The 72,089-nt window shown below is 37.3% G+C and overlaps 4 protein-coding genes across 6 annotated transcripts; 2 read left to right on the plus strand and 2 right to left on the minus strand.

Moving 5' to 3' along the window:
- The first annotated feature begins 8,347 nt into the window (after positions 1-8,347).
- On the plus strand, positions 8,348-13,095 carry LOC121798608 (sulfate transporter 3.1-like). Its single transcript, XM_042197684.1, has 11 exons — positions 8,348-8,794; positions 8,889-9,096; positions 9,415-9,586; positions 10,343-10,408; positions 10,578-10,691; positions 11,018-11,134; positions 11,621-12,034; positions 12,117-12,307; positions 12,381-12,466; positions 12,609-12,685; positions 12,787-13,095. Exons 1-11 carry the CDS (start codon positions 8,464-8,466, stop codon positions 12,973-12,975), a joined length of 1,965 nt encoding a protein of 654 aa, XP_042053618.1. The 5' UTR covers positions 8,348-8,463; the 3' UTR covers positions 12,976-13,095.
- Positions 13,096-26,484: 13,389 nt separating this feature from the next.
- Positions 26,485-28,014, plus strand: LOC121801427 (heat stress transcription factor A-7a-like). The gene is made up of 2 exons (XM_042200908.1): positions 26,485-27,046; positions 27,196-28,014. Exons 1-2 carry the CDS (start codon positions 26,783-26,785, stop codon positions 27,844-27,846), a joined length of 915 nt encoding a protein of 304 aa, XP_042056842.1. The 5' UTR covers positions 26,485-26,782; the 3' UTR covers positions 27,847-28,014.
- A 12,042-nt stretch (positions 28,015-40,056) lies between these two features.
- LOC121798609 (protein transport protein Sec24-like At3g07100) lies at positions 40,057-51,669 on the minus strand. Of its 2 annotated transcripts, none has more exons than XM_042197686.1 (14): positions 51,513-51,669; positions 50,009-51,089; positions 49,764-49,902; positions 49,291-49,481; positions 47,742-47,849; positions 47,452-47,655; positions 46,613-46,844; positions 46,162-46,311; positions 45,827-45,983; positions 45,325-45,452; positions 44,858-45,180; positions 44,593-44,781; positions 43,632-43,872; positions 40,057-40,100 (listed from the first exon to the last, which is right to left on the minus strand). In XM_042197686.1, exons 2-13 carry the CDS (start codon positions 51,071-51,073, stop codon positions 43,639-43,641), a joined length of 3,120 nt encoding a protein of 1,039 aa, XP_042053620.1. In that variant the 5' UTR covers positions 51,074-51,089; positions 51,513-51,669; the 3' UTR covers positions 40,057-40,100; positions 43,632-43,638. The 2 variants fall into 2 exon arrangements, with proteins under 2 accessions (XP_042053620.1, XP_042053619.1); XM_042197685.1 differs by lacking the exon at positions 40,057-40,100 and adding an exon at positions 42,432-42,849.
- Positions 51,670-53,377: 1,708 nt separating this feature from the next.
- Positions 53,378-54,981, minus strand: LOC121799115 (calmodulin-like). 2 transcript variants are annotated; one of them, XM_042198458.1, is made up of 4 exons: positions 54,853-54,981; positions 54,350-54,495; positions 54,178-54,255; positions 53,378-53,702 (listed from the first exon to the last, which is right to left on the minus strand). In XM_042198458.1, exons 1-4 carry the CDS (start codon positions 54,926-54,928, stop codon positions 53,556-53,558), a joined length of 447 nt encoding a protein of 148 aa, XP_042054392.1. In that variant the 5' UTR covers positions 54,929-54,981; the 3' UTR covers positions 53,378-53,555. The 2 variants fall into 2 exon arrangements, with proteins under 2 accessions (XP_042054392.1, XP_042054391.1); XM_042198457.1 differs by having other exon boundaries at positions 54,350-54,507.
- Between the last annotated feature and the right edge of the window lie 17,108 nt (positions 54,982-72,089).

Raw genomic sequence — 72,089 nt, forward strand, 5'->3', positions numbered from 1 at the left:
TTATACAATAAATTGGAACAAGACAATGGATAATTCAAATTGAAATAAGATGAATAAGGTGAAAATCATATCAATTTTATTGAATTTGAGTTGTAACAGACAACGATACATTACAATTTACAATACATATACAACAATGTGATATAATTTACAAGTGTCGTCGGAACATAAATAAAAAAAACATGAAATGGGGGGAAAAAGGAAAAAATTGAAAAGGGCTTGAGCTCAACTTAAACTTTCAAAGTTAAACTTTTCAAATTTAAGTTGAGTTGCCTACGTATCCACAATTTTATTGAGGAATCAAAGCCCACGTAGTTCTCTTACCTTGCTTACCTTTTTGGTCGGTCGTGCTCGCCATTCACCGCCTCCCGTCATTGATATTGTTGAGCGCCCTCGCTTCCGACCTTGTCATCGGTGGAAAAGTCTTCACCATCACTCTCTACACGGAAGTCGAAATCTGGCTCTTGTGCTCTCATGTCCGCCTTTGCCCAATCATCAAGTAACATAGTGGCTTCCATATTCTTGGCGGAGAGATTGCTCCTTTTTGTCGTCTAGGACACAACCGCCAACACTAAAAGCTTGCTCAACGGCGACGGTGGAAGAAGGAGCGGTGAAAATCTCCTTAGCCATTATCGAGAGTATCGGAAACTCGTTGTCATGTGTTCCCCACCAATCAAGGACGTCAATTTGTTGAGTAGGAGGACCTGCATCTTGAAAAATAGAGCGCGATTCCAAATATATATCTAACTCACTAGTAGCTCTAGTCCTATTGGTTGTAGCACCGTATAGATCTTGCAATTGTGATACTACGTCTGGATCAATCATGACATTGCTATAGTTCCCGCTACCAAAATCAAATGTAGAAGGACTAGGAGGAGCACGTACCTGGTGAGTGGTGTTATACCGCATTTCATATTCCGCGTAGAGAGCACGAAGTGCACTATCTAACCTTAGTTTGATTTCATCAACATTCGGAAGACTTAGTTCGAAGCATTCTCCTCTTGTCAAGCCCATTTCGCGAAGTTGAGAAAAAGCCAAATCGTGCAGACAACCATAGTACATGTCTAAAATTTTATGAACACCATGCAACTTCCACTTTGGATCCAAGCATTTTGCAATCAAAACACATTTGGAATACGCGCAAAATATTTCAACCATTTTTCAACCATATAAAACAAAATAGCCTTCAACTCTATGAATTGAGTATTTTTCACACATGTCTTAAAACAAATTGCCACATACATGCAATGCTCCAAAACGCGTACAGAAGTAGGATAATAAACACCGGATAACTCAATAGTGACATTTTTGAAAGCTTGGAAAAATCGAAACAAATTCATACTGTGGTCCCAACAAGAGGGTATCAAAAACAAATCAGAAGGAACATGTGGGCAAGTTCTAAATATATCACATAAATATTCAATGTGGTTCAAGGTCAACTCCAACATATCGTACGTCGAGTTCCAACGAGTTAAAACATCCAAACTAAAATTGGTGTACCTGTACTGCTTGCTATGACAATATTTCTTCCAAGCTCTACCAATGGGAGCTTTGTTATGAATCAATTTAACAGCAGTTCTAATAGGATCAACATACTTTTGTCACAAATCGATCGCATCTTGAACACACAAATTCAAAATATGAGCAATGCATCGCACATGAAAATATTTGTCATCAATAACAGGAGAACATGCACTGATGAGTTCATCTATACTAGCAGTGTTAGCGCTTGCATTATCAAAACCAACAGAAAAAATTTTATTGATCAATTGAAATTCATTCAAAACTTGAATGATCAATTGAGCAATTGCTTGTGCAGTGTGTGGTGCGGGAAATTTCTGAAATGCAATCAAACGTTTGTTTAAAGTCCAACTGTGATCAACGAAATGCACAGTGATGCCCATATATAATTTTTTGCAAAAACAATCAGTCCACACATCAGAGCAAATCGAAACTTTATGACCCAAGTTAATAATAAACGTACCTAATTGAGCCTTCTTTTCCAAGCATTGTCTAACAACAGCTCGAGTCATAGAAGTTCGACTCAATTTTCTTGCAGCGGAATTATAAACTTGTCGCATACTCGACTCAAACGCATCGTTATCAAAAGCATTGAACGGAAAATGTTTCATCACAACAAATCTAGACATCACATTAAGAGCATTTTTGTGATCATATTTTAAAAGAGTATTGCTACACATACCTGATGGTTGGGATGAACCTGTCCCACTCCCGGTCCCGACTCCATGTTGAAAGTTGAGTTGAGTTTGGGTTGGAGCGATACCAAACTCGACCGGATGCGCTTTCTCCATGTGACGGGAAAATGTACCATATCCTCCACCCTTTCGTAATGTGTATACGTTTTCGCAATAGTTGCAATACACATTATAAGTGTCCGGATCGGTACTATCTCGTACCTTCTTGAAATGTTTCACCATGATGTTTGAGGTTAAAGACCTTTCAATTGGTTTAGGAGGTTGAGGAGGGTGTCCACAACCACGACGACTCCTTGTACTTGGTGGTGGTGTGGGTGGCATTTCTTGTGTTGTTCCTCTTTTGCCTCTTCTTCCTCCTCCTCGTCATCATCGTCATCAAGATTCACCGGGGTTGGAATTTGTTGATAATAGGCACCGGGATCGGGAGCACCACTACCCGTACCAACATAAACATCGCCACCACCATATCCAAGTTTGCCTTGGGATTGATAGCGAGAGAGAGCAATAGCATTGGCCATATCTTGCTCTTCTTGAATCTACAAAATAATATTTGTATTGTAAATATCAAATAGAATTATGAACAATAATGTACTGTAATTCATAATTAATAATATTAGTAGATAATAATTACTAACCTGCCACATATCCATGTTCCTTTGAGAAATCTCATCATTAACGGATTTTCGACTTGGCCTCTTGGACTTTCCCTTTCCCTTATCAACACGACCTTCTCGGGATGAAGACATCTTGATAGTAACAAATTATATAGTAGAAATATGGAATTATATATATATATATATATATATATATATATATATATTGTTTTAGCAATTGAGAAAGATAACTTATAGAACTACAGAACAAGTATAACAATGCGTAATATAAGAGTAGCACTTGAATAATTCAAATGTAAGCACAATAGCACAAATGAGAAATGAGAGACAAAGAGAGAGAATTGGGAAATTGAAGAGAGAAACTCTTGTTAACACCAGAATGAGGTAAATGTAAGTGAGGATAGAAGGGAGTATTTATAGATAAAAATGTGGGGAAATGGATCAATTTGAATTCAAAATCAGAATTTAAAAAAAATTGAAAATCGGACGAAACTGGCGGTTTTGGTCAACAAACCGCCTGCAAAACCGCCTGCCGACCTGCATGAAACATCCCATCGGCTCTGCAACGTGTCAGCCTTGTGTTCCGCACCGGACCGGAAAACCGCCGGTTTCACGGTTAACCAACGGTTTTCGCTGTTAACCGTCGGTTCCAGTAAAAAAACCACTGGTTCCGGTCAAAAAACAGACTGAAAAAGCTGCCAACGGCTGACGCCTCGGATACCTCGCCGGAACCGTGAAACCGGCGGTTCGACGACGGTTTCGGTTCGTATAATCTTGAACCGGAACCGGCCCGCGGTTCCAAATATGACCGTTCCGGTTCGTAAAAATTGTCACGGTTCCGCGGTTAACCGCCGGAACCGGAAACCGTGGGCATGTCTAAATGTAATAATGATTTCTAAAAAAATACCAAGTACAAAAAATAAAATAAAAGTAAAAATATCATCTCATTCCATCATACTTACCAAATAGTCCTTAAATATTTGTACGTAAAGTATAAATAGGATGTCAATTTTGAGGAACAATAAGTGTTTGTATCATAGTCAAACAAGGTCTGCAGCACGATGTAAATAGTTTACATAATTGGTTCGTGGCATATGAAGTCATGAACTATGTCTATATACATAGGCAAATTAAATAGACTTATACAGATACGTTCACTCTTTGACTTTGGGGTACTTTACTGTTTTGATTTGAATATCACCATCCATGCACTACCTCCGTCCCGCTCTTCTTTATATTATTCTCTCTTTTACTTTATTATTTCTCCACTTTAACTATTTATTATCATTTTTACAAAATAAGTGTAGAAAAGTAAATATGACAGTTAACATGAGACAGAGATAATATATATTATTGGATATTAATTCACATGATTTGAATATCACTATCCATGCACTACCTCCGTCCCGCTTATCTTTACATTATTCTCTCTTTTACTTTATTATTTCTCCACTTTAACTATTTATTATCATTTTTACAAAATAAGTGCATAAAAGTAAATATGACAGTTAACATGAGACAGAGATAATATATATTATTGGATATTAATGCATGTGAATGTGTATGACAGGAGGCCTATCCATTTTCGCTTCACCTTTGATTGGAGAAACATCGAATCACCATCAGCATTAGAGCACCCACAACCGTGCTCTTGCCAACGAGCACGGTTGTGGGCCCGACGCCACTATTTCTGCCTGCTCTTAGGCAAGAGCACAACACCCACAGCTATGCTCTTCCGCAAGGACGAGCACAAGGGTCCCACCATTCTATTATTCAATTTAAATAAAAACATTTCCATAATATTAAAATTCATTAAAAAATCAAAATAATATTACAAATTACAAATAAAATAAAAATGACATAATTAAAATCCTAAAAAATAAAAATTACATAATTACCATCCTAAAAATTAAAATTTACATAATTAAAGCTAAAAATATCCCCGTTGAAGACTATTCATCCGACGACACTACCCCCAATTATTTTTGGAGGCCCAATATCAAGGCCTCGTGCGATCGAAGTTGCGAGGGGATCATAGTTGACCTATCGGCCATATTGAGTTGGGCCAAAATCGCCCACAACGAGTTGGTGGGGGTGGAGGTGGCGCATAGGGCACGGGAATGGGAACGGGTTCGGTAGCATCGCCGGATGGAGTCGCGGCGCGACGGCGGTTGGCCGCCGCATTCTTCCTTCCTTGCGGTCGGCGTTGGGAACCGCTCGGGCCGGCATCAGGGCTACCCAAGTTAGCTCCGGCGAGTTGGCTAACCACGTCTTCGGAGCCGGCGTCGAATAGGGATACCGACCTTGACCGTTTGGAGGAGCCGCTAGAGGAGGATGTTACGCCTCCCCTATACTTCGGATGCGACCGCGTCTCCTGCCAAATGTTGAGGTACTTGAACGCCTTGTAGTTCATGGATTGGTAGGTCGACATGGCGGAACTGATGATGTCGACCTCGCTTCGGCCGCTCCCCGCTGACCGCTCTTCCTGGAGGTAATATCCCTGGAACTTTTTGATTTCTTCATTGGCTTTGTAGATGGCGTTGCGCACCGTACTCTCGTTGCGCTCGATTGTTCCCTCCGGCCGGTTTTCATTGTACCAGCGACAAATGCGCCACCAAAAGTGATCGCCGGATTGGTTCGTGCCAACCTCCGGATCTTCGGAGATTGACAAGAACGCCTTGAACAATTGCTCCATCTCCGCCGGAGTGTACGGTGTGCGGACACCGCGAGTAGGAGGAGTCGGAGTTGGGAGGGGACGGTCGACCTCGCTCTAGGTTCGGGTGTCCACCCGTATAGCCCTTCGGGGGCATCTTGGTCGTTGATCAGGTAAGGCCGGTAGCCACCTGGAACGCCCGAACTTTGGGTTTGAGAAGGGGCCGAATATTCCATTTCTGGACTAGGAAACGGTTGTGAACCGAACCAATCGGGATTCCAACCGTGGGAGCCCGGAGGGTGATCGCCTTGGCCGGACATTGTTATGTTGTATGAGTGGAAGAAAGATTGAGAATGGAGATGAGAGAATGTAGATGAGAATGGAAATGAGAGAATGTAGATAAGAATTGTGTAGTGTGGTGTGAATTTTTTGGTGTGAAAGTGAGGGTATTTATAGATGAAAATGTGTATTTTTGGGGGAAAATTTTTTTTAAAAAAATTAAAAGTGGGTAGAAAATGGTAGAAAACGAATATATTTTTTTTGGGAAGTGGGAAAATATTTTTTTTTTATTTTTGATCGGTTTTTTTAATTAAAAACCGATTAAAAAAATTCAAATGCAACGGCTATGCCCTTGCCCAATCACGTCCGGCCACGTCACCTTCTCGATGGCACGGCGCTGCTCGATGCCACGTCACCTGCTCGCTGGCACGGACGTGCTCGATGCATCGAGCAGCGCCGTGCCAGCAGCGCAAGCGCAGCGACGAACGACGTCTTCGGTGCCGCTGGCACGGACGGACGGACGCCGTCCGTCCATCGTTGCTGATACTCTTAACTTTCGTCCGTCCGTCCATCGTTGCTGATACTCTTTAACTTTTATTTCAACCTCAAATTGATGACTGATTTCGTTTTCTCACTACAAGAAAAAGATAAGATTGACCCCTACAGTAAAACCGTTGAAATTTGATGTCATTTAGTGTGAGCTTTTGGTCCATATTTAATAATTCCGCAATGATTTAATGATTAATCATGTTTTAAAGTCCAAAATTAGTCTCATACTTGTGCACAAAAACCTATTTGGTTCTTCATATTTTTAGTGCGTTAGATTTTAGTCATAGACAATTGTTTGGATCCATATTTAAACTCGTCAATTAGATCAAAATACGGTTGATCATTAATTTTTAATGGAACTATAAAACACGGATCAAAACATATTTTTAGGACCAAAAGCTAACACAATTAATGTATACCAAATTTTTTTTGGACTAATATATGGAACCAATTTTAGACTTTAGTCTAAATATATATCACAGTTGTTATTAAAAGAAGTGCTTAGCTTTAGAAAAATTTTATTTAAATAATTATTCATATTTAAATTTCAAAGTTTAATTTAATTAAATATGATTTTAATCAATAAAATTCAAATATAAATTAGAAACAAAAACAAGGACCCGCACCGTCTATGTTTTTGGCCAATTCAACATTAAAAATAAAATTTAAGTCGCATTCCTTAAAACTTGTAAGTTAGTTTTTTTGTACTTATTTGTTTGGGTTGCTCGGATTCAGAAGTATCATATTGGTTTGGCATGGGTAGTTACCGATCAATTTTTTGATCAAATAATTTGATCAAGTGGAATTAATGCAGTTACAGTTAGATCATTGGCCAGTTCATCAGGAAACATCCGGCCACATATATAAATTTACTTAAAATGATTAATTAGTATTAACGGAAATACCAGCATGTGTTTGAGCTGAGGTTAAGTGGGATTTCTCCATTAGTAGCCAGCCCTTCACATGAAGAGCCAGACTAGTTACAATCACCCTACACTTTATGTTGAGGTGAGTTTTATTACACTAGAAAGTACTATATCAGATCTATTCATTGACATAATATTCATTCCACTGACCCGAATTTAATAAGTAGTAGTTGTAGTATATTTTTGTTTTGAGTATCAAGCAAATGAGTGATGGTAGCTTACTATTTATTTTGAGTATCTTATTAAACATATGTGTTTTTTCATCTATTTAACTTGCTAGGTTCCCTATTAGATGTTCCATTCTGACTTGATGTTATAGATAAAAATTAAATAGATAGAAACATTTGGTTGAATGTCGTACTTTTATATATATACTCCACTTACTTTGGCGTCTATAAATATAGCATAGTAATTAAATCAATTAAATAATAACAATTTCATTCTTTTTGTATTATTTACGATTACTTAAATTCTTATGTCATTCATATTTTTATTTCATTCTATTCTTGTACCATTTCTACCATACCAAGCATGTCTTATTTTGTCTCTTATAAATAGAGACAGGGAAGACACAAATTTTAATGCAAAATCGCTAAGTAGAAATTATAAAGAAAAAAAATATTGAAATAATATTAGTCGATATTTGGACCTACATTATTAGTAATGTAATGTATGGTGAATTTTATTTTCTAAAAACTAGAAGTGGATTTTGTTTTGATAGATGGACCAAAACAACATTTTTAATTGCAGGATTTATAATATCAATTAGTATCTTTAAATACTAATTAAGCTGATTATGTGTTAATTAAATGTATTATCTGTATGATGTTTTTTTGCACTTGCGGAGCTCTTCTACTAACTCTATCAATTATTTCCTTGTGCACACTGCACAGCATGTAAAATTAAATACTAATAAGATAATCAATTTGATCAACCTCTAATAATTAAACCAGCTCCCAATCAATGAGGCAGCTAGGCACAAAGAAAAAGGCAAAAATTCCAAATTAATACCAACAATCTACATGTGTGATTGTGTTTATTTTTGGCCCCACTATCGCACCCTAACTTGCACTATAAATCCCCCTTCATTCTTGGCTCTTACTACAAAATCCCAATTACAAAAATATTTACATGGCCAAATAGACCTACTCGAAATATATGCTTATCAAGAAATAAAATCATCATTCTTCAAAACCCTTCTTATTATAAAAAAAACACTCTCAAGAATGGGCAACGCCGATGATGGCAAGTACGGCTCCTCGGCCAGCCACCGCGTGGCCCTCCCTCCGCCACAGCCGTTCGTGACGTCGCTGAGGAACACTTTAAAGGAGACGCTCTTCCCAGACGACCCCCTCCGGCAGTTCAAGAACCAGCCAGCGCGGAGGAAGGTCGTCCTCAGCCTGCAGTACTTCCTCCCGATCCTCGAGTGGGGCCCGCGCTACACTTTGGACTCATTCAAGTCCGACCTCATAGCCGGGATCACCATTGCTAGCCTAGCCATACCGCAGGGGATAAGTTACGCCAAGCTCGCCAACTTACCCCCTATCCTTGGCCTATGTAAGTTAATTAATTAACACCATTTTATTTATAGTAGTAATAGTATATAATATAATGACCTACATTTTTAAATTTATTTAAAAAAAAAAAAAAGATTCGAGCTTCGTCCCACCTTTGGTTTATGCTGTGATGGGGAGCTCGAGGGATTTGGCAGTCGGAACCGTGGCTGTCGGATCGTTGCTGATGGGATCGATGTTAGGGACGGTGGTGAATGCTAGTGAAGAGCCTAAGCTCTATCTTCATCTTGCTTTCACTGCCACATTTGTTGCTGGCCTATTTGAAGCTGCCATAGGCATTTTCAGGTAAATTAATATTATTTCTGCTGCAGTTACTTTGAGTAAATTAGGGAATCTATTCTTGATTTAGTTTCTAAAAGGATTATCTATATTTATAAATAAGGTTATTGTTTCATTTTCTGTTTAATAAATTGTATGGTAATAGTATCACATGAATAAGACAATGGTTTTTTGTAAAATTATGCTAAAGATGGAACAATTATTTTTCAATTTGCCTAATTGCACATGTCTCATGCTAATTTTAAAAAGGAAGAATTTATACTCCTACATGCATTTAGCTTATGTAAAATAAAATAAGAGATTGAAAGAGAGGAAGATATGCAGGTTGGGGTTTATAGTGGATTTCCTATCCCATGCAACGATAGTAGGATTCATGAGCGGAGCCGCGACGGTGGTGTGCCTTCAACAGCTCAAAGGCCTACTCGGGCTTCACCATTTCACCCACGCCACCGATGTTTTATCTGTCATGCGTTCTGTTTTCACTCAAACTCATAAGGTAACTAACCAAACTTATTCTTTTTCCTAATTAATGACTATTTTAAGATTACTGATATTTATATAGTACTAATAATTACTACTACTATATTGTGTTGTGTGAATCGTTGTGAAAAAACCACCAGCTAAGCAGCCTAAGCTCATTACTTTTTTCATTCAAATTGAAATTTAGAATTAATTATTAGTTGGCGGGCAACTTTAGGTTCGGATCATGTATATTCAAAATTTTGGGGTATTGTTGTCAGCCATCAAATTATTAGCTGCCTTCATTTAAATCAATACAGTAAAAAACATGGCCCTCAAGTGTACGTTTTCCTGCTTCAATTATGTGGTAATTACCCTACAATGAATTCCACATTTTGTACAATACCTAGATGACAAACAAGTGAGTATTCATTTACTCTTTTTAATCCCTCATATCATTTTCAAGAATCTCTTTCGATCTCGAGTAGGTCAGTTCTATTTACATGTCATATAACTTTTTCCGTGAAAAATGAAAGATTTGAACTACTTTTTCTAACCCAAATATAATGTTACGTGCCATGTACAATTTTTATAATCAAAAGATATTTTGACATTAGCACTGTTTTTGTGATCAAATATCCGGCGAGTAATATAGTCTGGCACGGATGTTTCGTGATAATTACTTAAGTTTGGGTATACCAAACATTAATTACTAGTTGTTAATCGACGCTGATGAATCAAAATTTTTTGTCATTTAACATTTATTTACTTTTTGCTATTTATGATTTAACAGTGGAGATGGGAAAGTGCTGTGCTGGGATTTGTTTTCCTTTTCTACCTCATGCTTGCTAGATACTTTGTAAGTCAAATTATTCACTATTATTATTATTATCGATTACAGTTTAGCTAGCTAATTATCTTATGTGTTCAATTGTAGTATAAGAGATCACAATTCTCTAGTGTTGGTGATAACTTTTTTTACTATATATCAAAGAAAGAATTAATACTGGGTATTTATTGGTGTGTAGAGCAAAAAGAAGGCAAAATTATTTTGGATATCAGCAATGGCTCCTTTAACATCGGTGATAATTGCAACTATTTTTGTGTACTTTACCCATGTAGAGAAACATGGTGTCCAAGTGGTGAGCCTTTCCTGCTTTTTTATTTTATTTAATTTGCACCATTTGATTAATTAATATCTCCGTCTATATATATTTAGTGTGCACAAAATAGCATTATTAAGGTTGCATGTTGTTTTCCAACAATGTCCAAAAATAATTTTGTTTTGTTTTTGTTGGAAAGTAATTTCCGTTAGCATGCGAATCCCGAATAATTGATGACTATAATTATTGATTGAATTAGCTTTACAGTACTATCTGATGTGGATTATACATATAATTTTATTTAAAAAATACAATAAAAAACCAATACTATTATTTATAATTATATTTTGCTTGATTTTTTTTAGATCGGAGAGCTAAAAAAGGGGATTAATCCATCATCAGTAATGGATTTGAACTTCGATTCGAAATACCTACCGCTAGCAATCAAAACAGGCATAGTCACAGGCATCATAGCTCTCGCTGTAAGAATTTTTGTCATTATCTTGGAAGCAATATTGTTTTTTTGATACTATTTCATTATTTATTTTGTGGGGACTAATAAATCATTATTGATTATCAAATGTTTACATGATTATATTGAGCACAAATTATGCACGGCTCATGCACATGTATTGTTTTGGCTGATTTCTCTACTTTTATTTTCGAATCTTCCATATAAGGTGAGATTTAGTTGATACTTTTATTATTATTATTATTATTATTATTATTATTATTATTATTATTATTATTATTATTATTATTATTATTATTATAATAATATCATGTGGCAGTTTGCGAAAAGTAGTGCATACATTCATATTGTCGATTAACATATGCACTTTTTGTTGAATACTCCTATATATGTACAAATTTACTCTAAATTAAATTAATCAACTCGGGGGAAAAACTAGTAATTCAATCTTGTGAAAATGTTGTGTTGAGCCATAGTAAAAATTGTAAATGGACAGGAAGGAATAGCAGTAGGGAGAAGCTTTGCCATGTTCAAGAACTACCATATCGATGGCAACAAAGAGATGATTGCTTTCGGGATGATGAACATCGCCGGCTCCTGCACTTCTTGCTACCTCACCTCTGGCCCATTTTCAAGATCCGCGGTCAACTTCAACGCCGGCTGCAAAACTGCAGTGTCGAATATAGTGATGGCCTTGGCTGTAATGATCACATTATTATTCCTAACTCCATTGTTCCATTACACGCCTATCGTCGTCCTATCCTCCATCATCATTGCTGCCATGCTCGGCCTCATTGACTACCAGGCAGCAATCCATCTATGGCACGTCGACAAATTTGACTTCTTCGTCTGCATCACTGCCTATGTTGGCGTCGTCTTCGCAAGCATTGAAGTCGGCCTTGTCCTAGCGGTATATTATTATGTCTAACTTCGTTCCTCCTATATGCATATGAATCTGCCACAAATTTAACGCATCACTCTTATATATGCAGATTGGACTATCTATTATGAGAATACTATTGTTTGTTGCAAGGCCCAAAACATTACTTTTGGGTAATATTCCAGATTCAAAGGTTTTTAGGAATATTGATCACTATCAAAATGCTACAAGTGTTCCTGGGATTATCATTCTTGAGATTGATTCTCCAATCTACTTTGCTAATTCCAACTATTTGAGGGAAAGGTAACTTTTATTTTATTTTTATTTTATTAATTTTTGTTGTTAAATTTATGTTTTTATTAATTAATTTTTCCAGAATTTTAAGATGGATTGATGAGGAGGAAGACAGATTGAAATCAGTTAAAGAAACAAGCTTGCAGTATGTTGTACTTAACATGAGTGGTGAGCATTTTACTAGCTAAGATATGATTACTTATTGAACAGTCTAACAATTCTGCATACTTATTCATTGTTTCATATATAGTCTCCTTATCAGTGTTTTAGTTATGTTATGATATGCTTGAAATGGCTATCTTATCTGCAGCCGTTGGGAACATTGATACGAGTGGGATCAGCATGCTCGAGGAGGTCAAGAAGATCGTTGATCGGAGAGGGCTAAAGGTCAGGGTCTTTTCTCTTCCCTTTTCCTCCTATAGTTCCATGATGAAATTGAAAAGAGTTACTAACTAATAATGAATTTTGTGTGGATATGATACGAGTAGTTGATGATGGTGAATCCTGGAGCAGAGGTGATGAAGAAGCTGAACAAGTCGAAATTCTTAGAAATAATAGGACAAGAATGGATATTTCTGACGGTGGGAGAGGCTGTTGGAGCATGCAATTACATGCTTCATAGTTGTACCCAACAAATGAAGTCTCATGAATCGGACAAGCAGTATAACAATGTCTGAAATAGCTCTTGTGTTACAAGATTATTATTGGAGCTTTGATTTACCCAATAATTAAGTACAAATAAATCGGTTGCTCCACTGTTTCGATTTGATTTTATTTACAAAATTTTGTTGGGCTAATAAAACAGTCTCCCAGCAGCAAAGTAGAGGTTCATTTAAAGTATGGAAAGTAATATGAACATTACAGTATGAATTACTAGTAGGAAAGTAGTAATATGAACATTTACATGAGATAAAAAAAAATCAAGATAAGCTTCTCATTCTCTCTGCTTCTCTAATTTATAATCCAAATTCTAATACTCATTTTTCTCATTCTCTTTGCTTCTCTAATTTGCACCCCAATTCGTTCTCCCTCTTGGAGAACAATAAACTCTAAAAAATTACTACTTCACCCCAAATGTGTTCTTGGATTAATCTCTAATTGATCCATGTCGATTGCTTCTACTAGAATTGCAAATTCCAAAACAAAATGACTATTCTAGAATATGAGTAGTACTCTCGAACAAAACAATTTTCTACTACAGATGAAACAGGGCGTGGTATTTAATTATTTATAGCATTGTGATTAAAAAAAATATAGAGCAAGAGTGAGTCGTTTTCATTTCTAAAAATAGGATCATTAACATGAATTAGTATTTAACATTTTGACATATGATCATTTTTTTTTATTTTTATACAAGTATTATTCGGCCCCCTACATAGTGGTTAGATTTTCCTAGCACATGATTCGAATATTATTGAGTTGACATGAAAAAAAAATGAAATGACTTTTCAAAATATAGTTATGATCCAAAAATTTGATATAACGATAATCTGTTCGTAAATTGTAAGACTAAATCTCAATAGACCTATTGTGATACATAAAAATTAATCCAAATGGCGTAGCGCAATGCATAAGACGGCCAGTATTCTAACTGATATCATGGCATCCCACAAGTACATAGAATTTCTATTTTCTGTTCGAACTTGCTTTCTTATTTAGTGAGCTGAGGTCATAATACCCTACAATTATGTGCTGAAAAATATAAATATATATTTTCCCACAAATTCTCAAATATCATCAATTAAATATTGCTTCATCTGCCCACTATCAATAATAATCCTAGTAACCGACATGAATTTTATGTAAAATTAAAAAAAAAAGTAATTAACTTTTTATTAGTGAATAATGAATTTACCTCAGTAGAAAGTGATTTGCCAAAAAAAATGAAATAAGACTAATTTTTATGAATATATTAAAAAAAACATGAGTATATGTGACTATTGGTTATGGACTACTAAATAGTATTTCCTCCTTAAAAAAAAAAGACTAGTTTCATCATTTCGGACCTTCTCTAAAATTAGACCAAGTCTAAATATATAAAGTTTTCAGCAAATAATAATATTATATATCAATTATAATATAGACCACACAATCCACTAACACTTATTGCACTACATTTTCCCTTTATCTCTTACTTTATCAATTGCATACTAAAATTCGTGTCATTTACAAGTTTGTCTATTTTTGTACTACTCCCTCTGTCCACAAAATAATGTCTCACTTGCTATTTTATGACGTCCACAATTTAAAGTTATATTTACATTTACATTTATTTTTTACTATTTTAAGCAAGTAGGACTAAGAACATCCACAATAGGAAGGACTTCCTCACGGACTAGCACTAGGACTTCCCAAAAACACCTACAGCCACGTCACTAGGACTTCCCACCCCACTGCCACATTACTAGGACATCCTAGTGCACAATAGTGGACAAGCACTAGGACATCCCGACGGACAAGGACAATAAAAAAAATTCAAAAATTCATAAATACGTAATTACGGAATAAAAATTTCGACACGAATAGGGGGAGAAAGTGCAATAATAATTTTATTAAATAAAAAAATTAAAATAATACAATGCCACAAAAAAACAACAATTTAAACAAAGTTTAGTATGCATTGAATCTTTATAGTTTGTCGCTAGCCGAACGGGGTCTCGCTGACGAAAAATGCTCGCGTCCGAAGTGACGCCCGTCGAGCACCCACAATAGCGGATGAGCCGACGGACGAGTGCCTTATCCAACAGACGAGAGGTCGTCCATCTGGCTCGTCCTTCGAGCACTCGTCCGCCCCAATAGTGGACGTTCCGGACGGACGACCCGCTCGCCGGTCGAACGTTCGCTATTGTGGATGCTCTAACAATCATTAACTCACATTCTAGATTTCTAGTATATATAAGTGGGACCTATGTTACTAATTTTTTCCACACAATAGAGTGTGACTATATATGTCCAATTCCAACACCATCGATCTAATCAACTTAGGCCATCCACAACGCTGTCACTATACCATCCCTTAATTGTCCCTTAAAACACTATTTGCGGGCCCCACTGTACCTTTTTACTTCATCCCTTAACTAAGGGACGGAACCTGCAACCCTCCGTCCCTTAAATTACTATTCATTCAATTTCATTTTTTTATTTTTTCCACCAAATTCAATTAACAAAAACACACTTCATTAAAAATAAAATAACATTACAACATAAAATTCGTAAAAAATTAAAAAATATAATTAAAAATCCTAAAAAAATTAAAAATACATTATTTAATTTCCTCCACCAAAGTTTGCACAAATGTGCTCCATGAGATCAACTTGGAGTTGGGCGTGGGCGGAAGAGTCACGTGTCCTTATCCGAATAGACAACCGTTCTTGTATAGACGGATGCACTCCACTTCGAGGCGGACTACTGGAGGTTGAGCTTCCGGGGGCTTCGGGGTCGAACCAATTTCCCGCCTCGGGTCCTTTGTCTTGGACAATCATGTTGTGCAAGATTATGCACGTATACATGATGTAGACCATGTTCTCCATGAACCACGAACGAGCCGGGGCTTTGATAATGTTGAAGCGCGCTTGGAGAACCTCGAACGCCCGCTCCACATCCTTCCGAGCAGCCTCCTGCTTCTGCGCAAAAAGCGTCTGCTTTGCGTTCACAGTGTAGAATTGAGTATTGGGATAAATTCTAGTGTATTATTCACATTGCACATTACATTGTTAATATAGACCTAGGAAGAACTATACAAGGTAAGGTGTATAATATCTCCCTAATTTGTGTGATTGATTCCCTCATTGATTTCACATAATCTCATCCTTGATTGTGCAGGATATTCCGAAGATCTTCCAACACTCCCCCTCAAGTTAAGCGACGGGATTCCCGAAGTTTAACTTGCTCAAAATCCCTTGAAAGTTCTTGGCTGATACGGCTTTGGTTAAGATGTCCGCTAATTGGTCTTCGGACTTCACATATGGGATTTCTACTATCTTTTCTTCAAGGTTCTCCTTTATGAAATGTCGATCAATCTCGACGTGTTTGGTTCTATCTTGTTGCACCGGATTCTCTGAAATACTGATTGCTGCCTTGTTGTCACAGAGTAACTTACACGTCTTTTGTGATTCGAGGTTTAGCTCCTTCATTACCCTTCTGAGCCAAAGGATCTCCGTGAGTCCACTCTTGATGCCTCGGAATTCAGCTTCTGCACTTGACAGAGCCACTACTTTCTGCTTCTTGCTCCTCCAGGTGACTATATTTCCACCCACGAAAGTGAAGTATCCTCCTGTCGACCGTCTATCAACTGGGTTCCCTGCCCAGTCTGCATCGGTGTATCCATGAATGTCAAGATGTCCATTTTTCCGGAACAGTACTCCATGTCCGGCTGTTCCCTTCAGATAGCGCACTATTCTAAGTGCAGCCTCCCAGTGTTCCTCCTATGGATTATGCATAAACTGACTAAGTACTCCAACTGCGTATGCAATATCGGGCCGAGTGTGGGATAGGTAGATGAGCTTTCCTACTAGCCGTTGGTACCTTCCTCGGTCGGTTGACGCTGCTCCTTTGATTATTTGAAGGCCGTGATTCTGTACCATGGGAGTATCTGCTGGTTTGCACTCTAGCATCCCCATTTCTGCCAAGAGATCAAGCACATACTTTCGTTGACTAATGAAGATTCCTTTTCCGGATCTGAGTACCTCAATCCCATGGAAATATTTGAGATCTCCTAGATTCTTCATTTCAAACTCTGCAGCCAAATGTTCCTTGAGATCGTTTATTTCCTCTGCATCATCCCCTGTAATAATCATATCATCCACATAAATTATAAGACACGTGATCTTTTCTCCTCTCCGTTTGATGAATAGGGTGTGATCTGAGTTACTCTGTCTGTAGCCGTATCGTTTCATTACTTCCGTGAATCTCCCGAACCAGGCTCTCGGGGACTGCTTCAACCCATATAGAGTTTTCCTCAACTTGCATACCTTGTCTTGTCCAAATTCCTCTGTGAAGCCTGGTGGAGCCTCCATATAAATGGGGTCTTTCAATTCTCCATGAAGAAAGGCATTGGTGACGTCATATTGATGGAGCGGCCAGTCTTTGTTCGCTGCAACAGAGAGTAAGACCCGTACTGTGTTCATTTTTTCAACTGGAGAGAATGTTTCAGAATAATCAATTCCCTGAGTCTGCGTATATCCTTTTGCCACCAATCGCTCCTTATATCGCTCAATGCTCCCATCTGGTCTCCGTTTGATTGTGAAGACCCATCTGCAGCCAACTGTATGTTTCCCATCGGGTAATGAGCCTACTTCCCAAGTGCTGTTTCGTTTCAGTGCTCCCATTTCGACGATCATGGCTTCCCTCCAGTGTTTGATTCTGACGGCTTCTTCAAAGGTTCTAGGAATCTCTTCTTCACACAGTGCTGCATGGAATGCCCGTGCCATTTTGGATATGTTGGCTTCGGCAAAGTTGGCCACCGAGTATCTATTTTTCCTCTCTCTAGGTTCTGGGGAGTATTTCTTGGGCGGAATTCCTCTCGTACTCCTTGGAGGAAGTATATACTACCCTATATCCTGATCAATAGTGGTATCTTCTTCCTCTTCTACTTTTGTACCAAGTGAGTCAGAAACAGTATCTGAACTTTCATGATTTGGACTAGATATTACCTCGGATTCCGTTACGGTTGGATCAGAGGAGCGCGGCGGAAGCGTTGTCGGGATCGTCTCTGCAGTCGAGATCGGCTCAGGAATAGTGCCAACTTGCTCTGTTGGATCCGAATCGAAGTTACTTGGCACATACCACCGAAGGGAGTCATTTTCTCGGGTCTCCCCCTGTCTAACACTCTCCCCCTGATTCCCAAGGTGGTAGAAGAATTCGGTTTCAAGGAAGTTGCAGTTCATGGTGGTAATAACTCGCTTGGTTTTGGGGTCATAACATCTATAGCCTTTCTGGTTAATCCCATACCCCATGAAAACGCACTTAATCGCATACGGGGAAAATTTATTTCTTTCATGCTTGGGAACGTGGACATAAACAGAACAGCCAAAGGTTTTTGGTGGTAAGGATAGGGCAGAGGGAATTTTGGTTAAAGTGGAAAGGTGATCTAGAGGAGTTTTTCGGTTAAGAATTTTAGTGGGAAGTCGGTTGAGGAGGTAGATTGAGGTGGCTACGGCTTCAGGCCAAAAAGATGGTGGTACTTTTGAGTCAAATAAAAAAGCTCGGGTCATCTCGAGGATGATGCGATTTTTCCGTTCTGCCACCCCATTTTGTTCTGGTGTGTGTGAGCAAGAAGTTTGGTGTACTAACCCATTTTCTTCAAAAATTTTTGTCATGGAACTATTTAAAAATTCCCCCCCCCCCATTATCGGAACGAAGGATTTTGACAGAAGTCTGGAATTGAGTTTGAACCATTTAATAAAACAGTACAAATTTGTCATATACTTCAGACTTGTGTTTCATGAAATAAACCCACGTAGTTCTACTGCAATCGTCAACAAATATCACGAAGTATTTAAAACCAAAACTAGTTCCTATAGACGCTGGGCCCCACACATCAGAATGAACCAGGGAAAAACAGTTTCAACACGAGTATCATTAGGTTTAAACGAGTTTCGGTGGCTCTTGGCCAAAACGCATGCTTCACAAGAGAAGTTCTTTTTTTTTTTTTTTTTTTTTTTTTTTTTTTTAAATTAACTTCATATATTTATATCATATATATGAAGGAGGAAATTACAAATCAACTCCTATAACAAGGAGGAAAGATAAATTACGCCACCCAGGGTTCGAACTCGAGACCTCCAGGATGGACGCGGTATCCAGCACCCTTTACCGCTAGGCCAAGGGGCTTGGATTTCACAAGAGAAGTTCTTAGGAACAAAAAGTTTAGGAAATAAAGATTTTAAATAACCCGGAGAGGTATGTCCCATCCGACGGTGCCAGAGCCAAGTATCTTGATTAGTGGACCCGTGAGCAAGCATCGCCGCACCGTCTCGTTGAGCAATCTCATCCACAAAGTAGAGCCCCCGACGCTCAGTGCCACGTCCAATAGTCTTCCCCGTCCGGATATCCTGTAACATACAGAAGTTCGGGTGCATCAGTAGAGAACAATTTAAATCCTTAGTCATATGACTAATTGACATCAACTTTTGAGACAATTTAGGTACATATATGCAATTGGAAATTGAACATTAGGAAAAAGTTCTATAGTTCCCGCCCCTTCCACTGGAGTTACCCCTCCACTCGCGGTCTTAATATATGATTTAGGCGTCTTATGAATTTCTAAGAAATCATTCTTGTCGTATGACATAGTGTCTGTTGCCCCACAGTCGAAGATCCATCCCGTCTCATTAACAATATCACCATCCCGGGCTTCAAAGGCATAAGACAAATTTTCGAGGGGTGCAAATAAGTTTTTGCAAATAATGGGGTCATTTCTGTAATTACTACTAGGCTGGGGTGATTTATAGTATAATTAACAGAATGGGGGTGATTTTCGACAAAATCAAAACATGAGGACTTAGTAGCAAATTCAGATTTAATAGGGTTAGGGATTGCAAACCCTAACCCTTTACCTCCATTCTCCCCGCCGTCGAGCCTTAGCGAGGCTACCATTACCTCGGCTGTTTTCCCCCCACCTCCGTTGCTCTTGCCGCGTCCGCCACCGCTGGTTGGGAGACCGCCGGTATCCGATCTCCTCTCTTGAAAAGCCGATGCCTCTTGGCTTCCTTCCGTCTGGTTTCGGCTTCCATTGTTGGTTCCGATAGCGAGTTTAGCCCTTCCGGCATTCTCCTCCTCCCACCACTCTGGATACCCCACTAATTGGAAGCAAGTTTCCTTTGTGTGCTTGTGCATTCCACAATGGGAGCACCAGAGCTTGGATTTGTCGGGTCCGTTGTTTCCCCGGCGGTTGGCTGCGTTGCGTTGCATAGGTGGTTGTCCTCCTCTGTTCTGCGGTTGTGATGGACGGTACTCGCGAGCCCCAAAACCGAATCCGACCCCCGATGATGTCTCATTCCCGACTGTGATGGAGGTCGAATCGGATGCCGGCGACATGATCTTGAGTCGAGCCACCTCCCGTTTCACCCACCCATACGCTACGTCGGCTGAGGGGTAGGGATCCTCTTTGAGGATCTCGCGTCGGATCCAGTCGTACTTCTCGTTCAATCCGGTAAGAAATTTGAATAATCCTAGTTCGGACTTGATGTCTCGGTATTGTGCGATTCCCTTGTCACAACAATCAACTGTCTTGTGTGGGCATCGATCGATGTCGATCCATAGCCCATGGAGTCTGCTCCAGTAGGCCTCCAATGTCGATTCTCCTTGCATAATTCTGCTTGCCTCGTCTCGCAGGTCGTATATAAGATACGAATCTGCCGAACTTGCAAAAGTTACGGCAAGTGTATCCCACAGTGCCTTCGCCGTTTGGTGATGCGCGAAATCGGCAATGATGTGGGTTTCCATATTATCGATAATCCAGGAGAAGACTATTAAGTCTATCTCCTCCCAATCGGTATATCCTTTCTCCCCCGGCTGTGGTGGAGACGGGACTCCGGATATGTGGCGGTAGACTCCTCGGCCGCCTATGGACACTTTCATTAATCGTGCCCACAGTGAGTAGTTTGAGCCGTTCAGTTTGAAGGCTACGGTAACACTCTTGCTTGATCTGATTTTCTCGGCTACGGGTTCGATTTCAGGTTTATCTTCTGCCATTTTTGGCTGAGTTATTCTTCTCGCCTTTTGGTCGAGAGAGGTATTTTTTCTGGGCTATGATGATGATTTCCTGAGCTTAACCTGCTCGGATGCCATGTAGAATTGAGTATTGGGATAAATTCTAGTGTATTATTCACATTGCACATTACATAGTTAATATAGACCTAGGAAGAACTATACAAGGTAAGGTGTATAATATTTCCCTAATTTGTGTGATTGATTCACTCATTGATTTCACATAATCTCCTCCTTGATTGTGCAGGATATTCCGAAGATCTTCTAACACACGGGCCTAGCGCACGTCTTCACGAAGGTTGGTCACTTCGGGTAGATGCCGTCGACAAGATAGTACCCCATTCTATAGCGCCGGTTGTTAGCGGTGAAGTTGATGGCCGACGCTTTACCATCCAAAACTTCGGCGAAGAGGTCGGATTGCTGGAGCACGTTTATGTCGTTGTTCGAGCCGGGGGACCCCGAAGTACGCATGTCAGATCCATAGCCGGTAGTCGGCGACGGCCTCGAGTATAACAGTGGGGTGGGTTCCTTTGTGGCCGCTCGTGTACGACCCCTTTCACGCCACCGGGCAATTCTTCCATTGCCAATGCATGCAGTTGACGCTGCCAAGCATCCCGGGGAAGCCATGCACTTGTTCGTGAAGGCGGAGCAGGAACTGACAATCTGTCGTGCTTGGCTTCCGGAGAAATTCGTCGGTGAAGGCTGCCCGGACGCCTTTGCAGAATTGGAGCAAGCACATTCTCCCAGTGCCGTCTCCAATGTGGAGGTATTCGTCGAACACATCCGTCGTTTGTCCAGTCGCAAGCTGACGGATTGTTGCAGTACATTTCTGCAGCGTCGTGTGGCTGGGACGGCCGACAGCGTCGAACCTTTCTTGGAAGAACTCTTCCCGGCCTGCCAATGTATTTGCGATGTGGGGAAATAGCGGTCGCCGCATGCAGAAACGACGACGGAAGTAGGTATATATCTCCCCACACCGGATTATCGCAGAAGTAGTCGCGGACTAACCTTGCGGCGGCTTCCTCCCGGTTACAATGGATGTAAGTCCGGGAGCTTATTTGGGGCGGCGCGGCTTCCTCCGCTTCCCGGCGTCGATTTTCTTCAAGTGATTCTTCCAATATTTGACTCATTTGCTCATATGGATCCATGAGATCGATTAAATTTGGGGGAAGAATGAAATAGAGATGATTTGAGAAGAAAATAGGAGAGGAAATGGAGATGATTTGGGAAGAATAGATGTGTAGTTGCGTGTGAAATGAGGATGAATTAGGAGTATTTATAGAGTAAAAAAATAAAAAAAAATAAAAAAATTGGAAACGGCTATAAAAACGGTAATGTTACCGTTTTCACAATTTATTATTTTTTTATTTCAATTTTTTTTAAATGAATTATTGCTCCAGCGTGACAAATCCCACTCGCAGCCCGGCGAGTGGGCGTCACGCATAGCCTGGGAGCTCGTCACGTCGCCTCAGCGCGTGGCGAGACGTCACGCGATTGGTCACGGAGGGACGGGCGATCCGGCGGGCTGGGGACGGGACGAGACGCTGCAACGCGTCCCGCCCCGGTTCCGTCGCGGCGTAACGGGACACTGGCAACCCGCGTAACACGTTGCGGGTGGAAGGATGTAGTGTTGGAAAGTTAATGCGTGATGAACGAGTCATAGTAATGATGATTTTCTAGAGTGTGAACAAGAACTGAATTTTAATTTTAATTTTAATTTTTGGAACAAATGATTGAGGAATAAATATTTAATGAATTAAGTAAAGTGTGAATAAAGTATGAAATGTCATATATATCAAGAAAAATAATGAGATAAGAAATTATGTGACATAATAAAGTATGAGTGAGAAATGTAAGGTAAATTAAATGTGTGGGATTTAACTAAAAATGGAACAACTCATGTAACACTCCTAACCGGATAGCCATCAACCAAATAGGAGATGTCTCAATTTCAATGCTATAAAGTCCAATGAATTGAAATTCATTCGCACATACTAATCAAAACCAATATTACATACAAAAGCATATTATTCTATTTTTCATGTCAACAAGACCGTGATTTCTAGATAAATTATAATGCAACAAAATAAAAAATATACAAAAGTTAGATACAGTAATGTCAATGTCTAACATAACAACTCAAATGTTATAAGATAAAATAGTCAAAAAAGAAATATAACTCAACATAAATAAGACTAGGAAATGTATCATAATCCTGATAAAAAATATAACGAATTCTAACAAATCACAAAACAATCAAATTAATACACTTTTACATATAATTCAAATAAATCGACCCTGATCGAAACTAGTACAGTAGTACATCGAATTTGATGTTTTTTTGCACTGTTAATAAGATAAACTTGCAGAACCACTTAAAATGACAAGAAAAATCATTAATTATTCTAATTATTTGAAACTTTAAAATATTCACTTGAGAGTATAGATTTTATTTACAAAAATAAAAAAATATCTAGAGAGTATAGAATTTATTTTTAAAAAAATTTATTTAAAAAAAAAACATCTACAGAGAGCTTTGGCAAATTATAGGGGGCGTGAATAAACGGTCTAAATCGTAATATTTGAACCCCTAATGCAATACAACAGTATAACGAATTTGTATTATTTTGGCATTTTCCATTTATGGGCTATGGGCAACTAGACAACGTACGATTTTATTTTCACTGTCTATCCAATTATTTTTCGTCTGGTATCACTTTTTAAATTGGGAAAGGGCAATAATGGTGATTGATCTTTAGATTTTTTTTAAAGAATGTGCAAAATGATCGAAATTCAAATAAAATTGAAAATTAGTAGAACTTATTTCGAATTTTTTGGTTGGATTTAGATTGCATTTTTGGCAAATATAAAATTTTGGATCAATTAATCTAAGAGCTTAAATAACAATCTAATTGTACGCGCATATTAGTATAAGGGTAAAGAGGGAAATAAGAAGATATTATTGGCGGTTAAACCACTTTTTGTTTGCTAAATTGTGGACACTATGTTTATGTAAACATTAAAATTTAGAACTATTTTTATTCATACATTTGGTTAGCTGTGATTCGGTACGGAGTTGGTACATATCACGATTTTTTTTGGAATTGTAAATCACTCGGAGATTTAACTTGATTTACTTGGATTTATTTTAGTTTTTCCTATTTTCATCATTATTTTCATTAATACTCTCCACGTCTCATTAAAGATGACCCATTTCGTTTTGCACACTTGTTTAATAAAAATCATAATAAATAGTTAAAGTTAAGGAAAAGTAAAGTAGTTGAGAGATTAATGTAGAAGAGAGTCTCTTCCATATTATTCTTTCTCTTAATTTACTTTCCCTCCACTTTAACTATTTATTATAATTTTTACAAAACACATGGGAAAAACGAAAGGGATCATCTTAACTGGGACGGAGGGAGTAGTACTTTTATCAAGTTTGACAAGTTTTACATTAGAAAAAGAGTCAAGAATAGGCGAATTAATAGAAGTATTCGGATTTAACGAACTCAAAGTCTAGTAAAGGCAATTTGGCCGAGTCAGTTAGTGAAATGTGGTCACTCTCACTCATCTGAGTCAAACCGGAATGAAGAAATGATGTTCCATCGTATCATTCAACATAGTGCCTAGGGATCCTTAAGTTACTCAGTCAAAAACAAACTTACAAAATGCGTGATTTGACTGAGTGGGATTAAATTTCATTTCCACTCAACTGAAAACTACAAAAATTCAATAAAATTATAAATAGAAAACAACAAAAATTTGAAAAAAAAATCTTGTTGTAATAATGCATGATTCTTTGATGTGCAACTGATGATGACATGTTTCCTTGATTTTTTCTCGAGTCTCATGAGACAATTTTAATCGTACTCTAGTAATTTTACTATCATATGAGGCTTTGCTGTTAAAATATATAGTTTTGAACACTATAACTCTACTATAAAGTACATTCTCGATATTTACTAAGTGGAAGAAATGAATAAAATTGTAAATTTGTCAAAAATGAATTTGGTAAATATTAGTAGTAGCAAACAATCCGAAGAGGCGGAAGCTGTCAACATTTTTGAGCCGTAAAATCTATACAGTACATTATTATAGTGGCGTACAGCCAATTAAAAATGGACCACAACAGCCAATCAGAATTCAGTATTTTGATTAAGGCCAATATTTTCAAGTCATTGTCACCCTCGTCTTTTTCTGCCACTAAATACTTGCCCTCAAATTTTTTCGTCGCTAAATAATCCATCCAATGCCATCAAAAATAGTAAAATAATACTCCTAATTTCCATAAATACAATACATCATAGTATGTTAATTACGGCGAAATGGTTCGATTCAATTGGATCCTTAATCTTCAATTCAGACTCCGGCGTCCATTTTCTTTTTAATTAATTAATATACATATGTTAACTAAAATTAATTTAATTATTATATTTGAACTATAAATTAAGAAAATCTAATCAAATATTAATAAAATTTATTTGAAAATTAATATTCTATAATCATTTTCTAATTATTTATTAATAAAAATAATTGGGACTGTCCGCCAGTTCAAAGTTTTTTCACCAATTATTATTAGTAATAAATAAAAGTAAATTTGACCAACTTACCTTCCCCATAATCCAAATATTTTCAATTTCAGTTTAGATAAATTTCCCCTAAATATCATACTACTACTACTACTACTACTACTTTATTATAGAAATATTTTATGTCAATCATATCACGATTATCATCATATTATCCTCTAGTCATGTTCCAGTGATATCACAGATAAAATATAAACTAAAAACGTTACATATACTCCAATTTACTCTATAAAAATTGTAATCAATTAATTAGTACTCTCTCCATACACTTCGATAGACTATAAGTATTCAGTTATAATTTATTTTCAGTATTATCAAAATTTTATTTAAATTTTTATCATCAGCTTAATTGTTACTCCCTCTGTTCCACAGTAAGAGTCACATTTGGTATGAGCACGAGTTTAAAAAATTGTAAAAAATAATGAGTTAGAAAAATTAGTGGAATATGTGGTCCACTTTTTTATATTTATTTTATAATAAAATGTGATTAATTTGAGTTAATAGAATATGAGACCTACTTACTATTTATGATAAAAATAAAATATGACTCTTATTATGAAAATGATGGAACAGATGGAGTAGTTATTGAATTTTGTGGACATTAGAAAAGAATAAAAAGTACTAGTACTAAAAAATTTATTCAGTTTGATATGCGACATTTATACAACGGAAAATGCTTAATCGACACGCAGGAAGCAATACCCTGTTCTCCCAAAAAAATCCATGGATATACCGACCAATGCCAAGAATGAAACGACGAAACAACCAAACCAAAGTAAATAAATACTCCTACTCTACAATAATTAAATTGCTGCAAACCTGAATCTTTCAGAACTCGAGAAGTTTCTAAGAATAAAATATAAACCTTACTTCAAATAAATAAATCACCTAATTCTTCATTTCTATATTTAAACACAACACAATATTCGTGTGCGATAACTGGCATTTCTCCAACCCCAACCCAAACCAACCCAACCCTCCTATCAATCCAAACTACTTCCTAAAGAAGAAAGCTCCTCCCTCAATTCTCAATTACTGTCGGAAAATATATATACAAATAATGTAATCCTCTCTGCTTTCCGCACCTCTATACAATTTCGGCACAAATATTCAACAACATACTACTAAAACTAGTCAAATTTCTCCAAATTTTTTTTGAAAATTTGGCAAAATCTTGATAGTAATAATGAAGTCAAGATTCCAAGTGAAGGAGGAGTTTGGGTCATCTGATCCACAGCCGATGGAGGGGCTGCATGAAGCCGGGCCGCCGCCGTTTCTGACCAAGACCTTCGACATGGTTGACGATTCCTCCACGGCAAACATCGTTTCTTGGAGCAGAGGCGGCCACAGCTTTGTTGTTTGGGATCCTAACGCATTCGCATCTTTGCTCTTGCCTGCCTACTTCAAGCACAACAATTTCTCTAGCTTCGTCAGACAGCTCAACACATATGTAAGTTCTTCTTAGTTTTAGTACTAATTAATATGGGAAACAGCCAAATTAAGGTAATTAATTTATTTTGCATTCTTGATTTAATTTTATCCAAATTAATTAGTGAAATTCCATTCAAAGGAGTGGAATTTGATACATTAGTGGCGCAGGGGTTCAAGAAGATCGATTCCGAGAAATGGGAGTTCGCAAATGAGGAGTTTTTGAGGGGGCAAAGGCATCTTTTGAAGAACATTAGGAGGAAAAAGGCAGAGGCGGTGGAGCTCGGGCAAGACGGCGAGGCTGAGCGGTTGAGGCGAGACAAGCAGGTGCTGACGATGGAGCTGGTGAAGCTGAGGCAGCAGCAGCAGAGCAACAGGTTGTATATTCAACAGATGGAGCAGAGATTGCAAGGAACAGAGAAGAAGCAGCAGCAGATGATGAGATTCCTGTCCAAGGCAATGCAGAATCCTGATTTTATGAATCAGTTGGTGCAGCAGCAGAAGGACAAGTGGAAGGATCCTGACCAGGATGTCTCCAATAAGCGGTCGAGGCTTATTGAGGACAATGCTGGGATAGGGACGAGTCGAAGTGACAAAGGGCTGAACAACAATGTTAAGGTTGAGGCTGATGATTTTGGTGGATTTGAGATGTCCGAGCTCGAGACACTTGCCCTGCAAATGCAGCATTTGGGGAAGGCGAAACTGGCGAGCGATGGCGAGGGTTCGAATTTCGAGAAGCTCGCGAGTTACGATAGGGAGCTGGACGAGGGATTTTGGGTGGATTTGCTTAATCAGGGATTTGATGAGGATGAAGATGGATGAGATGTAATTGTAGTGCTGTGTTGTGGCTCATTAGGTATAAAATTTTTGAAGGAAATTCTGTAGTGATTATGGTTAGTTATTGATAGAAATCCATGGGTTCCATCCTAAAACCAATTGGTGATAGGAGGAGGGCCCATGGGACTTATATACTAGTTTCAGTTTTTCTAATCGATTGGACAATCGGCCCAATTTTTTTTGGATCGGTTGGACCACTTGGCCCAAATTTTTAAGTCCAGATATACTGCTGGGTCAGTCATTTTTTCGGTTTCGGCCCAGATATACTGCTGGGTCAGTTAAATTTGACCCACAGTCGGCGACCCGCTCTGATACCATGATAGAAATCCATGGGTTCCATCCTAAAACCAATTGGTGATAGGAGGAGGGCCCATGAGACTTATATACTAGTTTCAGTTTTATCTTGACACCGATGTGGGACAGTTATATGTTATATTTTTAGTTTCAATTGCCAACAGTTATAACTATTTCTCTTGATTGTTGAATCGTTGATGTTGTTATTGATATGATGTTGCATGTCGTATTATTGTACGTACACTGTTTAGTACCAATATTGTTTCTTCTTTCTTTGGTAACCTTTGTTTTACATAGTATTAATAAAATCTTGACAAAAGTGTTATGGTTGTTTTCAATATTAATAAACATAATTATTTCCTTTTATTATGAGACTGACATTTTTCATAAAAAAAAATTGAAACTCCAACCCTAAGGATCCCACATATAGAAACTGATATTTTTAAGTGAGAGAAAATAAGTACTTGAAGTTGGATCTATTTACAAAAAATAGGTCAGCTCTAAATAAGTACGAAGTACTTGAATTTGGATCTATTTACCAAAAATGGGTCAGCCATACTTGAACGATGACCCTCAGTATTCAGATTTTGGATTAGCTCATTAGGCTAATCAGATTAAAAGATAATAATAAAATTAATTTATATTTGAAATTATTAAGGATTCTATATTAATATATATATATAAAACCAAAAAAATATAAACCACAAAATTTGGTCAGTTCTATAATATTTGAAGAAAGAATATTTTAAATATTAGTATATTATTTCTCAATTATCACATCCATGTATAAAACAACATATCTGGCAATGTTCCAAACGGAATTATTTAATAAAAATAAAAATATATAAAAAATACTACAGTATTACTTATTTTAATGAAACGATGTCATTTTGAGGAACACCAAATGATATTGTTTTGTATACAAATAAGACAATTGAGAATATATAGTTAAATTCCAAAGTGAATAAATACTACCACTACTATTGTAAAAATAAAAACATAAGGATAATAAAAATATGTGATAAGGTTTACAACATTAATTTCTCATTCAAACTCATGTCATTCACTCATAAGACTATAGACTATTTTTGGTGGACTAAGTATATATCTGTTAATAATGCAAGGTGCCATTAACACACAAAAAGTAAGCAATCCATTATGCCATCTATTTGTGGATTGTCGAATATATATGGAGTACTGATTAATTACTGTTATAGAGTAGTAGTAGAATTTAATTTCAATTTGTTTCATTTGAGTGGGTCGTTGATCTGAGGGAATCGAACTCGAAAATTCACCTATTTAACTGAATGTTCGAACTGAAGTATAGAAATTTACAATGAACTATTTTTCCAAATGATTTCAATGATCATTTAGAAAATAAAAAAAATAATAATAAAACACGAATAAATGAACCTTGTAATGTGTTTTTAGTATCTGTTATCTCTCTTCTTTTATCTGGGAATTGCATACCACATTAATAAAAAATATTCAAATTAAAAAATAAACTAAATAAAGCCGACGTTGTTCTTGATGAAGAGTTGATAGAGCTCTAGATTTTTTCCTTGCCCATGATTCCATGAAATAAAATCAACGAAACTAGTGAATATTATTTAACTTCAGGTGTAGTATATATCTTTGCTATTTTCATTGATAATAAATAAAAGTGGGTGGAGGACAACGACACAAAATAAACCTAGGAACTAGGTCGGTTTGATATTTTCTAAAATTGGCATTTGATTTGATTTTTTTAGAACTAAGACATTGTCGGTGAATATATTTTTGATTGTGGCCTAAGATTTATTGAGAGTGCGTAATTTTGAAAGCACTACTTTCATTTAAGCTTAAACAAATAAATGAAGATCACTTCATCTCCTTTTCTTTTTTGGCAAATATGATTTAGTAGTAGAAGAGAAGGAGGAAAAGGATGTGTTAAATGTGAGGATGCATGCATCAAAGTTTTTGTTTTAATAAAATACTATTACATCCATTTAATTTTAAGTGACAGATTTCTCTTTAGAAATATACCACTTCTAAATATAGAAACATAACTAGTTTTACTTTTTCTCTCCACTTTACTACAAAAAAATACTATATAAAATCAAATGCTGAATTTAAAATACTCCACTTAAAATGGGAGAAAGAGTATTGAATATGACTATTGTATTTTAATTAAAATAAATAAATTTGCTTATATCATTCTTTTATGCATTTCAATTTTACTTATATGTTTATCAAATATCACACTTGGAAATATACCATTGAATCTTTCTATATTATTTTAATATTCGAAATATATGTTATACATACTAAACATTCTTCACCATGTTGATCTCGACTAACTCCTTTCCCATACCAACATTTTTTGGGTCACCATTCTTCAGGCTACCATTTTGAGTCGTCAAACTTATGAATGACAGTGTCAATTTTACAGATTGAAATTGCTAAATTAGTTTAAAAAAATTACTCTATTTGTTCCATAGTAGTAGAGTCATTTTACTATTTTAGTACGTTTTATAATAGTGGAGTTATTTCATTTTCTAGCAAAAGACAACATATTTCTCCACTCTTACTTTATTCCCTCTTACTTCATTCTCTATTCATCTCTCTATCTTTTTCATTTCTTACTTTATTCTTTCATTTACTTAACTCACTTAACACAATTCTTTTTAAATCGCGCGCCAAAAATAAATGCCTTCACTACTGCGGAACAGACGGAGTAATCTATAAGAGATAATACCTAGCTATCCTTAAACATTTAGAAGGCACATTCATAATTTCACAAACATTTATAGCGAAAGAAAGTGATTGACAAATTATTTTAATCCAAATTAAACATTTACTCTATTGAAGCCTTTTATTGGAATGTCGCTGAAAATGTTGAATGTGACCCTCTTCACAAGGCTCCATATATTATCGCATCGTATGTATGTAACAAGTTCCAATCCAGAATTATAAATGTAACTATGAAATACCGAATTTAAGTCCATTTCCTGACCTGCCTTGTAATGAAATAGTCTCACACAAATTTGTGTTTATTTTAATTAAGAAATGCAAACACTAGTTTTCAATTTTGACGTTCTTCTGCGAGTAGATCTAATTAGAGCTTTGAATACCCAATTAGAGAAAATGTTATAAGTCAATTACCTAAGTATTGATTTGATCCCATTTATTTGGTATAGAGTCAACTTGAACTTAAATTTAAAGCCTAACCCAAATCAATATTTTGACCATACTTTCTTCAACGCCCATAACTTGTAATTGTAAATGAGTCCAAATTTTGCCCATAAAACACCCATAAAGTATTTAAGACAGGATTTACATGGAAAACAAAGCATACAGGGTAATTTATGAAACTCACAAGTCACAAATGATTATATTATAATCCAAATAGAATAATAAATTTAAGCAGTCCTTATGTCTAACATAATGACAAACTCTAATCAACCTTAAAACTTGATCTAGAGACAATATTAAAACTTAAACTCCATCAATATCTCCCATATCATGAAAATTTAATTCTATTTTTTCTATCTATTTAAAATCAAATAGATGAGCTGGCAAGTATTTGGGCAGCTTGTGTTAACTCTCCCAAAGTAGAAGAATAAGATATTTTTGTTAGTACCATATTAGATACTATATGACAGAAATATAAATAATAAATTCAACAATCAAGCTATTACATGAAGTCTATAATTCTCTAAGGGGTTTGGGGGCATTTTCTTCTTAGAAGGTCAAAAACTGAAAGAAAAAAAAACACCATATGTGATTATATGTTTATGGACCATTTGTGATATTTTTTTTCTTCAGGAATTGCATGCATATAAACAGCATAGTTCAAGTACCATTTACAATGTTTTTCATCCCTTAGAAACAAGAAACACACCAAATGTGAGATTGATTAATAAGGCGTTACAGGGCAAGTTCTTTACCAATCCTACAAATGCGAGCCCACATGGTCTAATCAATGCTATACTAAAATTTGAAATGGAGTAGATAATTAGCTCCAATGCTACTCCAAAAACTAATTCTATTTTTAGTTTTTAATTACTTTCTTCATTCCATAATAAGATTCACATTTTGTCATTTTAACCTGTCTCACAATAAGAGTCACATTTCACGTTACCATAAATGGTAAGTAAGTCTCACATTCCACTAACTAACTTCACTCACATTTTATTGTAAAACTAATAAAAAGAGTAAACTCCATATTCCACTAACTTTTCTAACCCACTATTTTTTTACATTTCTTAAAACTCGTGTCAACACCAAATGTACTCCTATTGTGGGACGGATGGAGTAGTAAAATATACTTATCTTTAGGTTTACACTAAAACAACCTAAATCACTTTTTCAAATTTTGTGAGTAAAAAATGTACCCCTCCGTCCTAGCCTAAGCGAGACGTTTTATTTTCGTACATGTAGGAAAATGATGATAAATAGTTAAAGTGGAGATAAAATTAAGTAAGAGAGAGAACAAGTGCGAAAATAAAACGTCTCGCTTAGGCTGGGACGGAGGGAGTATAATATAGAGAATATACTTTTAAGTTTGAATTTAGTGTAAAGATTGGAGTGAAATTAGAATTTGATGTAACCTTTACACTAAATGAGTTTGAGTTTTATACATATAGTAGAAGATACTCTTTAACTTGTCATAATCAGATTGGTTAACTTACCAAATGTGACACCCCAGCAAGTAAAATAATTAAACCATCATAGTTTCAATCATCACACATCACTTATATACTTCCTTCCCAAGCCTCCCACAACCATTAGGCAAGAAATGGGATGATTAGTTTAGAATAATCACAGTTATAATGCTTCTTCTAATCATAGTTATGGACATGATAATTAGGACAAAACCCATAATTGTTGGTGAAAGTCTTCTTCAGGCCATTATGTGTGGGAACTTTTTATGAGAATATGAAGGGTTTTCCACTTTCTTGATACAAAAGAGTGAATGACTATGCATACACCAATTGGATCCATTATGCCTGGACCTAACCAAAGGAATCAAATAAAAAATATACAAAAAAAGCATGAGAGAGAGAAAGGGTCAATGTCATGACAGCAAGTATTGGTTAAATAGAAATAGTTGGGCTTTGCATGTATGTTTGTATATGATTTATATTTGGCTTTATAGATTGGAGGTGAGTATGTTACTATATTCATAGTGATGTCTTTAAAAGAATTGCTTTTTGGACAACATTGGATGTGGGAAATGGCAAGAATCTGACAAATGGCATTCCATGTTTGAAAAGAAGTTGTTGTCTTCATTGGGCTGTGGGATAAACAATTATTAGGAAACTGGTGAAGGTATCCATGGTACAGATCTTGTTACCAGCTTGCATCATTTGTCATTTTAGTCTTTAGATATGTGGTAGGGAGGTTGAGGTCTATGAGTTTGTTTCAATTTTCGTCTTGTTAGAAAATATAGATTCTGAATAAAAAAATGGTCTATGTAGATTATTGAATTTAGAAAGTATAAAGTGTCTTGAGAAAGCATAATTAGGTAGGATGTTGTTGTTTATCATAAATAAACGAGCCCAATAAATCTTTTGGCAAAAAGATTCAAAAATCAAGTTCAAGAAGGTGGAGTATAATCAGACTATCAGCTAAACCAGGGTTTCATCTGGATTCTTAAATTTTACTGGTGTTTTAGTTCACCAATAATTAAGGTGAGAAACATCAAAATTACTGTTATAAAACTATAAAGTCAAGTGTGAGAAGTTTAAAGAGCAAGTACACTTGTTGAAAGATCAAATTTGCAGAAAAGATTGAAAGGACATGATTGAGTTGGTACTTGCAAAGTAAAATTACAAATTTATACTATTACCAACTATTCCTAAACCATATCGTTTTCTTTATTAATTTGGGTTGGGAGTACTACTTTCTTACTAGATAATTAAAACCAATTGTTTAGTCACTCAGGCCAACGCCAGACCATCCAAATTGAGGACACTACACAAATTGTCAAAAAGAATTGAAAAAATCTTTTAGGAGATGGATGAAACTTTAAATTGTGAATAAGATTTACTTTTACTTTCATAAATGACTAGTTGTTAGGGTTCCACCCCACCGACCTGAATATAAAATTACATATAGCACATAGTTTTGTGGATTCTCTCTTTTTCTTTATTGTCAATTGATTACATTTCAACACAAGTAAAACTCGAATGCCCCACGTAACTATATATGACCCAGGATGGGAAGAGGGGGAGAACGAGAGAGGTTAGGGTGAATGCACTATTTTAACAAAAAAACAATTTGGATCATTAATTTATAGTTTTGTATCACATAATACACGTCGAATGCAATAAATCTCAATAAAATAATATCTCTAGGATTACTTTAAAACTAAAATTTTTAATAGGAGGTCATACTGAAATCGTAAGAGTCAAACATGATTTTTTTGTTTTATTTAAAAATGCATGCATGATACATAACGTTTTATTTAGGCGCATGCATAAATGCATAATATAAACCACATTTTAGTAATAAATATATATAAAAAAATGAAACTAGGACCTAATAAAACTAGAAAAATATGAAATGGAATTAAGTATTGACAGGCTTTATTTAGGGCGCGTGTTGTAGTGGCGTGGGCGTGACAATATTCAACTTTGTCTAAATTATTCGACCCTTTGCTTTTGACTACTAATAAAACACGCCACCACTATATTAACAAATTTAATTTTTAGTGAACCCCTCCCCCCCCCTTGTTTCTCACCATCTATATATATCCATCCATTCCCCTTCAAAGTTTCTCCTAATACAAAATGGAAACTTCATGCATAAGTCCTTTATATCTCTCTCCTCTTCACTCCTCAGAAGAAGCTAGCTATGAAACGTGGACCAGTTGTAGTTGAAGCTGCCAGCATGATCTTAACTTGCCTCGGGGCAAGGTCAGATCATGTGGCAGTTTCACCTATCCATGGGATCATGACAGAAATATTGTTTTTTTCTTTTCTCTATTATTTTGATTTATCTATTTTAACCAGCATGAAATGATGTGGTGTTCATGATATTACTATGTATGTTATTTCATATTTTCCATTTTTCTGTGATTTTTAGAATAATTTAAGAGGAAGACCTAACTAACTCTTAATTTCTCTTCATCGCAGATCACAGTATTATATATATAGCTTATATAAGGATAAAACAGAATTTGGTGGATTATATTCTTGAAACCAAATAAGGATATAGTAGGAATTAGGTGTCATAAATTAAGTCTTGATTATTTTCTCCTATAATACGACAAAACATTTTATATTCTAAAAGCTATCGAGTTTTTATTATTATCTCTTTTTTTTAGATGTCATAAGTCATTTTTTGGTACATTTTATAGTGAGAATCTATTGGTATTAATTAAAGCATGGAGATTGAACTTCGATCTTAATCTCTTTGTACGGCATGTGGGCCCACGTAAGTATATCGAAAGTTGTATGAATCGCGTATGCTGCTATTGCGAAATTGAGGTATCTAAATACATTTTTATAGTAATTTTTTTGGATGTGATATTCATTTCCTTTTAATTAATGATTTTGATGAAGGTTGAAACTAAGGATCATGATGAAAAATTGACAGCGTTGATGACGTCATATATTTGTTTCTTTTAAACCGATTCGCGGTGATATATTTCAATCTTTTTTATGGGGATGGAGTAATAATCGATCTAAAGTACGTTCTAGGTAGATGATCGTGATATATTTGTTTATTTCAAAACCGATTCTTGCTAATTGAGAAATAATTGATTAAAGTTTATCACGATAATATGAAGTTTATGAGATTAATTAGTATGTGAGTTAATTAATTCTATATTAGAAAAAAGCCTTTATTAAACTTGTGCTTAAGATACTAAATTATTACATTTAATTATTAATAAGCACAGAAATGTGCTAGCCTCGCCGAGGCCTTCCTGGTTTTTTGACCACTGAAATGGACCAAATTAAAATAGTCGAATTATGCATTGAACATAACAATGTGGCAAAAAAGTATACCTAGCTTGACAGGTAGCCATCCACGCGACTGCATTAACTTCGTGAGGCATGTTCAGATACATTCGTCTAAGTTTAAGCTCTGAACACATCCATCTCACTTCCATGATAAATGTATGTAGTCACACCATACATTTCACACCCCCAAGCATTCTTTGTATAAACATTTTCACTCACTATGTGCATACTTCGAAGTTACTTACTGTAGCAAAAGGAATCGAAGCCTTTGGCCTATAGATTATTACTTGAACAAGAATGGTTGATTGAAAGCAGGCCATGGATTAGTTAGGGCCTTCAAGATTAGTAAACATGGCTATGAGACACAAGTTTAGGTGTATTAGTATATTTTTAGTTTTTATGGAGGAGTAATCCCTATATCTATCTTGATTTCCAAAGAAGGTCTTTACTGCTTGAAACAATATATTAAGCTTGGATGATTTAAGTGACAATATATATTAAGATAAAAGTGAGGATAAGTATCTTGAGAAAATATGAGCGTGGGAGGGAATCTTCAAAGGTAGTAAGACATCTGTGTTAATGTTCTTGGTGACAGAATTTCTTTGGTGTATCTGCGCTATGTTTGATGCTTTTGAGATCCCTTTTCTTCCCTTCCCAATCAAACACAAATTTGTTTGCATTTTATCCATCATCAAATCATTATGTTATCTTTGTTAAATGGTATAGACAACATATTTAGAAAAGAAAGCAATGGGAGAAGATTATTGTATTTTGATTGAATGATGAAATGGTACTCAACACCCATATATTTATAGGGATGTTGGTGACTTTTGAGATCCTACAATAAATGTATATTCATGGAACTACACTACTATTGGAACAATGCATGCACATCTTCAATGCTTCTTGGAACTCTATTCTTCTTTAATGCTTATTGATACTTCCCCTTTTCTCAACACTCCCCCTCAAATTGAGTGGTGGGATCTCCAAAACTCAATTTGGAAAGCACATCTTCAAAGCTCCTTGAGTTGACTGCTTTAGTTAGGATGTCGGCAAGTTGATCCTCAGAGCGAACAAAAGGGAGTTCGACAATCCCATTCTCAATGTTTTCTTTGATGAAGTGTCTGTCAACCTCCACATGCTTCGTTCGATCATGTTGTACTGGATTTTGTGAGATGCTTATAGCGGCTTTGTTATCACAATACAACTGGCACTTGCTTGGAGGGAGATTAATCTCTTTCATCAATCTCCTTAACCATAAAATCTCGGTCAACCCACTTTTAATCCCACGAAATTCTGCTTCGGCACTCGAAAGAGCCACCACCTTCTGCTTCTTACTTCTCCATGTTACCAAATTACCTCCAACAAAGGTAAAGTAGCCTGCTGTAGACTTCCTATCGTTTGGGTTCCCTGCCCAGTCAGCATCTGTATAACCATGAATCTCAAGATGCCCATTTTTAGCGAACAACACTCCATGCCCTGGAGTTCCCTTCAAATACCGACAAATCCTAAGTGCTGCCTCCATGTGATCTGTCTGCGGCTTATGCATGAACTGACTTATGACCCCAACTGCATAGGCAATATCTGGCCTAGTGTGCGAGAGATATATGAGTTTTCCGACTAGTCGCTGATATCGACTACGGTCAGCCAACTTGGCTCCTTCTCTGATTTGTAATCCGTGATTAACCGCCAGAGGAGTGTCTGCTGGTTTACATTCCAGTAGGCCAGTCTCTGCTAGGATGTCCAAGATATACTTCCTTTGTCGCAGAAAAATTCCTTTGGTTGACCTTAGCACTTCAATCCCAAGAAAGTACTTGAGATTCCCCAAGTCCTTCATCTCAAATTCCTGAAAAATATTTTTATTTAATTCCTCAATCTCTTCTAGGTCGTCACCTGTAATAATCATGTCATCAACATATATGATTAAACATGTGATCTTGTCACCCTGCTTCTTAAAAAATAGCGTATGGTCTGAATTGCTCTGTGTATATCCATAGCTAATCATTGCCCCAGCAAACTTCCCAAACCATACTCTTGGAGATTGCTTCAATCCATACAAGGTCTTCCTCAATCGGCACCCTTCACCTGCTTTAAAATCTGTTGCAAAACCTGGGGGTGCCTCCATGTAAACTTCTTCTTCCTTCTTCAACTCTCCATGTAGGAAGGCATTCGTCACATCAAACTGGTGTAATGGCCAGTCCCTATTAGCAGCAATGGATAACAACACCCGAATTGTGTTCATCTTAGCTACTGGAGAAGGTCTCAGAATAGTCAACTCCATATGTCTGAGTATAGCCTTTTGCGACAAGTCGTGCCTTGTACCTTTCTATCGAGCCATCAGGTCTTCTTTTGATAGTGAAGACCCATCGACAACCCACTGGTCGTTTCCCTTCTGGTAGAGCACATTTCTCCCATGTGTGGTTTCGAATCAGTGCATCAATCTCTTTCTTCATTGCTTCCCTCCAATGCTTGAATTTCATAGCTTCTTCCCATGTCTGTGGTATTTCTTCTTCCTCATATAGTGCATTCTCGAAAGCCCGAGCCATCTCTGATAAATGGCCTTTGGCTAGGTTCACAACAGAGTACCGCTTTTTCTTGTCAATCCTCTCTGGCGTATACCTTTTGGGTGGAACTCCTCTGTTTGACCTTGGTGGAAGTATGTACCTCCCAGTGTCAGGGTCAACTCCTTCGACCTCGACTTCCTCAATTTCCCTTTCTTTGGCCTCAATTGAATTTTCTTCTGCACTTACAGTGTTAGCCAAACAATTATCTGTATCCACAGGATTACTTACATTGGATAACCTTAACGGAGAAATATTTGAGGCGATGCCACTTTCTACGATGGACTCTACCACATCAGAGACTTGCTCAGCGGAATTGCTTACTGTTTTCTCTGATAGATCCGCATCAGGATTGCTTGGCGTTGGCAGTGGCATTGAGATCCAACTTAGCGGGTCCGTATCATTGTTATCCCTAACATTACTCTCCCCCTGACCGCTAAGATGGGTAAAGAAGTACTCAGTTTCAAGAAAGTTGCAGTTCATTGTAACTAACATCCGGTTGGACTTTGGATCGAAACACCTATACCCCTTTTGATTTACCCCATATCCTACAAAAAACGCATTTGATAGCGCAAGGGGATAGTTTAGTTCTTTCATGTTTAGGAATGTGGACAAAAACGGAGCATCCGAAGACACGAGGTTCAAGAGTCAAGGGCGGAGGAATTTTTGTGAAGGTGGACAAGACTTGTAGAGGAGTTTTGTGTTTGAGAATACTTGTGGGCAATCGGTTTAAGAGATAGGCTGAGGTGGCAATGGCTTCTGGCCAGAAGTGTTTCGGGGCTTTTGACTCTATAAGCATAGAACGAGTCATTTCGAGGAGAGATCGATTTTTCCTTTCAGCCACACCGTTTTGTTCGGGAGTATGAGCACATGTGGTTTGGTGTATAAGACCTTTGTTTTGGAAGAGTTGTTTCATGGTAGAATTAACGAACTCCCCCTCATTATCTGACCGAAGGACCTGAATGGTTTTGTGAAACTGAGTTTGGATAAGGTTATAGAAATGGGTAAAGTGTGACAAAACTTCAGATTTTTGTTTCATGAAATATATCCAGGTCATGCGAGTGCAATCATCCACAAAAACTAAGAAATATCGAAAACCTTGCCCCCCAATAACTGGTGCGGGCCACCAAACATCAGAGTGTACTAAGGCAAATGGGGTTTCAACACGAGTATTACTTAATGGGTAAGAGTTCCGATGACTTTTGGATAAAAGACAAGTTTCACAGTACATGTCATGCTTAGGAATAATACTAGGAAATAACAATTTTAAGTAACCGATAGATGGATGACCCAAGCGCCGATGCCAAAGCCAAGCTTTCCGGTCAGCTGATCCGTGAGTTAACATGGCAGTCCCTTTTTGAGCTATCTCATCCACATAGTAAAGCCCATCACGTTCAGTGCCACGTCCAATTATCTCTCCGGTTCGGATATCCTGCAACAGACAAAATTGTGGCTGCATTAGTAACGTACAATTCAATTCCTTTGTGACATGACTAATGGATAATAACTTATGAGACATCGAAGGAATATATAGACAATTTGATAACTGCAAAGTTGGGGAAATGTTAACGGTTCCAGCCCCCTCAACCACCGTAAATTCCCCATTGGCAGTTTGGATATGAGATTTTAGAGGTTTCTGAAGGTTGGTAAGGTCAGAGGCATCATATGTTATGGTATCGGTTGCCCCACAGTCAAAAATCCATTTATCATTTTTCTCATGGCCATTAGATACTGCACACACAACTCCAAGCTTCTCGAGAGGCTGAAATCGATTTTGGCAAGTGGTTTGGGAAATTATGGAATTTTCAGGAGATTTGGGGGCTAATTGTGACTGAGAATTTTGGTGGGGTAAAACCTGCAATTTCCCAAAGATTTGGGGGCTTCCAATAAAAGAGCCCCCTAACCCTAATCTACCTGAATCAGGCGCCGCCTCTCCCCTCATCAATTCTTCACTCCAATCGTGAATTACACTCCCACTTCCGCTGGCAACGAAGTTTGCTGCCCCGGTTGTGTTCGCCGGCTGAGCAGCTTCATTTCTGGTCCTTCCTCCTGGCTGGACAGCACCGGCGGTTTGCACGACCCCCTGCACGGCGTTGCCTCCGTCGCCTCCAACTGCTGCGGCGGCGTGCCCGCCACGGTTCCAGGGTGTTTGCGGTTGCGGCGGCTTGCCGTGCTTCTCTTCCCACCAATCTGGATATCCAACTAGTTCAAAGCATGAATCTTTTGTGTGTCTTTTCCGTTTGCAGTAGGAACACACCAATTTTGACTTGTCTTCTTCATCACTTCGCCGATTTCTATCATTGCCACTGCCGCGACCACCACTGTTGCTGCCGCGACCACCACCGTTGCTGCCGCGACCGCCACCCCGAGAGCCGCCGGTAGGGTTTTGCCACCCTCGGATGGCGAGGCCAGTTCCAATTCCATCCATGGCAGCTGCTCCGCCGGTGTTTGCCTGTTGTAACACTCGGAGTCGTGTCTCCTCCTGCTGAATCAGGTTGTACGCATAGTCGACGGAGGGAAGCGGGTCCATTTTCAGTATCTCCCTCTTAGTTGTTTCATATTTGCTATCAATTGCATAGAGAAACTGACATACTCTCTGATCTTGTATGAATTTGTTATGAATCTCCATATCCTCTGGACATTTCATTGGGTTCGTCTGTTTTTGGTCGATTGAAATCCAGATCTCTCCCAACCGGCTCCATATTTCTTCTAATGAACTGCTTCCTTGTCTCAGTGTGGTTGCTTTGAACTGAAGATCATACACCTGGATTTTATCTCTTCCGCTCCCATATGTGACGGCCAACGCATCCCATATATGCTTTGCCGTCGGATGTTGTGAAACTCGACTGACCAGTCGAGGCTCAATGTTTTGTACTAACCAAGTGATCACACAGTGATCGGCTTGTTCCCATTGTATGAAGGCTGGACCGGTTCGCGGTGGGGAATGAGGCACTCCGGTGACGTGAGATACCATTCCCCGACCGCTTATTGCCGTCTTCATCAATACGGACCAAAGGGCGTAATTTTCTCCATTCAACTTATTCCCACCAATGTGGAGGGGCTGCGTGTCAATTCTGAATGGCATGGCAGCTGTTTCTGGTGGATTTGGTTGGTTCATCGCAAAACTATTGCGCATAAAGTTGGCAAATTGCCGGGCAAATTCATCTGCCATAGATGAATCTGAGGTTTCGGTTACTATATAGTTGTCATTTGACATTTTGGCTTATGGTTATAGGTACAGCGGAAAAAGGAAAAACAAAAAAACGGGAAGGGGCCGAGAAAGGTATCAAGGACGATGATGATACCTTATCTGAGTCCAAACCCGCTCTGATACCATGTTAAATGGTATAGACAACATATTTAGAAAAGAAAGCAATGGGAGAAGATTATTGTATTTTGATTGAATGATGAAATGGTACTCAACACCCATATATTTATAGGGATGTTGGTGACTTTTGAGATCCTACAATAAATGTATATTCATGGAACTACACTACTATTGGAACAATGCATGCTCATCTTCAATGCTTCTTGGAACTCTATTCTTCTTTAATGCTTATTGATACTTCCCCTTTTCTCAACAATCTTATCTTATAATATTAATATCAAACCAGCTCAAAAGAATATGTTAATTTCTAGGTGTCATCGTCTACATAACCTGATCACACAGTCGAATGTAGCTTTCTTGAGACAGACAGATAGAGAGTAACCACACCTCAATTGCAAATTGAATGAACTGAGTGGAATATTTCAAGCATCAACATGTAAAAATTATTGCATTTCTTCTATATTTTGTCACTGTCTAATTCAGTTGAAGGAACGAAATACTAGTACTATCTAAAACCACTCTGCTCCACGAACCCAAAATATCGAAACCAGAAAGAATGTCATAATTTAGAATAGAAGTTCTCCTGATGAATCACAACTTCAAACCCAAAAAGAATGTGTCATGATCTTCGAATAGAAGATCTGTGATAAAATTGATTCTCTAACCCCGTAACCAATAATCATGCGATAGGTGAGTTCCGGCACCACTAAAATGGATGAAGCAAGTGGTTCCTCAAAAGTGTTTCATTGAGTCCCCTTGCACTTGAAATACAGCATTCTGTTCTTTCTCAACTGGATGACAAGATAAGGCACACTTGCTCCAAAAATGCAAGCATAAACAGAATACTGAATGACTGCCAGTAATATAAGATCATCAGGAGAGTGAAAACTGAAACCATGTGGATAATGACATAAAGATGAAGGCTATTTTTGTGCCTCTGGCAACAACTTAGTCTTCAAAATGTACAGTTTACGACTTAAAACACATATAATGCTGTGCAACATAGTCATAGGATGCTGTTTAAGAATCTAAATGTAAGGCTAAGACAGATCAAATCTCATGCTTAGTAATTCAAGAATATTGACCTGTTCCTGTCACCATTGTTGAATACCATCATTCGGACATTCTTATAGTAACTGATTAAAAGGCAAGAAGGGTGTTCGATAATGAAGATCTCATTGTATTTATCCATGAAGGATAAAGTCTGAATGGTCTTTGCTAAAATGAATCCAAAAACGATACAGCCTATGCTAAGTCATTATTCACATGGATGTTGTTTTATGAGCCTTACCAAGCTATTCCTTGAATATCATGAGGTCAGAAATCTGAATAAATGGAATGGCTCACAAATAGTGAAAATCTCTTCCAAGATCAAAATCTACATGCAAATGTAATTTAAGAAAAAATAAAGTTGATCCATGGGCATTAAAGTACAAGGGAGTAAGAAATACTGCCACTTATCCAATTGACATCTATGCATAAACGTGCTGCTCCAGAGGACTGAGACAAGGGTTAATGACATTATTCCTTTCTCATCACTCCATCAACTAAATGGGTCCTTCAACTAAATGGGAGAAAAACGGTTTCATTGATATGGAGAAAATACGATATTTTCCAAATAAAAATTATCAATACCTAACATTTATGCATTTTGTTGCACTTGTCGGTGTAGCTGCATAATCCAGTTGGCATAGCTACTTCCCCCAGCATTCTGATCATCCACTAGATTCATGAGTAGGAAAAAACCTTCTCTTGGTTGTTCATTTTGTCTCACAAGATGACATAGCTGAAAATATGATGGGTCGCTCTCCCTAAATTTGTGAAGCATCTTCCATAGTTTTATTGACATATCATTGTCTCGTTGAGAAAGGCTAACCTGGACTCATCAATAAAATAGAACAAATTATTGGAAGCGCCAAAAGCAAGTAACTCCAGGAAGTTGACAGTTTAATAAATGTCATTAAGATACTAACTATTCATAGATTAGAACCAATCATCAGCACCCTAATAAGTCAAGGCATGGTTAAAGTGTTTCATGATTACGAGTTAAGAAGTGTAGTTCTTGTTTTGAAATCAAACCAAATTAAATCATGTCCGGCATAATTGAATTTTGTGATAATTCCAAGAAAAATATGCAGCCTTCATCTTCTAAGATTACATAAATATCTGGTTCTTTAAAAAATTATGGAAGGCAGGAAAACAGAACGAAAAGACTTTTCATCTGCAGTGTTAGTGTGTTGCACATATTAAGTTAAAGAATTGGTGGCCTCTTTCATAACACAAAACAACCACTACCGCAGCATTCCCCAAATTACCCCAGCTGAAAACAGAACAAAACTTTGAATAACAGACTTGTGCGACGTATTCTGAAAAGAGTTTTTTTTTTTTTTGCTTTGGAATATTTGAAATTGTTACTAGGAACTTTAGCAGCTTACAAAAGCAAGCAAGCTTGAGAGCGAAATTCAAATAATCAGTTTACTCTACATGGAAAGCAAAACTCATTTTGACATCAGAACTACGTAGCCTATATCCATATTGCAGTAAAGTACTGAAACATTAATGAAAGAGATACCATGAAAGGTAAAAAAGAAGCCACCTTTGAATAGTCGCCACTAAAGTCTTCCCCGAGCAACTTTCTACCAATATCAGGTGAAATAGATCCACCAAACCATATAACAAATCGGAAGCCATCATCAAAGATATAAAGACCTCTGGCATCTAAGCTCTTCACAGCAAGAGGTACCCTCGTCTTGATGATGCCAGATTCATCGGTTTGAGGAGAAGACTGGGAATGGGCAAGATTTGCTTCAGAAACAACTGACAGGCATCAAAGAAGAAAACTATAATTGCAAGATACTTACTTTTACAAGAAGATCATCCACACGAACCAGGTTTGGATAGAGAAGTTTCAGCAACTTTTTAACAGGTAAAGCCAACATGGTAAAACCTGCCGCATAGCGTTCATCCAGTTGCACATCACCATATCCACCACGTAGCGGTGTAGATTTACATAATGCTAATCCATACAACGGTAAGAATTTCAGTGATTCAGGGTAAATCATCCTTCCACTCAAACGATGCTGGACAGCATAGAGATTTCTGTATTCTCTGAGGGCTTTGACAATCCTAATTTGAACAGCACTTCGAGCATCTTCCAGCTTATATGACAAAGATTTCTCAATTGCTGCACAACAGGTTGTTTTGAATTTAGAGCCACATTAGTCTACTAAAATCAATTAACGGAAGACGGATCTATCTTCTCATTTTACTTTACAGTCTAGCAGATGAGGGGCGATTGCTGAGACATATGGAGAAAAGAAATTCTTACCTAGCCTTGAAAACAAAGAAACAATTGCCCCTGTGTCAGCCAGGCGATACATTTCTCCTAGATCTGTAACAACTGGAGCTGCAGCGGTATGTACCCTGATACGCCTTTCTCCAGATGAGGATGTGTATCTTCGCAGAGGTTAAGGAACCTCTGTCAACTATCTTCAAAACTTTAATATCATGAGGTAATAACACCATCAAATGACTTACCAATTTATCATATGGAACATAATATTATAAGATGATAAGTGAGGAAAAACCTCCAGATAATTGCAAAAGGCCTTAACAAGATGAAGGTGGATGACCCAGAACTTCAGAAAGGCGAATGAGTAGTTATATTAATCACTTTCAATTACCAGAAAGGAAACACTTTGAAGCAGCAACTGGAAACGTTATATACGCAAACATAAATTCGGAAGATTACATCAGCTAAATTCACAAAATTCTAGCACATCCAAGTATAACTATGTAAATAAATTAAGATTAAAATGAGATGAGGATACAACAGAGCCACTTGGATATACACTGTCTGTGTGGTTAATAGAGTCTCATCAAGAGATAACTGTGCTGCATAAGCTTTATCACAATCAACAGCAGGAAGTGCTAGTAAGTCTGTGGATCTTAGCATGAAGTTTCCATGATAGGATGTGAATCGCACTCCTACAAGCAAAAAAAGATGGTGGGGAAAGAACACATGAGTCTTGTAACCAGTACTTTATATATTTAATCAAAGATATAACAAAAGATTTATTAAGAAAAAAGTCTTCTGATTGATTAATCTTAGAATTTTCTGCAGAGTTAATGAATTTTCACCCTTCCATTCAAAAATATTATTTACCTTTGGAACATCTTATCCGCATCACCGCCTCCCAAGCAGTCTCCCTAGTAAGATCTCTAGTCAATTCATGTGCCAACTTATGTTTATGAGTACTCGATTGGAAACTTGGATAATAGTACACTTGACCACCAGAATATTTTGCCAGTGTTCCTAAATAAAATGGTAGAAAAGAATCCCAATCATATGAGAAATCAAAGAAAGAGAACTTTCACAGTTTTAAGAGCATCATTTCTTACTTTGACATCAAACCAAGAGATAACAAAATGTGTAAGCTCTAAGGATTGCCACTATAGCTTGCTATGCTGTGTTTTATCCACTTTATCAGGACGCATCAAGCTGAACTTTTAGGCATTAAAATATGTTGCTGTGCGTGGGTGAAATTATAATACTACACTAGTTCTGCATCGAGATTCTGTAATTATCATAGTCTACCATACGTAAGCAAAAATACCTAATGATGCTATATCTGTGTACTTGTCACTGAAAGCATATATGTTCACAGATATCTGAAATTTTGTAAAATCAGCAGCCATCTGTTTATAAAAAGGATCTTCAGGTGCTCGCAATAAATGCTCCTTATCCGTTCCATAAACTCGAATATCATCTCCCCGCAGCCGCAACCGGCCTACACCGAGTGATGGCAATGTACTCTGGAAAACCAACACTTTACCTCCAAGTTTACTCTGTAAACAGATGAACAGAATGAACAGCAAATTAGCACCAATCTAAAATGAAAAACACTTCACAGAGATAGAGTGACCAATATGAATCAATTGGTACCAATAATCAAAATCAAACATGAATAAGACAGTGGAGAACAACTACAAAATGACTGGTGTGGGTTGATGGGATTAGGGAGGAAAAAGTAGAACTTTCGTCTTTGAATATGGACGGTATAAGCACAAAATATCCTGTGGCTTGGTATGCCAATGCACTCATTCCTCAACTTCGGACTCCTAATTGGTATGCAGGAACTCTATGAAAAAAATTACAGTGAGCACATTACAATTTCACATAGAATTCTTCATATAATAATTTTTATAAAAAAAAATCATATGTTATGATGGATAATAATTAGAAGTATTATAATACAATTTTTGAGGTTTTGATATTGCCAGGGTGAAGAAAGGAAAGTTCTGTTGATTCCATACAAGATATATTGATTCCCATTGAGCAATCATATGATACGAAATGGACTTATAAACAACTACTATCCTCCGCTATTTTTACAGCCTAGTGAAGCACTGTAAAGCGATAAGTTAAGAATATTTAATTAGAAACCGAACATACCATAACCGTGAATGCAGCTTTAAGAGCTGGACCAAATGCTGATTCTACGTTCATGTTGTCCTGGAACATTGAGGGTAAACTATCAAGAAATGCTTCCACTACATTTCTGGATTCTGATAGGTTGACCAGAAGATCATCTGGTAGTGGGACAAATACATCATCCAAATCAGAAATGACCATCATCTGAGGCTGCATTAAAGATGACTGGTACAGCAAAAACATATAAGTGCTCGAACAACTTAACTAAATTGTATATAGTACCTATTAAATAGCAAAATGAGCTCACTTGCCTTCATATTATAGAAATGTATTGTACTATTGTAAGTTATGAAGCCAATCTGTGTTCGAGGATAACCAGGCAAGTTATCCAAACTCGACTTAATAGTCTGTGCCACAACCTGCAATATATCATGTAACATCACTGATTGCAAATACAGAAAGTGAGTAGCTGATGGCAGATGTGGAAACTATTAATGAGTTCAGATGTCATTAAGAATAAAATCCATATCAGCTACTATGTAAAACAGCTAACCTGAAAGTGTGAATGAATTAATGGTTACATCACTAGATGCTCCGACTATAGTTTCAAAAGCATAAAGAAAAGAAAGAGAAAAGGCACTAAGGAGTCCCATAAGTATGTTGTATTTCCAGTCAAAGCATTTTTTCCTTAGCCGTCAGTTATATCAGTACTGAAACTACAATTAAACCTGCTTAGTGTGTGGAAAGAAATGAAATCCCAAACTAGATATCCCTTTTTTCTTATGCAGTCCTACATGCAGATAAAGATTAAAAATAATAATAAAGGCTTTGCTTGGTGTTATTTCCAGCATTTTGGGAAAGATGTGTTTGGTGGTTAGGTAAGAGAACACGTAGAAACCAATAATAGAGGTTTTGCGTTAGTACTTAGTACAAATGATAGAAATACATATTAAGATATACTTTCGACTATAAACAGTGGGGAATGAAGATTTTTTTTCGGGAACAGCCTGCGGCTGAGACAGAATAGTGAAAGTTGAGGCAACTACCAAGTTTCAAATGTAATGTCCTTTCTTTATGGTGTCTTGGTAATCCAACGTCGTCTCACAAATATGACTACATATTAAAAAGACGTACCGCTCTTTTGTTTCCTTTCCTCCTCTCCAAATCTAAACTCCCTCCATCCCATTAAGCTTGGCCTGTTTCTTTTCAGCATGATTATTCAGAAGAGTGAGATTATAGTGTTAGGTATGTGGTCCACATATTTAATGCAGTGTAAAGTTAAGCGATTACTCATGAAAGGAAACAGGTCAAGCTTATTGGGACAACCCCGAAAGGGGAACAAGCTAAGATTAATGGGATGTATGGAGTATAAAAGAATATTCATCTATTAAAATAAAATAACCAGAAACAATAAAACAATTAAAATGAATTGTAAAGAAAATTTGCTTAACTTTGTCAATTATCAAAATTTAAATTGTTATGTCATAGCATCTTGTCTATCACCGATGAAGATAATCTGAATGACAATAGTATTTTTGGAACAATAAATGCATTACTGAGAGTGTGAGACATAAATTTTAAGATGGAATCCAAATCATAACACCATAAATAGGACTCTCTAACAGATCTGGAAATCCATGTATTCCTCTCACACTTCACATACTCTAATTTACAAATTTTAGCTTCTAGTATACTAAGCAGATTAATGTTTTTATTTATAAAAAAGTAGATGCTTTATAAATTTTAAGTCATATGTTATCCCCAGCGTTTTTTAGTTAGACTGAAAATAAAAACACAGCAACCAGCATTTCAATCCATATGTGAGTATCTTCCACGCAGAATATTTACAAGTTATGATACCTCAAGCACTCCACTTTTAGCAGCTGATACCGATACATCGATGAGGAATAAAAATAGTGGTGGCATTGGAGGGCGGACCATGTATTCTGCTGGAGCTATTAACTCAATACTACCCTTCAAAAGCTCAGGCCGTTGATCCAGGTCAACTCTTCTTCCACTAGCATCCAAGTGTGCAAAGTAATCACTTTGAACTGGACGTAAGAAGTTCAAGATAAGTCAATGAATCAATGCATGGCCTTAAGCCTCTTTTTTTATCCGTTGGTTAAGATCAACAGTTAAATGTTTATTCAAGTTTAATTAATCAACTAGAGCCACCATATTCAAGTGTTTAACAAAATCTAGTATTTGAATATAGTTGGGGTTTTATATATATTTCAACAAGTTTAGATGTTACAATGTGAAACTGAATTTCTTTAAGATAATGACATGTTCAATTTAAAGTTCATAAAGTGTTTAATCAAATAAGTGGTTACCATCATTGAGTAAACAACACATATTGCACTTCCATTTTCTTCCATTGTCCGTAAAGGTCACATGGGGGTTTACGTAAGTGCGGCACCTCTTGCAGCGAATGATGCCTGTGGTGGCGAAATTAACCACTGGAACTTCCTCCTGAATGAAAACACTAGACAATCAGAACATGATATGATACAGTATATATATATATATATATGTGCAGGTACTAAAGTGTATCCTCTTATTAGTAATGGAGGCCAACCCCAGCAGGAGCTTCTGCCAGAGGACAAACAACAGCCCCAAGAGACAAATGCCACCTTGATGCCAAGGACTGAGAATTTGGTATGCCACTTGTTGTCAGTCTTAGAAATGTAGAACTACAATTCATAGGGTACATCTCTGCAAAAGATTTAAGCTCAACATCACCATCCAATGGCCTTGGTAATGCTTCAGCATCAAGACCTGTATCAAATGATCCTGGTGCAGATCCAAGAGAGAGTGAACTGAAATCTTCAGCCAAGCCCTGTGCATTAGCAGTAGGAGGAGCGATGCCTTGATGCTGCATTTGGGTCCCTGGATAGCCTATAGATGTTACTGGTGGGCCATAACTTCTTTGTTGAGCAAGAAAGGGAGATGCAGCTGCTGGTGGACCATAGCCTCCCTGCTGTAAGGAAAAGGATGGAGTGTGCATAGGTGGATTTTGCGTCACAGAGTTTCGTTGCCCATTAGGCTCCCCTGGAAATGATGGTCGATAGGCATCTCTGCCAGTGGCATATGATGGCCCCATTGATGCAGAGGAAGGTTGGACATTAGGCCTGGATACTGAGAATGGTTGAGAGGGATGACCATTTGTGTGGATTTGTTCAGTTTTGGTGCTATCAGGAAATCTCATAGGTATTGAAGGTGGCTGAGGCTGTGATAGAATAGGGACAGGAGCCAATGTCGTCGGACCTGCAGGGGTTCCTGTTGGAGGAGGACCAAGAGGTACAACAGGCTGACCTGTGTTTAATACTGCTTGATTGGTTGAGTGCATTTGGGGATTTCGAAATCCTGTAACCGGTGGACCATATGATGATGAAACTGGTGGTTGAGTAGGCCTAACTAGTCCATTGGGTCTGCCTGGTGGGGGAGGTCTAAATGCTGGACCCTGTGAGCCAACCACAGGTCCAGAGGAATACGGAGGTGTTGGAAACTGAGAGGGAGCTTGAGGTGCAGGCCTAAACACTGAGGCTTCCGATCCAGCCACTGGAGCAGAAAATAAATAAGGCGATGCTGCAGAAGAAGGCCTAAATGACTGATTTGGAAGATTGGGACTTTCCATCCCCATTAGTATAACTTACTTCCTGGGAATCACAAAAGGCTGCATTAAACCATGGAGTGACGACCGATGATCCATTTTTTTTATCTCAACCAATAACTGTATACGACATTTTACATTAATTTAATTTCCCAAAACGCATATCTTCAAACCAAACATAAAAGGTAATATTTCTAGTTAAAGAAGCAGCTCAGGCGCCAAATTTCATACTGCAAAAGGAAGAGCAAATGAAATTAAATGTCTCAATTAATCAACACCAGATTGCTCTTCCTTAACTAATCTAATTAGCAATTATTACAGCGAATCTACACACCAAACAGTCGAAATCTGAACGACATGGAAATTAATTCCTGGTCCAAAACATAAAATAAAAATAAAAAGTAACATGATTTTTCAATCGCGGTATCAACCAGCATGAAACAATAATAAACTCAGAAATTCGGATTACCCGATCAGAGATCCCGCCGGCCAAAAATGCAATGAAAAGGGGCGATCGGTGTGGTAGAAGGGGGAGATTCAATCACTTCCTCTCTCTCACAAATCAACTACGGTTGAGAAAGATGGTGATTTGAAAATGTTTACGAGTGTGCAAGACCACAGCTCCATTAACGTTCTTCAACTGAGACTTGTTGGTATTACGTAAAATGTATAGTTAAAAAAACAACATTTATTTATTTCCTATTCATTCTGTATAATATTAATTACATTTGTATACGGATTTATTGCCATTTTAATTTGAACTTAAAACAGTTAAAAAAATATTCCCAAAGTTTAAGCCATAAAAAAGTCACTAATATGTTAAAATGGGGGGTTATAAAAAGTACTAATGTCATGATATTAATGAATCCACAACTTATGAAACTAAAAGATAATATTACAATCATTAATTTTTCCCAAAAATTGTTTCATTGGTCAAATTAAAATATAAATATAATTACAAAATTATTGTATATGCCGAGCTTTTAATTAATAGTCAAATATAATGATACTATAATTTTATCAAAAACGACATAGTTTGTTGTCATATCATGTTTTATTTTGATATATTAGTTTCAATTTTAATCATTTTAAGATAGTTAAAAATAATAATATTATAAATATTTTCAATTTTAAAAGTTAAATGATCAGAATTTAATAAAAACTTAAAGCACACTATATGTTCCAAAAAAAATATAAACTTTATACATTTCAATTTTAAACTTCAAATTTAGTTTGGTTTACATATATAAGTTATTAGAAAAGAAAATTACAAATTTACAATCACAGGCATATGGAAAATGAAAAGTATCATTACAAGTTATTTTTTCCTATTTTGTCCTTGAACTCGTTAATAACATATTTTTTATTCTCTAATTAGTTCTAGTTGAAGATCGTACTAAGATTTGGTTTCATTAATAAAGAAATATATTTGATTTATTTTATTTATAACAGTGTTTAAGTATTATATCACTTAAACTTTGAATTCTTTTGAATTAATTCGATACTAATTTTACTCAAAGATAAATACAGTATAATCTAAGCTATACATAAATTTATTTAAATTATTACATTTGTAAGAAACACAAAATCATGATCTAAGTAAAAATAAAATTTTCGGTTAAATATTCAAATTCATGCTAGTATTTATTTCTAAGAAATGGCTCCAAATAAAATAAATATCTAATTAAGTGATATAATTATTTAAATATATTTTTAATTATAAATGGAGTATTAGAATAAATCTTATTTATTTGTTCATAATCGAAAACAAATTTTATTGAAAAACTTCCTTCGACCTAAAATAATTAGAGAATAAAAAGATACAGTTCAGAGGCAAAATATGAAACATGTGATGATATTTTTCATTTTTTAGAAATTTAAAAAGTTCAAATTACACGTTCTTTAAAAAAAATGTCGAACATTTAATTTTTGTAAATGATTTTTAATTTTAAAATCGAACAATATGTTAAATTGGCACATGTATCTATCACTTTCCTACTCACCGTAACAAATAAGCTAAAAAATAGACATGGATAGCCAGCTTTGACTTGGTTAGTTCAAATTAATCAAACAAAATCGGGTATTATTTAACTCGTGTAATAATGTACCACGCCTTTGACTTAATTTATTTGCTCCGTAGCTAATTTCACACTTAAAATGTGGCGCTTAATTAAATCAAGATAAATTTAATAATTTGATGTTGACTGATGATGCAATTATATGTACATTTATATATGAACCCCAAATTTACTCGAATTTTAGATTTTGTTATGCAATTACTATATGTTGGTTCTAGTTGATTAATTAAACTTGAATAAACAAATAAAGGTCGATATTACTTATTAGGATGCTAGTAATAATGTACATGTCATATCGTAATTCTGGCTTACACTACACATGCCATATTATCTTATTAATAGTCCCTAGATAATTGAGATAGTAATAAAGCAAATTATCGGAAATTCTTGAAATGTAAATAAATAAAAGAAATTAAATAGGAGACATGATCTAACTAGCAATTAGCTGCAGAAGCCATCATCATCCTCACAAATTCTTCATAGCTAACAAGCCCATCCCCATCTAAATCAGCTTCTCTTATCATTTGTTCAGCTTCTTCATCACTTAATCTTTCTCCGAGATTCAGCATCACATTCCTCAACTGCAAATTATAAATTAAGAAAAATGAGGTATTCATATTTATGAGAACAAGAGGTGTGAAAAAGTTATTACTACTACTACTATTCTGTTTTTTGACTTAAAAGTGAAAGGTTAAGTGTCATTCTCTAAATCAACATAGTATGAACTAGCTACATTTTATGCCAATATCAAAAATCATACATATATATGACTATAACTCATTATCATTCCATAATATTTTCAAAGAAAAATCAGTTTTTATTGCAAATTAAATCATAGCTTTTCTAGACATTAATTGCACAACTTGACTCCCAACATTTCAATTCGCACATTCATCTTTTCTAAAGCTTTATGCTGAATCAACGGCTCATAATCAATCTTAGCACCTCAACTTTGACATGTTAGATTAAGACATCATTAACTAATTTCCCAATAAGATAACCTATTTGGAAGGATATCCAACGCAAAAAAGTCAAAAGCACATGGAAAACACCAACCTCAATTGCTGATATGAATCCATCTTGATCTCGATCGAAAACTTTGAAAGCTTCTTTCAGTTCCTCTGCAACATTTTCCTATGAAATAAATAATAACCTTCAATTTAGTCTAAAAGTACAATAATAATAATAATCTCTTGTTATAGAAAATAAAAAAGACATAATTAAATACCTTCATTTTTCTTGCCATAATACTCAAAAATTCCTCGAAATCCACAGTGCCATCTCCATCTGCATCAACCTCATTCATCATTTCTTGAATTTCTTCTTTTGTTGGATGCTCATTCAGAGATTGAATCACTGTTGCCAATTCTTCCACTGTGATCATCCCTTCATAATAAATAAATATTGAAAATAATGTTTAAATAAAATACCAGCATATTACTCCCTCCGTCCCAGATAATTCGGGTCACTTTGACCCGGCACGGGTTTTAAGAAATGTAATGGAAAGTGAGTTGAAAAAGTTAGTGGAATGTGGGCCCTACTTTTATATATTAGTTTTATAATAAAATGTGAGTAGAAATGAGTTAGTGGAATATGGGGCCCACTACCAAAAATGGTAAAAGTGAAGTGGGACAAATTATGTGGGACGGACCAAAATGGAATACTGGGACGAATTATCTGGGACGGAGGTAGTAATTAATTTGAATCCAATAGTATTATGAGAAAACTCACCATCGGAATCTTTATCGATGAGAGAGAAAGCCTCACGGAACTCAGCAATCTGCTCCTCTGTCAATGCATCAGCCATTTCTGAAATTTTTAAAAAAACTGAGATTTTTGTGGAGAAGGGGAGTAGATAGAGAGATCTCAGTATATATTATGGTGAACTGAATTTCTGCCAACTCTTAATAAATAAATGGCAAGCTTTTTTTAAAAATTATGTGAAAAGGTGGAAAAGGTCAAACTATGTTATGGGAAGAAATCAAGAAAATGTGTGTATTCAACATTCAAGACTGAAGCTTCTCAAAGAAATTTGGAACTGGGTCCAAAATCAACGTTTGAATTCAATGGAATTTAATTCCCTTTTACTCATCCTAAATCTAACTCCAAATATATTAATTAATACTACATCTGTTATAAAACAGCTCTTTTTGCCCAAAAACAACTCAGCCTATTTGATTTTTGGTTTACAGAAATTCTAGTTATTAGTTGGACACCGATCCATAAATTTTTAAGTTATTTTAATAACATTTTACTATTATATTTTGTCATTACAAATAAAATATTCAATTTTGTTCATGTGAAGCACGTATCATTAGTCGGTTAAAAATAAAGAAACAGCAGGGTCATAAAAAGGGCTATACTGTGTGGGGGGGGGGGGGGGGAGAATTATATATTTATATTGCTGTATATACAAATTTCTTTTACAAATCATGTTTAAAAAACTTATAAATTGTCCACAAAAAGTAACTAAAAAATAAAAAAAGACAACAATAACAAAAGGCTTTAAACATAGAAATGTGAGTGACATTGTATTATTGTAGTGTAAACACTCCTAGCTAATTACATGCGTATAATTTAGTCAAAAGTTACATATATATGTCGTTAATATTATTGACCAAATGAAGCTTAAAGTTAACGCGGTCAAGTAGAAGCTAAGCATATATTCAAGATTTTGTTTTTGTGGTGCATTAATTAGTCAACCTAAAACCCTATCGTCACAATAGGGGTGCATTAGATTTTTGTTTTACATATACTAGTTTGTCCCTCACGCCATGCATAAAATTCTATCAATATATATATAGAGTTGTGATAATATGATAACCCTTAAATCACGGAATAACCCTATAACCAAATCTGAATCACACATATTTTCTAATCTTGTGGTTGAGATTCAAACTTAGATTTACTTCATAAAAAAAAGCGCGGGTAAATATGTCATTTCCCTCATTTAATTTCAGAATTTCGCCAAATATCACGTAAAATGATAAAATGATATATGTTAGGTTTATTGCATAGAATGATAGTTTTGCCGGATAGAATGATACTCTGAGATGATAAAATGATAATATGTCATTTCCCTCATTTAATTTCTGAATTTCGCCAAATATCACGTAAAATGATATATGTTAGGTTTATTGCATAAAATGATAGTTTTGTCGGATAGAATGATACTCTGAGTTGATAAAATGATACTTTTGACTGACTGATAAAATGATATATGTTAGGTATATTGCATAGAATGATAGTTTTGCCGGATAGAATGATACTCTGAGTTGATAAAATGATACTTTTGACTGACTGATAAAATAATATATGTTAGGTTTATTGCATAGAATGATAGTTTTGCCAGATAGAATGATACTTTGAGTTGATAAAATGATACTTTTGACTGACTGATAAAATGATATATGTTAGGTTTATTGCATAGAATGATAGTTTTGCCGGATAGAATGATACTCTGAGTTGATAAAATGATACTTTTGACTGACTGATAAAATGATAAAATGATATATGTTAGGTTTATTGCATAGAATGATAGTTTTGCCGGATAGAATGATACCCTGAGTTGATAAAATGATACTTTTGACTGATAAAATGATAAAATGATATATGTTAGGTTTATTGCATAGAATGATAGTTTTGCCGGATAGAATGATACTCTGAGTTGATAAAATGATACTTTTGACTGATAAAATGATATATGTTAGGTTTATTGCATAGAATGATAGTTTTGCCGGATAGAATGGTACTTTGAGTTGATAAAATGATACTTTTGACTGACTGATAAAATGATAAAATGATAAAATTATATATGTTAGGTTTATTGAATAGTATGATAGTTTTGCCGGATAGAATGATACTCTGAGTTGATAAAATGATACTTTTGACTGACTGATAAAATGATAAAATGATATATGTTAAGATTTTACGTATTTAAATGAACGAAATTTGGATACGTAAATTTTATCATGAGCGAAATTCAGAAATTAAATAAGCGAAATGACATATTTACCCTCTGCGCCTTTTTTTAAGAATGAAAGCTAAGTTTAAATCTAGACCACGTGATTTTAAAAATGTGTGGTCCAGATTTAGTTATAGGGTTATTACGGAAATTGGGGTTATCATTATAATGCACCCCTATATATATATATATAGGGGAGCGTTATTCTCTTATTCATCCCTTAGATCCTTTATTCTTCTTAATATGGGTCGTTAGATCTTATTCATCAACGGTCCAGATGATCTGCATTATTACACTATAATGGTGCATTATTAGTCGGTGTGCACTATTCAACTGAAAATCTGCATTATTAAATGACATGTGGCACCAATATAACCGTCGGATGACAAAAGCATGGGGCTGAGATTAAAAAAAATAAAGAACAAAAGTTACAAAAAAGAAATGAATACATCCCTATATATATATCAAATACGTTGAAAATCATATTGTAAAAATTACACATAATTATGATAGTAATTGATAGTATTATACTTGGCTATATATTTATTTCTAAACAAAGTATATACTAATATTGTACTCCCTCCATCCCAAAATATTAGACTAATTTCTTTTGGCACAAAAATTTAGTAGGTGTTATTTAGTAGTGTAAGTGGGGTTGGTAATAAAGTAAATTTTTACCATAAATAGAAATGGCTTAAGTATGTTGGGACACCCCAAAGTGGTATACGAGTCTAATATCTTGGGACGGATGAAGTACGTAGTATAATGTACATATAATCCATAATATATTCATTATCACAATTTTTTTCAGAATTATAAATTTCTTATCACATTTTTTTTATATTCAGTATATTTTATTACTCTATTCGTCTCCGTGAATTATGCTGAATGTAATATGACACGAATACTGGACTAAAAGCTGGAATATTGAGGATGCATGAGCATGAATATTATCTATCTCATCTCAGGTGTATATAGAATAATTAATAGAAGATATATTATATAAATGAAGAATAAATTGATAAATTGAAGGTTGTATACTTATAGTGGTGTTTATAAACGGAAATATATTAATTTTTTTTCACACAATAGAAGAATATAGTAAAATTTTGCAATAATAATTTTTAGTATTTAGCTTCTGCAGACTATCTTTCTATAACACTCAGCGCGGGCCAAAGTAAACACAAGAAAGTTAATGGTTCAACGAACCAAAAAGTCCTAAAAATACAAAAAGTATGTCATTAGTAAGTAAACTCTTGTTTGAAATTACGCTTCGCGTTAGAAATTGGAGCACGTGGCAATCAATTATATAATCGAGGAACGTTTATGAAGATATATAATCAAATGTTAAAGAAAATTAAAATAAATTCTTTTAACAACTAACCTAAAAATAATTCTATAGACTAAGAGCATCTCCAATGGCGGCTAGCCGATTCCCGGCGCTAGCCGGTTCGCTCGCCGAACCATTGGAGTCGGCTAGCGCCAAATCGGCGAAAAAATCGGTGAGCGGACGCCGATTCTCGGCCAGCGCTCGCCGATCGGTTGGCCGCCATTGTAGGCGGGCGATCGGCCAGCACTTTTTTTTTTATTTTCGAAACACTATATATACGCGATTTGCACGTCATTTTCATTCGCACCGCTTGTTTTAACGAGTTTTCTCTCTCACTTAATTTCTATACAAGAGCAATAAAGCAAAGTGGAGAACAACAACGAGGGGTTTCCAGTGACGAGTGGGTCTCAAACTCCCACGGTACCCGTGGGAGGTGGATGGGGTCCGATGGCCGGGTACTACAACATGTACTCTTGGCAGCAGATGTTGCCAGGGATGGCAGCCGGGGGTAGTATGCCGGGATGGCAGGGGATGCAGGGCGGGCAGGGGGTACCGGGGATGCAACTCGGGATGCAGATGATGCCGAGGTGGGCAACCGGGATGCAGATGATGCCGAGGTTGCAGCCGGGGATGCAGCCCGGGATGTAGGGGACGCCGGGGGGGGGGACAATGTCTATCGCCCCAGTTTTGATTTTTAGACTGCTTCTTCGTACACATCGACCACATCGGAGACGCAGTTCACTGGGTGTGAGACTTTCTCCTTAGAGGAGTTGGGGTTAGATCTCGAGGATGCGGACACTCCCGTTCAAACGGGGGGAGTAGGGCGGGGTCGGGGCGCACCAAAGAAGAAGAAGGGCAATGGGAATGGCAAAAGGGTGGTCGGCGAGTCGTCGCAGCCAGCTGATGACGACAACCCGGCACGGAGAAGTGGACGGATGCGGAGAACGTCGCGCTGTCCAAGGCTTGGGTGAGTGTTTGCGATGATCCCCTCCATTCGAACAATCAGAGGATCGTCGACTTGTGGCCTAAAATATCAGCAGCCTACAAGGCATTTTGCTCGGAGGGGAGGCCACACAGCGGGGAAGAGTGCCGGAAGGGGTGGGACCGAATCAGGGTTGTGGTCTCCCGATTTTCGGGCATGTACACCAACGCCCTCCGCATGCAAACCAGTGGCCAAACTGACGAGGACTGCAGGAGGATAGCGGAGAAAGCCTTCCCCGTGCCCGAGCTTTATAAGGAGTTCACCTACTGGAACTGCTATGAGGTCCTGATGGACTCCGAGAAGTTTCGGGCAGGTGTCGATGCTGGCTGGCCGAAGAAGCAGCGATTGAACTATGCCGGTGAATACAGCGGAAGCAACGGCGGTTCCCACGACCTCCCCGAGGATGTTCAGGAGTTCCCGTCTCCTCCATCGTTTACTCGCCGCACTCACCCGGTTGGGCAAAGGCGGGCGCAACGGGTAGCGAGGGGGGTCACCCAGGGGTCCCAGGAGGTCCAGTCGACATCCCCCATGTTGGCTCGTCGCCAACCGAGCTCTCCTTATTCGCGCGTCAACAAACGTGGGCTCAGATGCACAAGATCTTAGCTGAATGGAGGACGACAACTGACCCGTGGAGAAGAGGTTTCTTCACTCAATGCTCGAGAGTATGCGGGTCGATTTGGATGCCGCCGCGGCACGGTTGGGGGGCTCAGACGCGGGCTCAGATGCCGCAGAGGTGGGGGTCCCGGATAGCGGTGACAACAGCGGCGACGACGGCGACGGCCACGAGGAGTGAGGCGGAGGCGGGGGCTCGTGTGTGGAAGAGGGGTTTTTTTTAAATTAATGTTATTTTTTTATATTAATGTTATTTTTTTTGTAATTACTGTACTTTTTTTAATTTTACTATTATTATTGAATTTTCCCGTATCTGTGTTGTAAATTTAATTCCGTATTTTGTGAGATTGCTAATTATTTGTTTTTTATAATTTTGTTTATTGTGGTTAGCCTATTGCTAGCCTATTGCTTGTCCAGTTGCTTGTCCTGATGATGTGACATGAGAAGTTTTTAGTGCTGATGATGTGGCAGGAGGAGTTGTGGCTAGCCTATGGCTAGCCTAAAACCATTGTGGATGCTCAAAGTCGTTAGACCTGCAGACCCTCTCAATCGGTATGGGGGCCTGGCCAGTACACCTAACCTTGTACTTTCTTTATTTTATAAAGAGTAAGCTATTATATATATAGGGGAGCATTAAGGTCCTTACACCTCTTTAGTGTTATATAAAAAACAAATACCAACCATAGGATAGATGGATTGGATGAATGTGATTTAAATCATCCGAGCTACATTATTCGACCATTTTCGTACATTATCGGGGCAAAATTGGTATCACACAAAAATTTGTAGCAGTTCAAAAACTGCATATCCGAAATTTTAGCGGTATAATTATTAGCTACTTTTCACAACCCACTCTCTCTCTCTCAATTGAATTCTCATTCACTCTCTCTCCCCCCAATTCAAACATCTCCCCAAACCCTAGCCGCCACAAAAGCTCACCAAGAAATCGAAATCACTTCCGTTTTTCGCTGTCAACACGAAGAAAATTGTATATTATTCGAACATACAACAACTTTTCAGCATTAGACGATCGATTTTGGTGATTTTCGCGTCAGTGAACAATAGATTCTTGATTTCAGGTAATTTTTGAAAATAATTTGTTAGGTTTTGGCAAATGGGTTTATATTCATTAGAGATTGTTTTATTTTTGGTGATTATCGAATCCATTTGTTTGTGTTTCCTTTAAATACAGATATTTGTGTCACGTCCGCATTTTCTAAGGATAGAAAGCACGATTGATTGCTACTAGGGGAACATTAAAGAAGTGGGGAAGAAAGGGGAAAACATACACATTTGACAAAAAAAATTTAATAACTGAAATAACTTGAGAAAACGTCATAACATTATCCTAACAAAAATACCAACTCTAAGTAAATAAAGAATGGACGACAAACAATCTTGAAACGAGTTAGACTCTCAACGATAAAACAATTCTAAAGAAAAATGTTTTTAGCGGAAGCGTTCAAGACACGGAAAATGCCGAGTACGAAGACACGACATATCCAACAATACTAAACATGACAAAACAATCCATGAACTCTGCTCAACATCCTCCACGTCCATCGCCGCTCAATCTGCACATTAAGAAAAACAATATGCAGGGTTGAGTACTTGATGCACTCAGTGGACACATGCCAAAATATAGTTTGTCAAGCCATAATCAAGTGACCTTGGGGGTTTTAATTAAAAGAACCCAAGTACACTAAAAATATATTTCACAAGTTCGGTTGGCCAACCATTTTCCATCAACATTCACCATCACCATATCTGAACATACATGACAAGGAACGTGACCACGAACCAAGTCACTAGACCGGCCAACTCTATAGAGATAGCGCACGATCTACGGGGTGTACACTAGTCCGAGCAGGGTTTGCAGCCCTACTGGGACCCGAATTCGATTAAACATACATGGCATAGCCACTTCAGATAGGTTCCTCAAAACACAAAACACGGCAAGACAAACATTTTCACCTCCTTTTCACATCAAAATATATTTAGGACATAGTCCTTATTTAAAAAGAAAGCCCACCTCAAATGCTTAACTCCTCAACACTTTCTTGTTCCAATCGCAACAACGTGCACAAATTCACTTTTTTGAAATATCAAGATATGCAAAATTAGACTTTTCAAAATAATAAATTTAACAATGCATGCATCCTAAGTGTGTAAATTAAGAATTCGGACTCATCAATTATATACAACAATCCCGATATCATTTTAAATCTTCCGATCATCACTAAACTGATATAAGCCAATTATGTAAATTCCAACCACACATAAATTCAAATTATCCAAACTCAAAAGGTCAATCCTATTAAATCAAACTAAAGAATGGAAAAGATCTTAAAATACTTCCAAACACCACAAGTCAATACTCCCTGCCCATTCTACTCCCTGCCCATTCTGCTTCCATAACAAAATAAATAAAAAGGCAGTACATATATTATATTCCTACCAACACAAAATGAATAAAGAATAACAGTTAAAGGATTGAACATACATACTCTCATCACCACGCATATACTCCTTTCAAATATATATATAGGGATGTATTCATTTCCTTTTTGTATATTTTGTTCTTTGTTCTTTTTAATCTCAGCCTCACGATTTTGTCATCCGACGGTTAGATTGGAGCCACGTGTCATTTAATAATGCGGATTTTCAGTTGAATAATGCACACCGACTAATAATGCACCATTATAGTGTAATAATGCAGATCATCTGGACCATTGATGAATGAGATCTAACGGCCCATATTAAGAAGAATAAAGGATCTAAGGGATGAATAGGAGAATAACGCTCCCCTATATATATATATATATATATATAGGGATGTATTCATTTCCTTTTCCATATTTCCTCCTATTTACTTCTTGATCTTAGCCCTTGATTTTCGAAATCCTATGGCCTAAATTTGTTTGTAAAAACATTAAATTTAATGATTAAAAAACCCAAAAAGGGCTAAAATTGAAATCAAATTTGGATCAGTTTCTCTCTACCCTTAATTCACGTGTTTCCTTATTTACAACATCTCAAAATCATCTTCAATGTGGAAGGAAGATATTCACTCAATCGTTGTGCCAATCAATTCATTCATCAAAATCGTTGTCGACACCAGTGAATTCTATCCTTCAATTACTGTGATTTGTTTTCGAAATCCATAGAATGATTCATTATCGAAATCGGTGCTGCCCGTAACCGCCGTGTGTGACCCCAAGCCGTCAGAAGAGTCGTCGTCGTTGGATCCAGTTTTGGTGGTTGATTTTTTGAACGAAAGAGCCGCCCGTACTTCCGCGATGAACGTCTCGAGCTGAGACCCAATCGCCGTCACTCGTTCATCAGTTTTGAGAAATTGGGCGTTCAGTTCGTCGACCGCAGCGTTAAACGAGACCGTACTTTTCTCACATTAATAACGAATTGTAAACCGCTACGAATAATGCACCACATGGTAACGAGTAATGGATATTATTGACTATATAATGGTCAATATGTGAACCGCAATGCATACGAATAAGATGTGCCGTGTTTCGTTATTTGGCATACGGTTATTGTTTATCCTAAGGGTTTAATTAGTTGAGGGGCTTGGGTTTAGTAGCTATGTCTAAAAAAACGGATACATATAATGCACCAAATGAGTATGCATAATGATATCTACTGTCTGTATAATGCATACAACGTTGGAGGACGTAATGAAGGACCTCGAGTATGCCTCATTCATTTAAGTTTTTGATGTGCCGTGTTTAGATGTTTGGAACACGTTACTTGTTTACCCCAAGGGTTTAATAAGCATAGGGGCTAGGGTATAGTACTTATATATATAAATCACGTATTTTTGTAATTAAAATTTTTTACCGAATAAAGTTATGAAAAAGGTGCACGGTTACATATAATGCACCAACTGAAAGTGCATAATGAAATTTATTGTCTGTATAATGCATAATACGTTGGAGCAATTAATGATGGACCGCGAGTATGCCTCATGAATTTAGTGTTTTGATGTCCCGTGTTTCGATGTTTGCCACACATGTCTTGTTTACCCCAAGGGTTTAATAGGCCTAGGGGCTAGGGTATAGTACTTACACATTAATAACAACGATGTAAAATAGCCTGCGGTTGACCTATATATAAATCACGTATTTTTTAAATTTACATATTTTACCGAATAAAGTTATGAAAAAGTTGCATTACTTGTCAGAACACTCGATTGCTGCATTGTACGTTTTTGCTAACCCATTTTTTTTGCTTTTCTCTATAGTGAGTGTTGTTCGTGAATGTTCTCCGGAGCTGAAGCCTCATGTCGGTCTGAAATTCCAATCCTTAGAATTCGCTTTTGCTTTTTACGAGGTATACGCCCGCGCAGTTGGCTTTGATACGCGCAAACAAGCGAAGAGGTTGCGCTGGTGAGTTGAATGGTTCAATTTGGGGACTTTGAAGTGCTGGTGAACGTGAAGTCGGCCGTCGATCCACATAATGTACACATAATGTACATATTGTGTAGTATAATGCGTAGTTTAGTTTCTGTAATGCATTATTTGTGGTATGTAATAAACATTTATCCTGACGCGTTTAATTTAGGATGTGCCTGATGTGTAATTTTCGAGTTCAATTATCAAGTATATAATTACACAAGTTCAATTTGTTAACTCTAATATTATAACAATACTGCAAGATTACAGTGTCGATTGCGATATTTCGAGTGTCGATCCACAGGGAAGGTAAAGTTTATTTAACTCCAACACTAGTAAGAAACATAAAGAGATGGGTTTTGTAGACAGGTTTTGGCTTTTAAGAGCTAAGAAAAACACTACAAGCTAATTGACGAAGAATGGAAAAAAATGTCACTCCAAGTTGCTCGTTAGACGTGAACCATTTTACCTACAGCTATATCACATGTTTTTGGGATTAATTAATCAACCTAATCGCGTGCACTGAACATGTTTGCGACGTATAATTCACAGTCAGTTGAACACTTGTTCCATGAATTAATTTCAAAGTCATTAAATTCCTGCGGAAGCGCGGGAATAAAAGATCATCTACTATGCGAGCTTACCTAATCCGTCGTCAAATTATCCTCTGAACAATTCTAATTTAACAACACATCAATTGATTAATCCATCCAAGTCTATGTTAAAGAGACGATAAACAAGGATTAAACATCTATAACGATAGAGGCCTCTAAAGTGATAAACATTAATATCAAACACATCAACGATGTCAAAACATGAATTAAGAGTTGTAGATAAATTCGAACAAGTCTACATCACAACTTGGAGCAACAATGAAAGTCTAGCCTAAACACATGGTGAAAATAACAATGAAAACCGTAGGATTCAAGCTCTCGATGAGTGGAGTTGGGATTTGGAGTCGGATCGTCGGAAAGTTGGCCGGAACTTCCTCTTCTCTTCTTCCTTTTTTCTTTCCCTTTCCTTTGTCTCCTTTCTCTCTATATCCCTCTGTCCCCTTAAAAAAAACTCCCAACCTTCGCAAAAGAAACTGCAGTATAAACTGCCAATTTGCAGTTCGCTCATCTGCCCGGCCGGGTAGATTTTTGCAGCTGAAATTCCACCCGGCCGGGTGGCCATTTTTGAGACCTTGCTGGAATTTTCGTGCCTCGCGAAAATCTCCCGGCCGGGTGAATTATTGGGCATGAAATTAACCCGACCGGGTGGCCAATTTTTAGAGCTCTCTGCACAGCTTTTTAACTATCCGAGCTTCATTCCTTGTTTCACCATTCATTCATCTTCCTACACCACAAAACATACTTTTGCAAGCGTCAAACTATATAATCATGTAAAGTTAGGGGAATAACCATGTACAATTTGATTCACATCAAATACCTCCAAACTTATTTGCTTGCTCGTCCTCGAGCAAGATTATATAAAACACACTTTAAAGCTCAACTCACAAAAGTTTTCAAAAGAGTGAATCACATAGAGACATGAATGACAAAATCTAAACCCCCAACAATTCCAATCAAGATTTCCCACTCTCATGAACCATCACTTATCAACCTAGAACTTCAAGTCATGGTGCATTTCAAAGTAAGTCCAAACATGTGATCATACAACTCAAACCGTCATCATTGACTTGTCAAGCATTAGTTACCACATAGACTCGCGGATTTCAAAACAAACTTCATTAACTCTACCAAGTTATTTACAAAACATCCACAAGCATCAACAATAAGGTCCAAGGTCTTAATTCAAGGTTGTAATGGGGCTAGGGATGAAGTAGGATAAATATGGATAGTAGCTCAAAGGCTACACATTTGAGTGCCAAATTCTTCCCTCCTACAACTTCCTTCCAAAGATCAAACAACAAAATATTACAACCAAACTCTCACTTCTCCCCAAACTTGAAATCAATTCTAGACAAGATTACATACTGCAACAAATAGAAGCTCTAACTTTATTTCACAACTTTTTTCTTCTTTCTTGATCTTTTTTTCTTTTCCAAATAAGACCTCGACTTTTGCAAATTTGGAGGTCGTCTTTTTCTTTTTTCTCTCTCTTTTTTAAAGAACTTCATTCTTTTCACCTATACATTACATCAAGTCTAAAAAAATCTACACTTTTACCATTCACCACCCAACACTCAAAACTCAACCAACAAAGCTCAAACATGTTTTTAGCACCCAAATAGTAGCAAGGTCTATTGATGAGGCTAAAATGAGGCTTATTTAAGTAGCTAAGTGATTGGCTAAGTGTTTACACAAATGATAGGAAATTAAGCTCAAAGTGGCTTCTAGGGGATCATGTGTAGGACTAGGCATGTGATCATTTGGCCCTGGAGTTCATCCTAGTGCCTTATCCTCCCAAATCATTGACACAAATGAATACAAGCGGTTCACTCGATAAAGCAAATCAATCCAAGATAATCTCCACAAGACATGTAATTTTCATACTCTCCTCAACTCAAGAAATCGATTATAATCACAACATGCTCTTTCAAATAAATCATGCACAAATTCCATTCATCCTAAGCTTCAAAGATCAAGAAAAATCAAGCAGGAATTCCCAACCAGAAAGCCAAAGATCTAGCATGCATCCGTCAATTACATGATTCAAAACACTTTTAGCATACAATACACCCAAAAACATGCATCAAATCATTCACAACCCCCCCAAACTTGAATGCTTCATTGTCCTCAATGTATGCAAAAGAGAACATAAAAAGTAAAGGGAAAGAAGACTCCCCCAAACTTGGCGTGATATCCAAAGTGCATTCGGGTGGGTGGGTGGGTGTATTTTCCTTTGTAGGTGTGCTTCCTCATAAGCTCGAATGTGAATCCTATCTCCACGCTGCTCCTACAAAAAGAAACAAAACCTACAAAAAGAAACACTCAATTCAAAATAAATGTTAGTGGAAAGAATTGAGCAAACAAAACCTCCAACATATAAAATCAAAAATAAAAGAAAAATAAAAACTTGGGTTGCCTCCCAATCAGTGCCTTTGTTTATAGTCGTTGGCTCGACCTTCTTCATCCTTGATCTACACTTTTGAGTCCACAAGTGTAGCCTCTTCTCTTGCCTCCATGCTCTCTTCAACTCCAACATAGGCCTTCAAGCGTTGGCCATTCACCTTTCACATAGTGTCATTCTTCTCATCTCGAATCTCCACAGCACCATAGGGGTACACCTTGTGCACCACATAAGGACCCCACCATCTTGACTTGAGCTTGCCCGGAAACAGTTTGAGCCGAGAGTTGTACAAAAGGACCAGTTGTCCCTCATGGAATTGACGAGGCTTAATGGCTGCATCATGTATCTTCTTAGCCCGCTCCCTGTAGAGGTCAACGCTCTCATACGCACGGAGCCTAAACTCATCCATCTCGTTCATGTCGCACATCATCTTCTCGGCCGCAGCATCATAATCCAAATTAAGCTTTTGCATAGCCCAAAAAGCTTTATGCTCAAGCTCACCGGTAAATGACAAGCTTTCCCAAATACCAACTTGTGTGGCGAAGTTCCAATCGGGGTCTTATATGCCGATCGATATGCCCACAAAGCGTTATCTAGCTTTTGAGCCCAATCCTTTCGAGACGGCTTCACAACTTTCTCAAGCACCCGTTTTATCTCACGATTGGAGACTTCAACTTGACCACTTGTTTGGGGATGATAAGGGGTAGCAACCTTGTGTTGGACACCATATTTCCCTAGGAGGTTTTCAAACAACTTATTGCAAAAGTGAGTTCCTCCATCACTGATTATAGCTCGTGGTGTCCCAAAGCGGTTAAAGATGTGATTCTTAAGGAATTTCAACACCACTTTGGCATCATTGGTTGACGAGGCCATTGCCTCTACCCACTTAGAAACATAGTCGACAGCAACGAGAATGTATTGCTGCCCATTAGGCTTGGGAAACGGTCCCATGAAGTCTATTCCCAAACATCAAAGAGTTCTACCTCGTGGATGTTATTCATCGGCATTTCATTTCTCCACGAGATATTGCCGGTTCTTTGGCAACTGTCACATCTCTCTACATAGGCTTTTGCATCCTTGAAGATAGATGGCCAAAAGAATCCGGACTGAAGCACTTTAAATGCTGTTCGACGTGCTCCAAAGTGGACGCCATACAACGAATCATGGCATGCAGACAAAATCTGAAGGTGCTCATGCTCTCCAACACACCTTCGAATCACTCCATCACTACAAATGCGGAAGAGAAACGGATCTTCCCAAACATACATGCGGGTGTCACTCAAAAACTTCTTCTTTTGATTAGAAGACAACCCTTCTGGTACTATGCCCGTGACAAGGTAGTTTGCTAAATTAGCAAACTACGGCACATATGTTTCCCGAGCCTCCACTTGTAACACTTTCTCGTCGAGAAATTTCTCATTTATCCTTTTCTTTCTTTCATCTTCCGTCTCTTCCAAACCCTCTAATCTAGACAGATGATCGGCTACCAAATTCTCAGTCCCCTTTTTGTCTTTTATTTCCACATCAAACTCTTGTAGTAAGAGGATCCACCTCACCAACCGAGGCTTTGCATCTTTCTTGTTCATCAGATACTTGATAGCCGAATGGTCCGTGAACACTACCACCTTCGTGCCAAGTAAGTATGCACGAAACTTCTCAAAGGCATACACTACTGCTAACATTTCCTTCTCCATCTTGGTGTAATTCAGTTGAGCTTGATTGAGTACTTTGCTAGCATAGTAGACGGCGTGTAGGACTTTGTCTCTCCTTTGGCCTAGAACGGCCCCTACAGCATAATCCGAAGCATCACACATCAACTCAAACGGCTTTGACCAATCGGGTGTGATAATAATAGGAGCTTCGACTAGCTTTTTCTTCAGCAATTCAAATGCCTTAATGCATTTTTCATCAAAGACGAACTTGGCATCTTTTTCAAGCAAGTTGCAAAGTGGCTTTGCAATCTTTGAAAAGTCTTTTATAAAACGTCGGTAGAATCCCGCATGTCCAAGGAAACTACGGATGCCCTTCACATTCGTTGGGGGAGGTAACTTCGAAATCACATCAATCTTAGCCCTATCCATCTCTAACCCCAACTCCGACACCTTGTGCCCCAACACTATGCCTTCTTTGACCATGAATTGACACTTTTCCCAATTGATCACGAGATTCGATTCCTCACATCTTTGCAAGACCCGTCTCAAATTTTCTAAGCACAAGTCAAATGAGGATCCAAAGATGGAGAAATCATCCATAAAGATCTCCATAATGTCTTCATTCATATCGGAAAAAATTGTCATCATGCAACGTTGGAATGTAGCCGGTGCATTGCATAACCCAAAAGGCATCCGGCGGAAGGAATAAGTTCCAATAGGACATGTGAATGTCGTCTTTTCCTGATCTTCCGGGGCAATTGCAATCTGATTATACCCCGAGTATCCATCTAGGAAGCAATAATGGGAATAACCCGCAATCCTATCAAGCAACTGATCTAGAAATGGCAACGGAAAATGATCTTTTCTTGTCGCCGTGTTCAACTTCCTGTAGTCCATGCAAACTCTCCATGAGTTCACCAATCGAGTTGCCAACACTTCATTCTTCTCATTAACAGTCACGGTTATTCCTCCTTTCTTCGGTACACATTGCACCGGGCTAACCCACTCACTATCGGAAATGGGATAAATCATCCCAAATTTCAACAATTTCTTCACTTCCGTTTCCACCACTTCTTGCATGAGTGGGTTCAACCTTATTTGTCTTTCTCTTACCGGTTTAGCTCCTTGCATGAGTGGGTTCAACCTTCTTTGTCTTTCTCTTACCGGTTTAGCTCCATCTTCCATCAAGATTTTATGCATGCATATAGCGGGGCTAATCCCTTTGATATCAGCGATGGACCATCCTAGAGTTTTCTTGTGTGACTTTAGTAGCTCTATTAATTTGGATTCCTCTTCATCATTTAACATAGCCGATACCACAACCGGTAATGTTTCCTCATCACCAAGGAAGGCGTATTTCAGATTTGTCGGGAGTGACTTCAATTCTAGCTTTGGTGGTACTTCAATTGAAGGCTTCACATCTGCCACAAAAGTATCCACCACACATTCATTCTCGAGACTTGGTTGATCAATTTGAGCATCTTCACTTTCATCAAAATCAAAATCAAAATCAATTTTAATTGTCGAACCAAAGTCTCTTTCCAAATTCCCCTTTTCATATACGCTTCCTTCTATACTTGCCGAGCAACGCATCTTATCAAAGATACACTTGTCGAGGACATCAACTCTAAAGCACGCTTTTGCATCACTAGGATACTTTATCGCTTTCTCCACATTAATTGTCACTTGCTCACCATTAATTCTAAACGTGACAGAGTTGTCTTTAGCTCCTAACAACACATCTCCCGTGGCAAGAAACGGTCTACCAAATAGAATTGATACCTCTTTGTCCTCGGGCATGTCCAAGACTATGAAATCAACAGGGATGATGAATTTGTCTACTTTGACCAAGACATCCTCTACTATTCCAGTGGGCTTCACAATGGAGTGATCAGCCAATTGTAGAGCAATGTCGATGGGCTCCATTCTGTTCTCCAGTCCAATGGCATGTGCAGTTTTCAATGCCATGAGTGAGATTCCCGATCCTTGATCTAATAGACATTTTGTGAAGATTGTGTTACCGATCTCACAAGGAATCACACAACTTCCCGGATCCCTCTTCTTCATTGGCATCATTCCCGAAATCAGTTGTGAGCAATTCATGCTCAAAGCCACTATCCCCTCATCTTGAAATTTCTCCTTGTTTGTCATCATATCCTTGAAAAACTTGGAGAACTTGGGGAAATTAGTGAAGAGGTCCACCAATGATACATCCACATTCACTTTTCGAATCACGTTCATCATCCACTCAAAGCTTTTCTCTTTTGGAGCCCTCTTCTTCCTCTTTGGTGGATATGGTGGAGGAGGAATGTGATCGGGGAAGTTGAACTTGCTTTTCGGATCTAGTGCTGGACTTGCCATCATCTGTTTCTTTGATTCCATCTCTATTATTTCCTTTCCTCTCTTCCGCTGACAACCTTCCACTTATCTCGGACTCTACACCATGTTCCTTGCTGCCGGATGCAGCCTGTTCTTGACCATGTTGGGCACCAGGCACCAACGCGGGACTTCCCTTACATGCCTCGTCCGCCCCTGCGTGCGAGGAATGCAAGCCTAACATCTCATCCGCCCCTGCGTGTGAGATGCCGAAAGTACCTTGGCCGTCCATTGATGGTGTCGAATCCAACTCACGACCACTTCTCAAAACCACTGCCTTACACTGTTCATTGCCTCTCGGATTGGGTACAGTATTACTCGGGATGGTGTTAGGAATCCTCGTGTGTGATGCCGTGGCAAGCTGTCCAATTTGAGTCTCGAGATTCCTCATAGTAGCCTCCATCTGCCCAAACTTTTCCACCGTCTTATCTTTAAAGTTTTCATTCTCCTTTTGACTCTTAGTCATGAAAGAGAGAATCTGTCCCAATTGATCCTCGACGGATGGCTTTTTCTCATAACCCGGGGTTGAGTTTTGTTCCTCCATTGATTACCCGAGTTATTGCTAGGACCAGCTTGATTCCAACTTGTTTGCTGAGGCCTCCAATTTTGCTGATTGTTGTATTGGTTG

This window comes from Salvia splendens, chromosome 4 (assembly GCF_004379255.2).
Source record: "Salvia splendens isolate huo1 chromosome 4, SspV2, whole genome shotgun sequence".
NCBI classification, from domain to species: Eukaryota; Viridiplantae; Streptophyta; class Magnoliopsida; order Lamiales; family Lamiaceae; genus Salvia; species Salvia splendens.

What these genes read in the sequence shown, in the direction of transcription:
- LOC121798608 (XM_042197684.1), top strand. Translation starts at nt 8,464, where the DNA reads ATGGGCAACGCCGATGATGGCAAGTACGGCTCCTCGGCCAGCCACCGC. An exon ending in TTTTCACTCAAACTCATAAG is followed by an intron (nt 9,587 to 10,342) that starts GTAACTAACCAA and finishes ATGATTTAACAG; the next exon opens with TGGAGATGGGAAAGTGCTGT. An exon ending in AGAAACATGGTGTCCAAGTG is followed by an intron (nt 10,692 to 11,017) that starts GTGAGCCTTTCC and finishes GATTTTTTTTAG; the next exon opens with ATCGGAGAGCTAAAAAAGGG.
- LOC121801427 (XM_042200908.1), top strand. Translation starts at nt 26,783, where the DNA reads ATGAAGTCAAGATTCCAAGTGAAGGAGGAGTTTGGGTCATCTGATCCA. An exon ending in TCAGACAGCTCAACACATAT is followed by an intron (nt 27,047 to 27,195) that starts GTAAGTTCTTCT and finishes TTAGTGGCGCAG; the next exon opens with GGGTTCAAGAAGATCGATTC.
- LOC121798609 (XM_042197686.1), bottom strand. Translation starts at nt 51,073, where the DNA reads ATGGGGATGGAAAGTCCCAATCTTCCAAATCAGTCATTTAGGCCTTCT. An exon ending in CTAAAAGTGGAGTGCTTGAG is followed by an intron (nt 47,850 to 49,290) that starts GTATCATAACTT and finishes GATATATTGCAG; the next exon opens with GTTGTGGCACAGACTATTAA. An exon ending in TACATTTCTATAATATGAAG is followed by an intron (nt 47,656 to 47,741) that starts GCAAGTGAGCTC and finishes TTGCTGTACCAG; the next exon opens with TCATCTTTAATGCAGCCTCA.
- LOC121799115 (XM_042198457.1), bottom strand. Translation starts at nt 54,928, where the DNA reads ATGGCTGATGCATTGACAGAGGAGCAGATTGCTGAGTTCCGTGAGGCT. An exon ending in TTATGGCAAGAAAAATGAAG is followed by an intron (nt 54,256 to 54,349) that starts GTATTTAATTAT and finishes TTTATTTCATAG; the next exon opens with GAAAATGTTGCAGAGGAACT. An exon ending in GATTCATATCAGCAATTGAG is followed by an intron (nt 53,703 to 54,177) that starts GTTGGTGTTTTC and finishes TATAATTTGCAG; the next exon opens with TTGAGGAATGTGATGCTGAA.